Source organism: Cibotium barometz, chromosome 32, assembly GCF_041138505.1.
Source record: "Cibotium barometz isolate CiBa-2024 chromosome 32, ASM4113850v1, whole genome shotgun sequence".
In the NCBI taxonomy this organism is placed as follows: Eukaryota; Viridiplantae; Streptophyta; class Polypodiopsida; order Cyatheales; family Cibotiaceae; genus Cibotium; species Cibotium barometz.
Window position 1 is genome coordinate 51,183,762 of NC_141077.1, and position 66,544 is coordinate 51,250,305.

Sequence of the window (66,544 nt, forward strand, 5' to 3'; positions counted from 1 at the left end):
AATCAATCTATCAAGTCCAAAATCTGAATCACTAAAAACCAGGCCAAACTAACACTCAGATATGAGATGCGAGCCCATAGTTATGTGCAACAAGACATGAGCATGGACATGTGAGCTTAGACACATGAGCCATGAGCTTGGACACATGAGTCATGAGCCTGGACACGTGACCATAGACGTGAGCTTGGAGCACGTGAGTCAGAGCGTAGGTATATCAAATATAGTACGGACTAATTATTATAGCCATCGTAAAACGGACACGTACGGACACACCTACCCATGTATTTGGAAGATTTTCTTATCATATAATCTATACCAACTACAGATTCCAAAGAAAATTCTTGTTCTTTATAATTATTAGATAATTAAGTAAATTTATTATTAATAAGGCCCGTTCCTAAATTTTGATAATTCTTGCTTTGTAATTATTCCAAAGAAAATTCTTGTTCTTTGTAATTATTAGATAATTAAGAAAATTTATTATTAATAAGGCCCGTTCCTAAATTTTGATATCCCAAGTAGGCTCATTTCATAAAAGGGAAGTACGTGAGCCGAGTTCATATAAAAAAGGCATAGCTTATGTACGCGAACGTAGATACGAGAACCTACATATGTGAATGTGGAGACGTGATTCTAGAGGCATGAACCTGGACATGCAAGCCAAGAGATAGCAACACATCGATGTGAGCCCAGACACAAGAACTTGTAGATGTGAGCCTATATGGAGACGTTAGCTTAGGATTGAACTTGGAAACATAAGCCTAGAAGTAGGGGGGAAATGTCTAAAATCATTCTCAAACATGATCTATAAGCACATGACCATTGATGTAAACCCGATATTTACTAATTGTTAAAACAACAATACAATTAACATCACATCAAACCACACTTCCTCAAACCCACCAAGACTTCGTTGACCAACAATAAATGACCAACAATTAGTAGAGTGATCCCATGTTAATAAGGCTAGACTCCTTTAGATCCACCTCAAGTGAGGACCTTTGGGAGGAAATGAGCCAATGAAACATAGACATGAGTGGAGCAACATCAAACCACACTTCCTCAAACCCACCAAGACTTCGCTCCTAGCAAATGACCAACACTTAGTCGAGTGCTCCCATGTTAGGAAAACTAGACTCCTTCAAATCCACCTCAAGAGAGGAAATTTGGGAGGAAATGAGCCAACCAAACACAAACATGATTGGAGGAACATCAAAACACTTGGAAATAGGAGTAGCTAGCCCTCTGAATTTTGGATTTATCAACTGGCTCTGTTTAACATCACCTTAAATTTTATGGAAGAAAGCATTCAACCACTCTACTTTTGGGCGTAGCTTCAATGAGAAGGAGTGGGAGTAGGACCAGGAATCTTAAGGTTTGCTTCCACAAGAAGCAGTCAAACCATATCAGAGATACCAAAATGTTTCAAACATATGATGTTGATCGTGATCTCAGACCATGATAACAAGCAGTCCAATAGCTACAAGGGCATGTACATAGCCCAATAAGGCACCTAGTAGGGAAAGAGATCTTGTACCCTAAAATAGAGAGTTTCGCACAACCACCTCCTTATGTTCCTTATGTTCCATTTCCACGTAAATATGCAGAAGACATGTTGGGAATGATATTTGAAATGGAAAGGCGGATTGCATCGAACATCACACCTAGAAGCTTTGAGTTGGGTAAAACCAAGCCAAACCACATCTCAAGGAGGATGATAACCAAATTTCATGGAACTGAAGATTCTAGAGAAGTTCAATCAAATTTGTGAGACACCAAGATCTATTGTGAACCTATCAACATCCTAGCCACCACCTCAGGTAACCTCTAACACTTCACAACACTCTTCCCTCAATGCATCGTCCACCCCCTTAAACCATTATGAAGATCCTAAACCTCACTGACAAAGACAAAGGCCACCCTCTAAACCTCAACCTCAACAACTCTTCAGGGAGGTCACTAAAAGGATTGTCTTTGCATCATGCCAAATTATGTTAATATTGTGGGTGATTTCATTTTAAAATACATTTGGTGCACATTGATGTATGCTTATGGCTTTCTATGTTTATTATAATTGATTTATATGGCAGGGTGATTCTTGGAGTACACTTATGCCTAATGAACATGTGTGTGGTGATGGTTTGTATGCCTATGGAATAATTGTTTTTACCAGTTGATTGTTGGATATTCATAGGTGAAAATGATTGTGAAGATTGAGGTGAAAGCGCATAAATTATTATTTTAGACAAGCTTTATATTTATGTGGTAGGTTATACACATCTATTTATTTATTTCTACACTTGAAGCATAGACTTGCAAAAATTTATTTTGTAAAGCTTAAAAGCTTTTTCCCTAGCCCCACATAATTTAATATTTAAGAGCTCTCTATTTTGGGTAAAGAGATAGCATTGTTCAAGAAAAAGCACAACTTTTATATTTTTGGAGGCTATAGCCTATTTTGGCAATTGAATGCTCTCAAAATACTCATGTGCGAGGAATAGGCCACAGACGTGAGGGGGGAATATTATACCCAATGTTTGTGTAGTATAAGAGCTAAGTATTTTTCATGTGTTGTTTTCTAAAGCTTGGTTTATGTTGAATTTGTAGCAATAGCTTAAGTTGAATGGTTGAATAATTATTTTTCTTAAGAATTTATCTTTCATAAACTCCTAGATGGGAATACTTGTGTCAGAGGTATTAGAGCACGAGATAGGCCAATTTATGGAAAATTTTGAAAAGGATTGAAGAAATTAAAGACCAAAATTAAATTAAAGACTAAAGGTAAATGTTAAAGGGTATAGGTTGTTGTGACCATTGAATAATAACCAAAGGGAAAAGGAAGGTGAAAAACCACTATTGTTTACTCAAAACCACTCAAGAATCAAAAACCACTTGTCAATTCCTTAATCCTCGTCTTAATCAGACACTATAAATGCATTTAGTAAGCAAAAGAGGCTCCGAAACCACTCAAATCTTATCAAAACAACATGTTTCATCTTGTCTATATCATCAAGGCCTATAGGTGCCTCACTTCAAGCTATCCTTCTTCCCATATGCACGTACTTTCATCTTATAACGTCTTTGATTAATTGTGTGATTAAGCTTAACAAGCTTTTGAGCTTGGAAAAGAGCAACAAAGGCCTAAATTAGCTCTTATTTCAAGCTTTTGGAGAGTTTTTGGCATGCTATAAATTTCTAGTGGGTACTTGGAGGTTCAGCTCATCAATTTAAAATTTTCAAAATTTTGGTGTTTTTTTAGTAGTTTTTCGAGGCTCGAAACTCAATTTTTAACCTATTTCAAAAATAAAAAGGCATAAAAAAGCCAAAAATACCAAAATCCCAATTAAGTTTAAAAAAAGTAAAAAATTTTCTTTCAACCTTTGGAAAGTAGAATTGAAGTTTTCAAGTAGTGGGTAAAGTGCAAAGATTAATTTCAACCATATTTGACCTACGCTCAAGCCCATATACCCACACAAACTACTTTTGGAGTGTTTTTGACATGCTATAAATTTTTGGTTGGGTACTCGAAGGTTTAGCCATCAATTTTAAAATTTTAAAATTTAGGTGATTTTTTGGTAAATTTTCGGGGCCTGAAACTCATTTTTTGGCATATTTTAAAAATAAAAGGCATAAAAATCATCAAAATACCAAAATTCAAAATAAATAAAAAATCTACAAAATTTATTTCAGCCTTTGGAAAGTAGAATTTAAGTTTTCAAGCATTGTGCAAAGTGCAAAGATTAATTTCGACCATATTTGACCTATGCTCAAGCTCATATACCCACATAAACTCCATCAATATTGTGTGAAGCAAGACTTGATTTCGACCTTCGACAAAAAGTTTTTGTTCATCTTCAACACAAATTCAAGTCCTTGCTTTGTTATTATCTTTCTTCTTTGGCTTATACAAAGCAAGGTGAACCTCCATCTACCTTCGACTCATACGATGTCATTTTGATCAACACAATCGTGATTTGCATTATGTAAACAAGGTAACAAATCTCCAATTTCATCAACAAAATTCACAATGAATCCTTCTTCAAGTGATGATGATTTGCATATGGACAATGCTCATGGCTTCACCAACTCCCTAATTCCTGAGCTGACGCTCCATTAAAAGCTTTCTTTAATCCAAGCTTGATTGGAAGAAGAGCAACAATGACGCATGCATGCGGAATCCTTACTGGAGCATAAGAAGTGCACTCGGGCCGAGGATTCTCAAGAGGATGAACGCATCCCCAAAATTCTCAAAGCAAATTTTGATATTGCTCAACACATACACACAAGGAATCCAAGATAAGTTAGGCCGCTCTATTCTTTCATGGTTAAGCTAGCTAGATGATTATTTTGTGACTGAAAGTGTCAAAAAAGGATAAGATCAAATGTGCTACTAATCATATGGTGGATAAGGCATCTTTATTGGTGGAATATATTGCATCATGCTGTGAAAAACCAACCACTTAGGTTGATTTCCAAGACAAAGTCAAGGAGTGTTTTTTGCCACCCCAGTTTCATCTACAAGCATATCGTGCATGGAGCAAATTTTCTTGGAATAACCATGACACTATATCTCAATATACATGGCGTTTTTGGTAGACTTTACTATATCTTCGCATGCTTGAGGATGTCCCTGATGATACTTTACGACAATAAAGACCGAGGCTACTAATAGTACTATCATGGATCTTCTATACGATCTTATACTATTACTTCACCCTCTAATTGATATGATCATTTGCATATCTTGCTATTTACTTATAATAATACCCCCAGTCTACCACAAGTAAATCTCCCTTTGAAATTGTCTATGGTAAAAAACTACCTATCCCAGCTTCTAGGATTGGGACACAAGTTCCAGCTGGCTAATAATCTTGCTCTCATGACCATACCAAGATCTTGGCCGAAGTCACTCAATTTATTAAAAAAGTTCAAGAAAGATATACCAAGCAAGTTAACAAGAAGCAAACACCTATGTAATTTCAAGAAAATGATTATGTTTGGTTTACGAATTGAGAAACACAGACTTAAGAGCATTGAAAAGCACCCCAAACTTAAACTCACTTTAAGATTCTTGAGAATATTAATGACAATGCCTTTCGCCTCTCGTTATCATATACACAACTCTTTTCATATCAATTTACTACCCACATTTAAGGAAACTCTTCCAACTCTAGATGCCCCACCCCTTTTACAAGAAAGCACTGAAATCTTAGTCCCAAAATCAGTCATTGACCATGACCTGACCAAAACCCGTACTAATATTGTTCATCATCATCGCTACTTGATTAAGTACAAAAATCACTCTATTAAGGAAGCATACAAGCTCCCAGAATCATCATTGCCCACCTACCATTCCCAGATTACTATTTATCATTCACAAGTACCTTGATTCTAGGTTCAAGTATACAGACTCGCTGATGGTGGCAGTACACTATGTACACAGACTTGCCCATTGAGCCAGACTCGCTGATGGTGCCAGTACACTATGTACACAGACTTGCCCATTGGGGCAGTGTATAGATATCCACTCCTATGTGTAGACTTGTCCATTGTGTGGCAACACACTATCAGGTCCGTTTTGTGTAGACTCGCCGATCGAAGCAACTCATGTTCTGGGAAGAAAACCCACTGATTGAGGCATTTTTATGGGTTCATGATCATTGAGGCTAGTTGCATTTCAACCTCGGGGCATGTTATGAAAATGAAAATTATTGAAATGGTATTTTTGTGATGTGTTTCATTTATCATGGATATTTACTTTTGATTATTTTTTGCATGGTTAGTGACTTATTGCAAGGTACCGATTGCACTGTATTCGGTAGATAGTCACTGGATATAATATTTAACATGTGTTTTTAATAGTAGATCAGTGGTGGCAGAGCTAGTGAGGGAGGCTCGATGAGGGTTGCACATGTGTGCATATTTCTTGTGGCATTATATTTTTGTAGGAGATTTATGGCCGTTTTTATTTTGCATTTATGGCCATCATTATTTGTAGCCAAATGGTGGCCAAGCATATTTGTTCATATGATTTATTTAGCCTTAGTAGATTCATGGACCAATTTATTTAAAGTTATAGTAGCAAGGTTCATATATAAAAGCTTAGACTTTTCTATTTTTAAGAGCAAGGCCCAAAGTGGAGTGTAAAAACTATTTTTGGCTCACAGGTGATGCAAAAAGATATCTAAATACACTTGTGTGAAAGTGTGATTTGTCAAGCAAGTGGGGGAGATTTAACCCATTTTGGTGTCGTGCATGTTCTTCTTCTTTGTGTATTCTAGCAAGTTAGATATATTTTTATGCTATGGTTTTGAACAAGCAATTACACACACACACACACACACACACACACACACACACACACACACACACACACACAGAGAGAGAGAGAGAGAGAGAGAGATGGGGATCATTTTAATTATTTTTGTGTAAGAGGACTATCACCCTCTTGCAACATTTTTTATTTTTTGTCAACTAGGTTAGTGCTCAAGTTGACTCTAAAACAAATGTGTCTCATAATTCTTTTATTTCTAAGTCCTTAGGTTGTTTTATGGATGAGCTACCTCCTAGTTTACCTAAATCCCATCTAAAAAATCATAAAATTGAGATAGTCCCTTGAAGCTCTCCACCATGTAGGTCTCCACAATGTAAATCTCCTTATTGAGTTAACATGCTTGAGCAGAAAGAGATTCAGAAACAAGTAGAAGAATTGTTAAAGACAAAGGACTGATTAGACCCAATGATTCTCCATTTGGTGCTCTAGTATACATATCAAATGTGTATCGATTATCATGCTTTGAACAAGATTAGTGTGAAGAACCAATATCCAATACCACGAGTGAATAACTTGATAGACAATCTCATGGGAGCATAAGTCTTTAACAAAATTGACCTCAAGTCTAGTTATTACCATCAGATTTATATGGATAAATGAGACATTTTTAAGACTGATTTTAGAACCCAAATCGGTCATATCACTATGAGTTTTTAGTTATGTTGTTTGGTTTGACTAATGATCTAGACTCCTTTCAATAGAATGATGAATAGAATATTCTTGAAATATCAAAAAAATTATAGTGTTTTTTATGGTATCTTAGTTTTTAGCAAGAATCATCGAGAGTATGAACATCATTTAGAAAAAGTATTTTCACTTCTTTGAGAGAATCAGCTCTATGTCAATCCTGATATATATTGATAATATTCGAGGAGACCCTAAAAATATCGAAAGCATTGTTACTTGGCCCAAACTGCATGATATTCACAAACTTTGACCTTTTCTTGGCTTGTGTAGCTACTATAGGAAGTTCATTAGAAATTTTTCATATATTGTATATCCTTTAACCAAATTTCTTAAGAAAGCTAGACACTTTGACTAGACTAGTAGATAGAACTATTCCTTTTATGAGCTCAAGAAAGCTTTGACTCATTCACTAGTTCACATGCAAGATAGACATCCCATTGCCCACAAGAGTCATAATCTTAAACCAGCATAAAGAAATTATAGTATATATGATAAAGAATTAGTTGTTTTTATTCATGCTTTGAGACCGTGGAAACATTATTTAATGGGATCTCAATTTTTAATAAAAACTAACCACCACCAATAGAGCATTCATCATTTGTTGGACACAACCTTTTATTTTTAACCGCTATATCAAATGGACTTCATTTATCCAAAGTTTCTAACGCATGATCCAACATTAACCGAGGAAGTAAAATGTTATGGAAGATGATTTAAGTAGACATCCTAGTGTCCATGACATCTTTGTTGAGGGTAAACCCTTGAGTCTTATGAGAGAGTCCTAGTGTCCATAACATCTTTGTTGAGGGTAAACCCTTGAGCCTTATGAGAGAGTCCTAGTGTCCATAACATCTTTGTTGAGAGTAAACCCTTGAGTCTTATGAGAGAGTTCTATGAGCATGACCCTAATTCCTCTAAAGTTTGGATAAAGCTTAGAGATATTAATTGGAACCCTATTACTCGTGTTATGATGGTTACCTTTTCTTTCAGAAGATATTGTGTGCTACACAACCTTTCACACGATTTATATTGGAGGAAATGCGTCAACCACCATACATGGGTCATCAAGGTGTTTCTGCTACTTTTGTTAAGAGAATTCTTTTGGCCTTATCTTAAACAAGATGTAGCAAAATTGGTGCCTGAATGTTCTATCAGTCTCAGAAATTAAAAGTTATAAAGGTAAGACCTAAGGACATCTCACACCTCTACTCTAATGATACTTGGGAACAAATATCAATGGAGTCCACTATAGGTTTTCCTACTACATCTCGTCATAATGACATGTTTTGGACACCGTCTAAGTAAGCAAGCCTATTTCTTACCTTGTAAGAAAACATTGACTTTTCTTAGCAAGCCACGATCATATTTTTATCAAGTAAATCTTTATGCATCATATCATGTTTATCAAGAAAATCTTTTTGTATCATGGTTTCCCAAAAGTTATTATTTTTGACAAAGACTCTAGATTTTGCAGGACTTTTTAGATTACTCTTTTCTCCATCTTAGGTACTAAGTTAGACTTCTCCACTGCTTTCCATCTGGAAACACTATCTTGGATCTATTTAGAATCTATGTTGTTACCCAACAACCTAGTTCATTTGGTACTAATTTTTGGTTTCTCTTTTCTCCAACTTAGGTACTAAGTTAGACCTCTCCACTACTTTCCATCTGGAAATACTATCTTGGATCTACTTAGAGCCTATGTTGTTACCCAACAACCTAGTTCATTGGATAAGTACATTCATCTTCTACAATTTGGATACAATAATACTCCTCATAGTCAAGGACCTTTCGAGATCCTATTTGGAAAAGCTTTGCCTATTCTGGCTATAAAAATATCCCTCAAAATTAAAGTTGCTGATTAATTCACTATTGATTTCAGTCACATTTTGAGTGAGATAAGATATTCTATTGCACATGCTCAAGAGAAATATGTTAAGAAAGCAAATTGCAAAGGTAATGCTATCTCTTTTTAAATTGGAGATTATGTACTTTTGGGAATCAAGAAACACATACTTAAGAGTGTTGAAATTCCTAGTTGTTAAGTTCGCTCCAAGATTTTATGGACCTTTTAGGACTTTTTGCTAATAATTTTTCAAGAATTTCACATTATGATGGCATCTTCCGTTATTTCCTTACATTAGATTCATAAAGGTCATAAATTAAACATCTTAGTTGACCTTGCATCTCCATTCAAGGATTGCCTCTACGACGCTTTCTGTACATCTATACCTATGGGGTACAAGAGAGTTTGGAAAATTTAGTCTTTTTTTAATATTTTAACATAGTTAATGGGTGGTTGTACAATAAGGGCCCTCACTTTGGATCACCTTTAAAGTTTTTTGTAGCAAAACACAATCATTTTTTCACTAAAATTATCTAATCTCACCCACTTGGTAAAGGAATTTGACATTGAGCTCTTCTAATGAAACATCACATTATTAGTCTTGCACGTGAACATATGGTCCAATCAAAAACTAGAAATTTAAAATACCAAATTTCCTACATCATAAATATAGTGTATATGGCATGTCCCAAACTTATGATAAAATGTTAATAACTTCCTTGTTTTAACTCCAATTTCATTCCCACTTTGCACACAAAGAAGGCATGTAACGGAGATATTAACTTGATTTATTAAGTAATTTTTGCATGTAATTTCTATTTTAAATTAATTATTATATATTTTGAAATTATATAAAAGAGTAGTTTTTTTGTATAGCACAGCTTTATAACAAAAAATTATGTATTTTTACTTGATTGAATGATCCAAGGATATATAACTATGAGGACAATGTGACCATATTGGAAATTTACTTCAAAGTCTTAGAGCAGCTGAACATAATTAGTAAATTAATTATAAAAATTAAATTTTATGTGATTATGCAATAGTTTTATGTGAGAAAGTAGTGGTAATCATGACGAATATGTGAAAAACAAATGGTTTAATTTGAGTAAGAAAATGTATATTTGTATCCATTTAATGTGAAAATAGCTCTACTGGAGTAGTTTCTTCCTTCCCAAGCCTAAACCCCAAGTCTAACTAGGCTTGGTAACCTAGATTAGGTAATGTACCAAACCTAGGTGGAGACCCCTAACGTCGCCATGCATGTGATCACGTGTCTAACATGTCACCTACACATGTTAGGCACGTGGCCATGCATGTGGTCATGTGTCTGACGTCACTTACACATGGCATGCATTCCACCTCAATGTGCCATCTCAATGTGCCACTTCATTATGCCATCATTGATGACATGGCATGTCATTTGGCTATGCTACCTCACTGTACTACCTCATCATTGATGACATGGCATGATGCCACCTCACTATACTACCTCATTATTAATGACATGGCATGCCATCTCACGATGCTACCTCATCATTGATGACATGGCATGCCACCTCATTATTAATGACATTGCATGCCACCTCTCATTAGATGCCATGTCACATGCATTAACACATCATCAAGGAGGGAGAACTGCCACCTCACTCAAATTACCACATCATTAGTCTATGTCATCAAAACATCCACCATGGATATATCACATCATCTTGAGTTCGTGCCACTTGTCACACACGTGTATGCCACATTAGCATTTTGCCATGCCACATCATCACGTCAAGTTTTCATGTCATCTTCACCTCCCATGTGTGGGTGCATACATTCATAGTTTCACATACATGTTAATATATATATAATTTATAGGATAATCCATGCATATGTATATAACATACTCTTATGATATTTAATCTTTTAAATAAAATATGCATCAATTAGAAAATATATTATCACACCTATATGCTTTTTTTAAATTATTTTTATAAAAATAAATTTTAATTTTAATAAATAAATAATATATCATTTTATAGTTAAAAGAAATATATTTTATCTTTTTCTTTAAAAAATATTTTATTTATTTTTTAGAATTAGTATTTTAAAATATATTTTTTAAAACATAGTATATCAAAATCCTCCCCATTTTAAAAATCTAGCCAAAGATATTGTACAAATGCATGCACTTCTATGCTCATTTCATTTAATCATAGCTTGGTATTTAGTCTTCATAGCATTTTGTAGAGAATGGGCTCATAAAGTTGTGGGAGTAATAGTTCTGATAAGAATAGGAAAGCCCCTGCTCATGAGGCTCAAGAAGCGGAGAGAAAGAGGATAGCTCATGAGCAGAAAAGAGAGTGGAGAGTACGTCACAACAGGCAACCCACTAATGTTGGCGGGCCACCACCCTCACCTACTCCATATGAGCCTCTTCCACCTCTCCCTACTATTTCCCCCTTGGTTTGGATGAAGCATGTGAGCCTCCTCCTCCTAGTGAAAGTGTGAATGCAAGAGCCACCATAGGCAAGCATGTGAGCCTCCTCCTCCTAGTGAAAGTGTGAATGCAAGAGCCACCATAGGCAAGCCAGCCATACGTCATCATGTGTCCAAGATCATTCGTAACTTTTTTCAAGATCTTGCTCCCTTGTCACAATCTATTATTCTCACATTCCTTATTAACCATCCTTACCTAGCCAAGTGTAGGACTATTGTTGGGATATCGAAGGAGAAGAGTGGGTGCTGAGGTTCTTAATAGTGTTTATCGCTCATATGCATCCATCAAGAAGAGGAATACTTTGGTGGATGTATTGGCTGCTCGTCGTGCTATTGTAGTGGCCATATGTAGACCCCACATGGCAAGCAAGATGAGAGCTACCTCTCGCATTCTTTGCATAGCACCACACACTCTTAGAGGTGGTTCTTTGAGGAGGCAAAGTCTAGATGTGGATGATGCTGAGGTATTGTGGGCTTCTAGTGGTATCCAATGGAACTCGGTCGAGTTACGTGAAAAATTGAAAATTGATTTTTTTCCTCTCGTTCGTCGAGCTTTATACGTGTTTATCATCGGTTTTGTATGGTCAAGACCCTTACAACGAGAGCTTTGGGCTCCTTAGAATTTACAGTCTAAGATTACAAAAGATCGCGGATCAACTTCATGTACATGTAATGTTTGTGGACTATGAAAAGCCTGATAGGTTAGATTTTCAAGTCGTAGGCGCACTGGACAATACAGAATTTTTCGATTTGCTGTCTACAAGCCTGTTCAAACCCCATTTGCCTCAAATATTGATCCACCAAATGAGTTCTGTAAGGTTTTGTCGTTTCCTTCTTTTTTTCCCACGAAAAATTATATCTTGTAATAGCTAATGTTGTTTTCTTAATTTTTTTTGGCCAAATGGAGGCGAGGAGTATAGGCTTCCAAGGAGAGATAATCCAATTGTCCGAAGATTGTTTTAAAGCTTTGTTCAGGTGTGTTGAGATTGTCAACATTATATTGGGTTGGAATGCTAGCTGTTTATTTACGCCAAAGTGCTTTAGGAGCTTCTACATGGATATATATGGCAAGCATGGTGTGTTTATATATAGGTTGGCAAGTTAGGGACCATGGGATCCATCATGGGCTTCAAATATAAGGCTTATCTCTATTTACCCTTCGAGGACGAGCGTTCCCTTTTTTTTTTTGCTGCAATTGGCTGGAATTAGAAAGTGCCAAAACACACACACCTGTGCGTGCCATCACTTGCGCTTGAACTCGTGACCTTGGTACTCTAGAGCAACACCTCTCTCTACTGCACTAATTTGTGACAAGGATGAATGTAAGAATGCTCTTGCCCAACAGGAACAGGTCAAGCCACTAATAAAAATAGTGGGCGATGTGCGTGAAGATGGTGGCGGTGAGGGTGTTGTGGACCCCTTGTGCACGAGTGAATGGCTGAGGGGAAGGTGAGTGATCCGCCGACGTGGTGTGCTTTGGATTGGGGCGAGGTTGCTATTGACGCCGGTGAGTGATCCACCGACATGGTGTGCTTTGGATTGGGGCAAGGTCGCTATTGACGCCGGTGGTGCCCTAGGGCTAAAGTGTGCCAAAAGGGGGCGATGCTGGCAGCACCAACCGGAGAATATATATATATATATATATATATATTAAAAGGTGTGTTTCTTTTCCCATTTCGCTTTTATCACTAAAATTCTAGCGAGTACAATGCACACGTGGCTTTTGAGTTTTATTACGTGAAACTAATTTCGTTAATCTAAGTTTTTTACAAGAAACTAAAGACCAAACTAATTTCGTAAATCATATGATTCATTGATCTGTTGAGACCAAAATGTTTTTAAAAAAAAGGTCCTACCGAGATTTGAACTCGGGCTACTGGATTCAGAGTCCAGTGTCCTAACCACTAGACCATAGGACCACGTTGACATGCCAATTGCATTTAATGATCTATAAAATGGAAAACTGATATGGGGCAAAGAGTACGATGCTCCCTCTTCAGCGTAGGCACTGTGACATTTGCTTCGCTAATTATTTTAATTAGAAAACGGAAAAGGAGTCGAGGAGGTCTCTACATCCAACCTAGCGACATAGACACGCCATCACGTGCGGGAGCACATCTTCATGGCAACTGTGAAGAAGGCCATGTGATGTGATAGGAGAGGGAATGGAATCTATCAAGCGAGAGTTGTATAGATCGACGTAAGTAAGCTGCTATTTTGATGGCCCTTCCGGCATGTGGCGCCCTTGTAGTAGATCTGTGTCTCTACTGACTCATCGAGACTCCGATGGAAGAAAGCCACTATCTGGTGGACGGTCATCAATTGGCCTAGAAAGAGTGCTGGGCATTCACAATGAAAACATGGTCCACACGTTCTACTGCTGCTGTTGCTGCTCGGGTTCTCACGTGCGCCACATCTCAGTCTTCGGGTCGGTAACGGCGGCAAAAGCTGCAATAAGTCCTAGGCTAGGTCTCCTGTCTAACCCTAATGTAGGTCTAGTGTTCCGTTCAAAGTGTAGTCGTGGACTTGTTGCCTATTCTACTTTGTATGACGTGTCCTAGTGGTATCTGGACACCTGGACCTTAGCATACGTGTGAGCCATGTCTCTAGATGCCGCTCATCTCAGGGGTGATGCTCACCCTACATAGCTATGCTAGCACACTTAGCATGATTGCCTTATTTGAGCAAACTCCTCTAAGCTTGGGTAAAGGTTATTTCTTGCAATGCATGTAAACTTTGAGAATGTAAACTGAGTCATGTAATTTAGTGTGAGTGTAGTGAAGTTATAGATTCGAGTTCTCTCTCTCTCTCTCTCTCTCTCTCTCTCTCTCTCGTGATTGGTAGAGTAGTTTTGAAGATTATTGAAGGGCTTGCCCGTTCTTATTATGCAAAGTCGTTGGCTTACTTCAGCACTAGCCTCTACGAAGGTGGTTCTAAAGGCCTTGTTATTTAAAGAACCTATGACTCTTTATCGAGATGAAGGCTTCTACACCATCACGTTCATCTACGAGATGTTGGAATGTGAACAATTAACAAGCCACCAAACAGTGAATGCAAGCGGCATGCAACCATCACCTCCTATTATAAGGATGTTGCCACATTCAAGCATATCAATAGAGTGTCTATTCGCTTAATTTCTTGTCTCATTTCTACGCATCTCTATGTGTGTTATCTTTGTGACTATGCTTATGTCTATCTAGAATATAACATTTTTGTGTAATCTATTAAGGCCTCTAGGCCTATACTTGAATTCCTACATGGTATCAGATGGTGCAATCAATCCTTGTGCTTGTGCTAAGTCCTCCGCCTTTGTTGTGCTCAAACCTCACCCTCTTTGATGGTTTCTCTTAGTCTCACAAACCTGCAAAATGGTGTTCCTCAAATAATGGAAGGCTTTACAACCTTGTGCGTACCACGTGAACTAGTAAGGGATTTCCAAATGGGACCAGACAAGGTCATGAGGGGGTGTTGAGAATGCAAGCTCATTGACAATTGGTGGATAGCATTAGATGTGTGGACAGTAGTCTAACAGTGTGTGGATAATAATGGCCGTGCCCAACTGGCCAAGTGTTTGTGGACATTAGTACTAGGTTATGTTGAGAATGCAAGCTCTTTGACAGTTTGCTGGTGGAGAGCATTAGATGTGCAGACAATAGTCTAACAGTGTGTAGATAATAATGGCCATGCCCAATTGGCCAATGTGTAGACATTAGTACTAGATTATGTTATGTGTGAACTTATCAGTAGTGGAATGTGCTGATTTTGGGAATGTTAGAAGGAAGGTAGCTATGGAGCTTCTCTACATTGTGTGAGATGGATTAATGGAAGCTGTTAGGGTTTGTGTGTCTTAACACTCGCATCTTGTATTTCCTTTTCATGGTATTAGAGCTAGAAGCTCTTACTTCTAGGGTTTGTTGAGTGAGAGAGAGAGAGAGGAAGAAAATAGATATATTCGTCTTCACGGACAGAGTGTCTGAGAATCTTGTCTTTCCCCTGCCTGTAGAGTTGGCCTTCATCGTACCGCTTGACGTATTCTGTTGTGTCAGCCATTAAGGTGGACCACCATAACTTGGCTGCTGTGAGGACTTTGCATGCAGTGACATCTAAAATTTCTTTCTTTAAAGTTCAATGAGTTTATCTTGTGTCCGGATTAAGGAAATTTGGATTTTTCCTTTGTTGGTATTTTTTTTTTCTCTAGTTTCATACTTTAGGTGATTTATACAGTCAGCGTGATAGTTTGTGGATGGACATATGTGACTCATCGAGATGTTGATGACTCTCTATGTTGATATGGGTAACTCAAGACGCCGATAATTCCATGAGCAGATGTGGGTACAACGAGCCGGTTTGGAACTTTCCATTGAAGTTGTATAACATTGTCGGAGCCGTGGAGCACATTTAAGTGAAGCAGCCGAAGAACTCCCAAGTCGGGCATCGTTTTCAAGGGGTCAAAGGGCAAAAAAAGAGAGTACTACAACTTTGACCAAGTCAAAGCTGATTATATACTTGGATTGTAGACTGTGTTACCTCTCCATAGAGCTAAAGATCACTTAAATCGGAGTTTGAGAGCTTATCCAAAGATCGATCAACATTTTAATATGATGTCGAAGGCTAAACCCAAAGGAAACTATAAGGAAGCCCTCGAGCACAACAGATGCAAGGCAAGATGCCTAAGGAGCTATTCAAGAAGAGATCAATGGCAATGTCAACGAGAGGGTGCATCACAAGAGACTAATGTTCCACTTATGCCTAATGTTCCACCAATGCCTAAGGATGGCGGAGACATGAACATGAACACCATGATGTACTTCATGCAAAACATGCTTGATAGAATGGACCAAAGATTTCAATTCATGGTGGACAAGTTTATTCTATTATTAGCAAGGAGTTGCATGATGTACTTATTTGCTGATTCGAGGCAAAATGTAGGCAAAAGCAAAGAAGCTTATGGTGGACCTATGTTGCATCCATATGCACCAAACACTATTCAACCAATGGGAACACAAGATTATGGACCTTTTGTAGGAGCTTCACATGCAAATGCATCGCATACTCCTAAAGCTAGTACACACCATGGTGATAGAATTTATGGACTATTCTTGGAAAGGAGAATTTTCCTCCGTCTTGTTAATCCATCAAGGTGGAACAAATGTACCGGATATACTTATGCATGGTGTCACTTCAATGCAAGGAAGGAGTTTGGACTAAGGCAAAGGTATAGTTTTGGAAGAACCAAGGGTGGATGAAACTTGGAATCCTCCTCCACACATGGGTGGTTCTCACTTTAATGCGATGGGAGGTCATCACTTCAATGAGATGGGTCATCATTATAATGGATGGAATCTAGTCATGGTAGGCCACATCGTTTCAATGAGTCCAGGGCCAATTATAATGTTAGACCGCTTGAGCATAGACCGCATGATCGTCATCGAGGTGGTGATGAAGATGAGTTTAAGGGAGTGAATAATAAGCCAACATTTACTAAGCTCAAAGGTGAAGGCTCAACCAATGAGGAGTTTAAAGAATGGGTTGAAAAAAATGGAGCTTTACTTTGAGCTTAGCTCTCGTACTGAAAGGGCTAAGGTATTGTTTGCTACTTTGCATCTAGAAGGCTATTCCCATGCTTGGTGGCGGCACTTGACTATTTGATCACTACTTGGGTGGACTTCAAGAACGAGATGAGGAGAACTTTTGTTTCAGCCCTTAATAGATCAAGGATGGTGGAGAATTGGATGATCTCACTCAAATGGCCAATGTCAAAGATTATGTACACAAGTTCATGAAGTTCTCGCTTCATGTGGAAGGCTTGAGTGAGGATTACAAATTGAGGAAATTCATCAAAGGGTTGCAAAAAAACATTAGGGTTAATGTGGATGCTCAAAGACCTGAAACCATCAAGGAGGCCATGCTTCTTTGCAGAGATCTATGAGGTAAATTATACACATGGAAGTAGAGCAAGGTATGTGTATGTGCCATAATTGATTTTGGGTACAAGAGAAAGGATTCTTCACCCCACTGAACGGATGGAATACTTGATCAAATGGAGGATTATCTAAGGAAGAAGCTTCTTGGCAACTTGCCTCTGCATTGGAAGGATTTGAAGGGCTATTGGTGGATGCATTTGAGGGGTCCAATGAGGCTCAACAACAATGAATTAGCTTGTTGGAATTCTTGTAAATTCATTGTAAACAGCCTTATACCCTTGGGTTTTGGATGCATAGTGCTTGGACGTTACACAAAGCTCTTATGCCATTATGGGGTAGATGTAATGGCTTGTTTTGTAGGCTTTGGAGGTAGTTTACAACCATACACATGCATTTTTGGAACCACATATATGGCATGAGAAGAGAGCAAGATGTTGACATGAGTCAGTGGTATATTTCATCCATGTGGATTATATTTGTATACGTCAATGGTTTCAAGGACAAAACCTCTTGGGTGGGGATGGTTTATAACAAAGCTTAAAGGATCTCATGTAACTTCCCAAGGCCAAGAGATTTGGAGAATGGGAAAAGGACCATCCCCATGGACACTCCCCATGGACACATTAAAGTGTAATGTGAAAAGGAGGGTCTTGTATATAAGTCAACATAAGACCAGTTTGGACACTAATCACTTTACTAATAGAAAATTACCATTCTTCTCTCTAAACCTAGGCTAATCTCTCTAAGCTAGGATAATCTAGATGTATCTTTCTTTCATTATGGTCATGTATGAATCTGGACATCAAGTATAATCATAATAGTATGTGTTTGATCACTTGGTTGAAGATTTGAACTTCAAATTGTTGAGCAAAGAAGCAGAGCATGGATTGTTATAATAATGTATGAAAACATTGAGTTGCCTTTGCAAAATTGAAGCGAGTTTAGAGCTCACATGTGTTCATGGGAGCATGTATGATTCAAATACAAGTATCTAGACATGTGGTTGATGTAGAGGATGTATTCCGAATATGTATGAGCTTGAGTCACTGATGAATGTACATTGGGAATTATCCTTAAAAGGTGTTATATGCGAAAGTGTTGAGCAGTATGCATTGTATCGCATCACATTGTGTTGATTTGTTGGTGTGCCTCCTAAAGCATTGTATTTGGCTAAGATAAGTGATGGTCTAGATAAAATTGTTGGTGAAAAGCTTTACAGGAACAACTTCCAGATTTGGAAGTATCACATGATAAACTTCTTGAAAGGTAAAGGGCTTTGCAATTTGGTGGCGATAGGTGAGGAGATGGAGCCAAGGGTTCCTATAGTTAATGCAACTCCAACATAATTAACAAAACATAGGAACTAGACGAAAAGAGCATTTAAGGTGTTGCATTATTTCTCAACTTGTATGTGACAAATGGGATGTTATGTCATATCCAGGATGCAAACAATCCCAAAGATGCATGGGATACATTGGTGAAGATGTATGATACAAATACAAAGGTAAGAAAGATCCAGTTAAAACGAAAGATACACATCATAACATGAAACAATAGGAGAATACATGATTATGTGCATGAGATCAAGGCTTGTGCATATGCATTGGCATCATTCAATGCACCAATGGATGATGATGATTCGGTTACTATACATTAAAAGGGTTAGGCAAGAAATACAAATCATTTGACATCTCTATCACTATGAGAAGTGGTGATTCCCTGGACTTTGAAGAGTTGATTTCATTTCTTATTGTGGAAGACTTGAAGCTTGGATTAGGTGTATCATTGTGTAGTAGTGGGCATGCAAGGGACCATGTATTTTATACTCAAAGAGGTGCAAGAACCAGGGGGAGCTCCTCATTTAGAGGACATATAGGTGGACGTGATTGTGGCAGGATAGACCACCACAATAACAAAATAATTTTCAGCCATCATATGTTGTATAAGGAGGTAAAGAGTCATATTCCCAAGGTAGGGGGAGATCGAATTCTAGAGGAAACGTAGATGGCAACCTCAGTAGGAGTATGGTATTAGCATTGACTGTCACTATTCTGGTAAGATTGGACATATGGCTAGAGATTATTACAAAAGCAAAATGGTGTACGTGGTGGAAGAATACAACATGGGAACTATGCATCACCTAGCAATGAAGCTCATAAGGAAAATTTGTTTACAATGAAACATGTGATGGGTACTGTGACATCACATAAGGGTAATGATGATACTTGGTACATGGATTCTAGTGCATCAAATCACATGACATGTCATGAATGGAGAGGTTGTTTGATAACATGATGGTGGTGGTGGTGTGAAGAAATGCAATCTCTAAGGTCACACGTGCATTTGATCGTTACTTGAGAGAGCATGGGATAAGAAGAAAACTTACATGCAGGTATACCCCTCAGCAAGATGTTGTTGAGAGAAAGAATAGAGTGATTGGTGAAGTGGCAAGAGCTATGATGACGAGAAGGGTATGACATCATATTATTGGGAAGCATGTACTACATCAATGTATATTTTGAATAAAACACCTACATCTACCATTTATGAGAGTACACCAGAGATGAGGATGACAAGCTATAAGCCTAACATTGGACACTTGAAAGTGTTTGGTTATGTGGCTTATGTACATATGCCTGAAGAGAAAAGAAGGAAATTTGATCTGAAAGCAAAGAAGTGTGTATTCATTGGGTATGCACAATATAGAAAAGCATATAAGTGTTACAACTCAGTGAGACAAAACAGGTTCTCATTAGTCCTGATGTGATATTTGATGAGATGGCTAGTTAGTATAAGCAAAGTGAGAGTGTTATGATTGATGGCATTGATGCCAGTGTGGATGTAAACTTACCATTGGAGGAGTCTACTAGTATGTCTGGGCCACATGAGACATCTAGTAGTGATTAGGTGAGTCCATGGTTAGGGAGATTAAGACATGAGGTGAGCACTGAGAGTAGTCCCCAAGTATAAAAGAAGCATGAACCTCTCTTGAGCATCAAGTTGAATAAGAACCTCTTCATCGCGTTACCATCTTTGTTGAAGAGTGGAGACCATGCAGCATTGGACAAAGGTAAAAAGAAGATTGAACGCATTGGCATTGGAAATGTAGGTTATGAATCATCTAGTTTGGAGAGTCGTGATGATAAGTTAGGAATTCCAGTGAACTCCAAGTGTAAAGCATGACAAGTATATACCGCTACATGCTAGAGCTCAAAAAGCTCAAAGTGATCCACAGGTTTTGAGGAGACCACAAAGGGTTAGGTACCTTGTTCATAGGTTGACATATAGAGGATATGCTATGCATTATGCATCTATGGTGAAGCATGTGGAGCCTACATGTTTTGATGAGGCTATTGGCAAAGAAGCTTGGGACAAAGCTATGGATGAAGGGATAGATGCATTGGTACATAATGACACATGGGATTTGGTTGAGTTACCAAATGGCAAGAATGTGATTAATGGGTTTATAAGGTCAAATATAAGTCAGATGGAATTGTGGAAAGATATAAGGCGAGACTACGTCACCAAGGATTATATACAAACTCATGGACTTGATTATGATGAGACATTTAACCCAATGGCTAAGATGGCTCTATCGTAATATCAGTAATTTCATTGGTTACATCTAAAGGTTGGGAATTACATCAAATGGATATCAAGAATGTCTTGTTGAATGGAGAGTTGCAAGAAAAGGTGTTTATGGAACATCCACATGGTTATGTACACCCAGAGTTTCTCACACATATATGTAGATTAAAAGCTGTTTATAGAATAGCCATAGGGTTATGTATACCCAGAGTTTCCCACACATGTATGTAGATTGAAGAAAGCATTATATGGATTGAATCAAGCACCACATACATGGAGTGATAGGATTAGCAAGTATCTCATAAGATTGGATTTCATGTGGGAAATTCACATTCTTCATTATATGCAAAGAAGACAGAGAATGGAGTATTCTTATCTATCTCTATTATTGTGCAATTTGAGTTTTTAAGTTTTGTGTTGTGAAAGATCCTACTTCTTATAGGTGTTCTCTTGTATATATTATGGCACGTATCCTCTTATACACTCTAATCGGGGTTCGATCCTCAAAATCGGTGTTGCGGAGCTAGAATCTTGTAGTCACACCAAGTGGACACAAACTTGTGATAGCTCTCAAAAGAGCAAAATGGGAACATCTTGTATGTGCCCTCAAACATATCCTTCAAGTCGATGATTTTGTGGGATAGGAACCATTCGTTGATAATATCCAAAGATTTGTTGGATTTCAAAGGCAAGCCCATGGTAGTATCTAATGATTTGTTGGATGTCAAAGGTAAGCCCATGGTAGGATCTAAAGTCCAAGGCAAGCCCATGACTTGGCAAGCGGGCAATCCATCTAGGGAAGGCTTTGGATTAAAGCTTTGATGAGCAGACAAATGATTGTTGGGATGCACCACTAGGTTGGCCATGCAACGCAAGTGGAGGTGGGTAGTGAATGCTCCAAGTGCCATCAAGCTCTTTCATTTTAATGTTGTAGTCCTTTGAGAAATAGGCTTCATGGTTCCCTCTCTCTAGGTTGACCGTAGAGGATATCATTGGTGACGGTATCGACGGTATCTCTGAATGCGCAAACCTCCATCGGATCCTGCCATCCCAATAGGAAATTGGATGGATTTATCTGTACCCTATTGGGGATTTGTTGAGCTTTATGCTCGCCCTTTTCTATGCCAACTTGTGGTACCTAGGAGGGGGGGAGGGGGGGTCTCACAACTGGTATCAGAGCCAGATTTAGATATGAGATTATGATGTTTAGATGTATTTTGCATTGAGTAAGGTTGGATCTCTAATTCCTTCCAAGAATCTGTCTATCAATGTCTCATCATAGAATTTATCTTTATTAGTACCCATGACTGGAATATTGTACTCAATTAATATAATCATAGATTGATTCCTTTTTTTTGTTGTTTTACATGATAGAGTTGATCTAAGGGATTCCATCGAGTTCCTTGTCGGGAGTACCCTATCGTGAAGGAAGTTTTTAAGGTGTTAAAGTCTTCCTTATCCTAAGGTTTGAGTGATCTAAGGGTTCCATCCAACTCCTTGTCGGGAGTAACCTATCGTGAAGGCAATTTTTAAGTATTTGAGTGATCTAAACCACTGCCCCACAATTTTTCCTTCCATGGTGAGGCACCCACCTAACATGATCGTCTGGTGGGGCTGACCACAAGTTTCACACATCATCAACATTTCTAGGTGACCGATAGCATATATTCAATCATGTTGGATCTTGGCATTAGCTTTGTGATTTAGATTGGCTTGATTTTGTTGGGTTCGTCTTGGTGTGGTAGCTCCTGTGCAGCTATAGGCACAACAACTGCTAGTGCAACGCTAGCCCCCTCCCAATTTCCATTGCTATCCTAAGCATGTCTAGTGTCAAACCTCCCACTTCTAGCGCAAGGATTGGCGCAAGCTCAGGTGGGTGTGTGTAAGCATACAGGTGTGAATATGGCACAGGGGCGTAGGCTAGGTATAGTATATATCCCAATCGAGGTGCTGAAATACCCTTGGGTAAAATCCTCTAGAGCTCCCAGCTCCAGGGTTTATGGTGCAAATCTTGAGTCACTTGTGGTTCTAGCTGTTCCAAAGCCAAAACTTCCTAAAGACTTTGTTTCATAGAGTGAGGATGTGAAGCCAACAACTCCTGTGCCTCCTCTTGTTCCCGACCCAAATACTTCGAACATTTATGCTCTGAAGTCTCCTTGACCAAAGCCAGTGAGTCATGGGTCAAATGTTTCTAAGTGGATGGCATCAAAGGCTCTCGATTAGCTATGGTTTTTGTGTTAATTGTGGGTGGAGAGAATTTCCTCTCCCCCCGACAGGTTATCACCCCCATCTTGATGCATCTTGACCTAGGCTTGGATGGGGTTCGTCTCTCTCTGGGCCTTTTCCACCACTCTTGCAAGGTGAGCATCACTAGCCACTAAAGGTTGGATGGAGCTCCTATAATGGGTCTTTGAGCCTACAAGACGAGACTTCTCTAAGAATGTGTAGGGGATTCTCGTGTGTCTAATGTGCAAGCCTCTTGGAGAGCTTATCTCTTGTTGGCTAGACCTCCATTCTCCCAATCATAAGCATCCCTTGAGCTAGCGTCTCTGCTATCACTGGTGTGCTTAATTGCTAGGGGGTGTGGCTTCTATAGGTCTCTTTTGATGGTTCTAAGGGAACCGTCTCTACCCTTGAGGCTGCTTGAGATTCCGTGCCATTTGAAGCATTCTCCTAAAGGTGGTGAACTAACTCCCACTAATCTCCTTGAATGCATCTACATGAACATGAAGAACATGGTTAGGGCTAGGAGCCAACTACGTTTGCCTTAGTAGTTGTTTGATAGTCTCTCCTACTCCTAATTGGGTTTTGCCCAATTTAGCCAAAATTTAGTCTCTGTATCTGTTTGTTTGGGAACACATAATACGAGAAGAATGGCACGTACGTAGAACAAAGAAGATTGGAAAGCATGGGTCTTACCACCTGATGAAATCTTAGAACAAGGAGTCGCCCCGAAGACCCATAGGCGTAAAATAAATAAGATTGGAAAGAAAGAAGACCGGCTCGGGCAAGGGCATTGCCTTGAATGTTTTTCATAATCCTTTGAGGAGAGCTAGAGGAAGTTGTCATCGACCTAACAACATACTAAAGAAATTAGAAGAATACCCAAATCCCATAGAGGAAAAAGGAAGGTTGGAAGCTACTCATCAGCATTGAGCCAATGCCTACCAAGAGTAGATAGAGGGTGAGCTTCCGACTACAAGGGTAGGCCCTACCCCAAATGCCAACTTTACATAGTTGTTGAAGCGAAGACTTGGAAAAGACCGCAGTCTTTCCCCAATCAAACAAGAGTCTCTCCATTTGCACATGCTTCAACTCCTTACCTCTTCAACGACACCAAGCATGCACTTCAACCTCCCTTGATCGTGCATCTTCACACACCACAAGTACTCAACAAAGCATGCATGATCCCGGTCCATGCAAAAATGTATTCAATCTAAAAATGTAGTTGCCACCATCAAGTTCTTCATGCCATTGTTCTAATGGAGTTCCCCAACGAATACCTCTCCAACTAAGGACTCCAAAGCCTCGAGTCCGACATCAATAAAAAGCCTACCCTAAAGTGGTGGATAATTAGTAACTACAAATGGGTGCGTTCAATGCGAAGCAGCAATATGCTAGACATCATACAAGTCCCTCCATTTACGAAGTCACGGTACACCCACATTTCCAACTACTACTTATAGTACTTCATCAATTTCAAAAACGAAATCTAAATCAGAGAGGGAGATATGTTAACTACATTTGGTTACTTCAAATGCATAGTCTCAGCCTCACTTCTTTCCACCATTTGTAACTGCACCATGAGCTTAACGAATGATTATTAATTATGGGGTCTAGTCGGGCCTATGACATAGAATTTCTATATACATAGCCTATATATTGGCTTAGCTAGCTTTTGGGTCTTGATATACTATGAATGGTCAGACACTTATACATATAAGGCCATGTACATAAGACATTTTGTGGTAATGGCTTGCATATTTGTTTCTTCTTCTTTGTTTATGCATATGCATGCTTGTGGATTGTGGTGTTTGCATTGAGTTGTTTTCTTGCTTGCTTCTCTTCCTCTCCATGTTCTTCTCCATCTCCATTTCTCTCTTTCAATGCACATAGGCATTGAGGTAGAGGTTGAGCTTTCTATAGCTCCTTTCCTCTTTGTCCCATACCCTTTTAAGGAATCACTAGTGGAGTGACCCCTCTAGTGGCAAGGTCGAAGCTCCTAGCTTTCTCACATGGAGGGACGGCACTTGCTTGCCATCTACCACCGAACCCTTTGCATAGACCCTTACACTTCCCTTGTGCATGGCATAAGAGCTAATTGCTGGACTGTGTGTGTGTGAGAGAGAGAGAGAGAGAAGTAATATAAAGTATTACCAATATAAAGTGTGTGAATTCCTGAATTCCCTAGTTAAAACAAAGGCTTGTAAGCTTAAAACATTCCCATCCCACTTCAAACGTGTACTTCCCTAACTCAACAGAAATCTAATATAACTTCCAAGAGGCAGACTATACCTCTTCACAATCAGATGAAAGAAGCAAGACACAAGAGATCACTAATTGCTGAACAATGTGTTGTGTGTGTGTGTGTGTGTGTGTGTGTGTGTGTGAAGTCCTGAATTCCCTAGTTAAAACAAAGGCTTGTAACCTTAAAACATGCCCATCCCAAACGTGTACTTCCCAAACTCAACAACAGAAATCTAACTTCCAAGAGGCAGACTATACCTCTTCTGAATTCCCTAGTTAAAACAAAGGCTTGTAACCTTAAAACATGCCCATCCCAAACGTGTACTTCCCAAACTCAACAACAGAAATCTAACTTCCAAGAGGCAGACTATACCTCTTCACAATCAGATGCAAGGAGATGACCTGGATAGGTCAGGAAAAATATCACAAAAATGAATGTCTGCAGCATTTGGATGAATGCAATCTTACAGCTATGAAAGTTTTCAACAGCCTTGAGTTCTCTGTGGCAACCATCTTAGCCAACAATTGCCTGCACAGAATTTCTTAGACCCAAAACCAAGCCCAACAAGAAGCCATCAGACCAGCTTTTCAGAGCCCACATTAACAGCAGGAAGCTCTTTCTCATTTGTGCCATGCTGCCTATGATGATGGTGATGTCTGTGCTTTTTGTGCTTCTGCTTTGCTTCATCCATGTCGCCATTAAGCTCATGCTCACTGGTACTCATAGAATCCTGCTTTCTGCATCTCTCGTTGTGATCCTGGAGGTCAGAACTTCTGTACGTTTCTAAACCCCGATGCTCTTTCGAGTCTTTGTGCTCTCCCTCTCTATGTGAATGTTCTCCACCCGATAATACATTCTCCTCTTCATATGAACCACCACTTCCTCCATAGTCTTCCCTGCGGGATTTCTTGGAATGCTTCCTGTGCCTTCGTCCATGATGCTTCCTTTTCCTACCGCTTTGATCACCACTAACATCTGAGTCAGTCTCCCTCCGTTTAAGCCTCCTGTGAGACTGCTTTCCTTCATTATAATAGTCACTAGCATCAGACTCTGAGCCCCTTCCTTTGTGCCGCCTCCTGTGCCCCCTAGTCTCGTCACCCTGACTGCGGTCACTCAATTCATGACTTGAGCTCTTCTTATGTTTTTTTCTGTGTGTTCCCTTTGACCTGCGTTCATCCTGCGGTGATTCAGAGTCACTAAAATCTGAACTTGAGCCTCTTCTTGTGTGCTTTGGGTGAGTCTTTCGTCTTTCAATTCTGCTGTCTCCTTGAGGATCCTTGTCATCCAAGGAATCAGATGAAGAGCATCTCTTCTTGTGCCTCCTTCGAGCCTTCTTATCTGTGTCACTCTCATCAGACGAGTCAGACCGTATTTTTTTCTTGTGCTTCCTGAGCGCTGGTTTCTCCCCCCTCCTTTTTGCCTTGGCCTCAGTTTTGGCCTTTCCTGCCCCTTCAAGCCTTTCCTCCCATTCTAGACCTGCTTGCTTCTTCTCCAAAGCCTTCCTTTTCTTATCCTCCACAAGTTGCAGGAACTTCTTACTGTCCATTTGCCTTTGAATGCTTTAAGTGGACAAACTTGTTTTCCTGCATTATTATTGAAAGAAGCAGATGCCAAGAAGTGCATCTCACAGCACAAAAAGAGCATGTTAGTGCATTGCCTCTGTTACTCCAGGTACTAACAAGATCGAAAAGCCAAAACAGTCCAGAAAAAAAATGATTTGCCACACTATAATGTTTTGATATAATCACAAGCTAGAGCATTTTGCAATATTAAAACAAAAAAAATTAATAGACTAGCCAACACCATCTGGTACTATACAACAGGCTGACTGTGCGCCTGCAGTACGTCTGTTTCTGTACACAGTATCTGCATGCCTGCACACCACCCCTTCTGCCCCCTTGTCACCGCTGTTGTAAGATGCGCCGCCCTCTTGACACCACAGCTCGCTGACCTGCTGCACAAGGTGCACCTGCTGTGGGCAGCATCACACAAATAGCAGTGCAACATTGTTGCTGGTGGTCCAATGCAGCCGCCTCTGTATAGAGAGGACAGCATTGCTGCCCACAAGAGCAGAGGTGTCCTACCTGCTGCCCAGGCTCATACACAGCACACCCAAGTGCAACACCACACACAGGTGAAACAACCTAGCAACTGCCAAAGGAAAGCACGGGTTTCTGCACTTTATGGTTTCCAGCGCTTCTGGGACAGCCTACCTCCCTAGTCAAAACATGCACATAACTACCTTTGTTAGAAGTCATCTCCTGTCTATACATATACACCAGGGCCTTTCTTGTGGGTGTGCCCGCCCTTATTAGGTGTTTTCTCATTTTTTCCCCACTCTCTGTATTTTTTCCCCCCATTTTTCCCATTTATCTTTAGCTTGGGTGGATGCCCAGGGTTGGCAGGAGGGCCCATGAGCTGGCTGACTGATGGTACTGGTCCACGACTCCACATCTGTGCTGGCCGACTGGCTGTGTTGGCTGGTCGTGGAAGATCAGGGCCTGTCGGCTGCCCTTCTGCAGGGCCGACTGCATCATTGGGGGAAGGGCAGCCCGACTGCATCATTGGGGCCATATAAAATGGCCCCACAGCCCCTTGTCAGTTGTGTATCATTTTTGATCTTCTTCTGTATATAGAGCAGAGTTACACGCCTCTCTCTCTCTCTCTCTCTCTCTCTCTCTCTCTCTCTCTCTCGTGCTGTGATTTTCTGCATTGCGTTTTGCTCTCGTGTTCCCAGTTCTGGTCATCATCTCTACTGCGTATTCTGACATGGTATCAGAGCCTAGGCTCTAGATAGTTCTTGGGATTTGTGTGAGCAAGAGGGGGACTGTTGTGTTGCTGATTGGTGGACTGTTCGGGACTGTTTGGGAAGAGGAGAAGCAAGAGGACGGCGGGCTGATTTGCTGGACAGCCACTTGCAGGTGTTAGTTCTTCTTTGTTCCCACCCACCCACCCTTTTCAGAGTACATCCCTGCAATGGCAGATCTGTTAGAGATGGCTGAGAGGCATGTGAAGATCCCGACACTCCCCACGTTCCCGGTGGACCGTCAGTTGGATGGGAACAACTACGGCATATGGAAGGTTATGATGGAATCTGTTCTGGAGTCTTCGACCTCGTTGATTTCGTCGTCGTTGGGGTTCCACGGCCGGAAGTAGAGGAAGGGGAGTTACCGTCGATCCGAAGGGACGGGGAGGCACAGGCACAGACGTGGGATCGTGTCAACGCCAGGGTCCGTTCTCAATTGCACACCGCAGGTAATCAATCATGTAAAGCATATAACGCTGGCCAGAGGTATATGGCAGCATTTGGCCTCTCTTTACAACAGGGTATCGCCCATGAAGAGGATTGAAGCTCCATAGCTTGTAAGTGTAAAAAATAAAAACCGTATTTTATCGTACGATATCCGAAAATTTCATATCGTACCAAAAATCCCCGTACGGTATCGTATCGTACGGTATCGTATTTTCGTACCGTGACAACCATGGGCCGCCTCTCTTCTATCGATAGAAGGAAAGGTGTTCACGAACCCTCCACCTATCATCTGCACTGGGTACAAGCTTCCTCAAGATATCCTCCCAACCCTGCACAACCTCTGCATTTGTCTCTTGTCCTTTGCCTTGAAATTCTGGATCCACCACAAATGCAGCAACCTCTAATGCAGAGTGATACTCTGTCCACCTGCCTGTCGCAAGACGAGATAGCTCATGTCTCCTACCCCCGATATGCACCCTCTTTGCCTTGCTTTCTCAAATTTCAGCAATACCCAATCATTCTCTTTAACATCTAATTGCCTTCTATGCTTGTCAGCAACCTTTTTATGCTTGTCTTGTGACCTTGCAATGGCTGTCCGCACCTGAGCAAAAGCAATATCCAAGTCTCTTACATACTCATCAGCTGCAAATATCTCATCCTTTGTGCGAAGGATGGGTGGCAAAACCACCTTACCATAAACAATCTCAAACGGGGCCTTTCCCGTAGATGCATGCACTGTGTTGTTGTATGCAAATTCCACGAGCGGTAAGTACTTCTCCCAAGAAGACTTCTGATCCGCCACATAACATTTCAAGAGATCCAACACAGCTGCATTTGCAGCCTCACTTTGCCCATCCGTTTAAGGGTGATAAGCTGATGAGAAGTCCAATTTGGTGCCCATATCAAATAAGGCCCGCCAAAAGAGACTTGTAGTCCTCGGATCTCTATCCCCCACAATGGACTTCGGCATTCCATGATGTTTGAACACTTGTGCAAGATATATTTTAACCATATGCTCAGCTTTGATGGTCTTTTTGACCGGCAAAAAATGAGCTTGCTTGCTAAACCTGTCCACAATTGTCCAAATTGCATCATTACCCTGTTGGGTGCGTGGCAAGTCCATAATGAAATCCATTGTAATACTTTCCCATGGCTGCGTGGGAAAAGGCAATGGCTGAAGCAAACCTGGTGCCTTTTGCCTATCAAATTTGACCTTTTGACAGGTGATACATGCACGTACATGTGCCTCTATGTCCTTCCACATACCTGGCCAAAAGAAATACCGCTCAATCATGTGTGTAGTAGGCATTATGCCTCTATGACCAGCATATGGAGGAGCATGGCACTCATCCAAAATCTTTGGCCTCATGTCAGACGCCACACATAGGCAATTATCTTTCATGAGATAACCTTCTTTGATCACATATGAGGCATGTGCATGACTAGCCATCAAATCAGCCCAAATAGTGGCAAAATCAGCATCCGTATGATACAAATCACGCATGGTAGACAAGTCCCTATGAGAGGCAACCGAGATAGCTGCTACATACGGTTTTCGTTACAATGCATCAGCCACTACATTCTTTTTTGTCGGGGTGTGCAAGATCTGAAAATGAAACATAGAGAGGAAATTGGCCATCCTCATATGCTTCTCTGATAACTTAGTTTGAGTAAGAAAATACCTCAAACTCTGGTGATCTGTCTTCACAGTGAAATCAACCCCAAGAAGGTAATGTTTCCATATAGTAAGTGCATGAATTACAGCCAAGAGCTCTTTCTCATAAATGCCAAGAGATAGCTCTGCATCATGCAATCTACGACTCTCATAAGCCACGGCATGTCCCTCTTGATTAAGGACAGCCCCTATGCAATTTCCAGATGCATCACATTCCACACAAAAAGGCTTTTGCAAATCCGGAACGATTAACACTGGACCATGAGTAGTTGCATCTTTCAATTTAAGGAATGCATCTCTCTCTACATTAGTCCATTTGAACACGGCCTTCTTCTTTGTCAAATCATGCAAAGGAGAAGCAATCCATGCAAAGTGCCGAATGAACCTACGGTAGTAAGAGCATAATCCAAGAAAACTACGGATCTCATGCACCGAACTCAATTCGGGCCAATTCCGAATTGCATCAATCTTTGCAGGATCCATCCGCACTCCATCTTTGGACACAATATGCCCAAGATAATGTATCTCTGACAAGAAGAACTCACTCTTCTTTGCATTTATGAAGAGTTTATGCTTATGGAGCTCTTCAAAAACAATAGCCAAATGAGTTTTATGCTCTTCTTCGGTCTTCGAGAAGACTAGGATGTCATCAAAGAAGACACTCGTAAATTTCCTGTACCCACAAAATATGTGATCCATCATTCTATTGAATGTAGCCGGGGCATTTGTAAGACCAAAAGGCATAACAAGATACTCATAAAGCCCAAATGCTGTCCTGAAAGCAGTTTTGTGTACATCCTCAGACACTACACGCACTTGATGATATCCACTCTTGAGATCAATTCGGCTAAAGCATGCCGATCCATCCAACTTGTCAAGGATGTCATCTATGCGTGAGATCGGAAACCGATTCTTGATGGTAAGCTTATTCAAAGCTCTATAATCCACACACATACGAAAGGATCCATCCTTCTTTTGAACCAAGAGGACGGGTGAACAATATGGGAAAGAGCTTGGCTGAACCAAACCCTTCTCAAGAAGCTCATTTACTTGCTTCATGATCTCCTCTTTTTGGGATGCACTTACACGATAGGCTGGCCTATTAGGTGGTGAGCTACCTGGCACAAGATCAATGCGATGATCTTCCGGTCGTACAGGTGGTAACTCATTTGGTAACTCATCAGCAAAACAATCATTGTGCTCTTGCAAAAATTTCAGCCTATCATTACAAAGAGTGTTTACATGTACATTATTTTCCTCAACATGATCTCGTACAAAAATCAAGTACGCAAAAATACTCTTTTTCATTACTTTCTTAATTTGTACATGAGATACAAGGGGAATAGTATCACCCTCTTCACCAGCATCAATTACATGTTCTCGACCTTTATGCATGAAGGTGATCCTGTTAGTCTTGTAAGCCTTGCACGGATCAATACGTGTATGCCAAGGCTTTCCAAGCAATACATCACAGCCATTCAAAGGCGCCACAAGAAAATCCTCATGATCCACATAGCCTTGAATGTGTATGCGCAACTTGCCAAAAATAGGCATGACCTGCACTTCTCTACCAACAAAGGCAGCCCCTGCTTCAATTTGAGGACCCATGTCCTCCACTTCAATACCCAAAGCAGCTGCCATCTGAGTGGATATGAAATTTTCAGATGCACAATCATCAAACATGAACAAAGCGGGCTGATCCTTGAGTTGTCCCCAAGCTTTGCATACAACCCTATCTTTGCTATCATGTGAAGTGTTGCCCTGCACATCCGGAACCATATGCACATTAGCATTTTCAGCTTTGTTCTTCTTATTTGGGCATGCTCTTGCCATGTGCTCAGTGCTACCACAAGTAAAGCATTTGCCTTCACGCATATATTGCTCCTCCTTCTCAGCACTAAGACCAAAGTTTGCCGGCTTATAAGGGCGCTTTTTAGCAAACTTATTTTCAGCTTTTGGACCTGATTTGGCTTGGTTTTGGTCCCTTTTAGGTGGCTGTCCATCATTTTGCAGGTTTTGGACAGCCCTCTCTTTGCCTTAAAATGAGGGTTTAGCCTTATTGGATCGACTCAATTTGAGTTCCAATTGCTCGGTGGTGGTGGCGGCTGCGATTAATTGGTGTAAGGTATGACCAGGATACATTTGTAATCCCGCTTTGTACACGGGTTGCAATCCCGATTGAAACCTTCTCTTCCTTTCCGCCTCGGTGACATGCATAAATGGAGACACCTCCAAGAGCACTTTCCAAAACTTTTGTAAATATGCATTTACCGATTCCCCTTCATTTTGCTTTACCCAATCCCACTTCATTGTTATCTCATTCAATGCATTGGGAGGCAAGAATTGAGCATAGAACCTCTCCTTGAACTCTTCCCATAATCTAACGGGATTCGGTGAGAGCTTCTCTGTGAGCCACCAATGGGCAGCAGTGCCTTTCATGAACATGCTTACATGCCGGATCATGGATTTCTGAGTGAAATCCTCATCACTGAAAGCAATATCAAACTGGGCAATAAAAGCAAGTGCCTTTGATGCATCATATTCCCCATGATATGTGTCAAACTTCACAGATTTGTCTCCGGCTTTGAAGTCACGAGACTTTGATGCATGTGTGTGCATCTCAACATGTTTTCCCCCATGTTTGTCCATTGGGACAGCCCTTGTGACTCATTTTTGGACCAAAAGGTGATACATAACGCATAGATACATGTGCCCTGTAAGCATGAGGCATGGTTGGCCCCTCAACATGCATTGATACATTTTCAGCCATAACTTCTCCCTCACGAGCACACTCGAAGGCATGAGTGGCATGAGAGATAAGTGGAATACCTGCACCAACAGAAAATTGCAGCCCATGTTGCATGTGTTGTGCATGTACATTTTCAGCCGGCAATGGCATTTGACATACATTTTGACCACTACCATAAACATTGTATCCTTCACGGGCTACATGAGGTATTCCTACATGGCGTGAAGTCACTGATTGTTCCTCTCCCATCGCATGGAGATTCATCCTCTTAGACATAAGTTCTTGTTCGGGCACTTGTCGGGACTCCAAGACATATGGGATGGTTGCCTTTTCTGCATAGGCATTCTCGGTACGAGCCAAGTATGCACGTGCTGCATTCCTCGGTTGCATGTGCAACTCTTGAGCAATCATTGCCATTGCATGATCCATATAAGATTCAGCTTTCTTGGCCTTCAAACGATCATGTACCAATGGATCCTCACGGCGATAGAGATTCAATTCTTCTTGTTGTGCATGGGGAAGAGCCTGCATACGAGTAAGTTCAGCCCTCAAGACTATGGACTCTTCTTCTTGCATCTTCTCTTTTCCACGGGACGACTGTCCCACATATTCATGTTCCCTATTGTGCACCACATGAGTTTGCTCATCCTGTAAAGCATTGGAGGCATGCATTTCATTGTCCCTGCCTCTTGTATTTGCATCTCCAACATTCATTGTATGGCTGTCCATAATGTTCTAAGTGTAGAGATAGCTAGTGTTCACGGTGATCGTCTCTCACAATAGAAGTGAAAGAGAACCATATGCTCTGATACCAATGTAACTTGGTTGAACACAATGCACTTAAATATACTAAGATTTGAAGGACACTTGCTCATATACAAGAAGTAAATTGCTGAATTGACAAGAGACACACAATGAGCCGAAACGGCCGACCCCTCCCTTGAGTAAATTGTATTACTATTGGAGAAATTCAATACATAGCTTCACGGGCATCCATTGCCAAATCCTCCATGCCAATGCATATGAAATTCAGCATTTAGAAAACAATGGTATGTCGATGTAGATCACCAAGGAGCTGCCTTGATGCCCGGCCCGACTTCAGTGCCCATATTCTCTACCATTGGCTCTATGTTCTACCAAGCAAGGTAGCAACATCTTCAAGAGCACATAGGACAAAAGAAATACTACACAGGGCGGCTAAACAAGGAGTCCTGCCCTTCTACTGAATAAGTAATGACAACACATTGTCCAATTAGCTTACCAATCTTCATAGAAGTTGTTGCAAGCGAAAGCCTTCGCGTTGGAAGCTTTAGAAGTGTTGATATCTTCGATTTGCCGCAATCCTTCGCGACAAAAGTCTTCAAGAGGATGAAGGGAACCTTGGGAAAGCTTCCCCTATAGTTCAACTTGAGAAACGAAGGCTGAAATTAGGGATTTCAACAAAAAGACCAGAAATTACAGCAAAAATGAGAGCTGTTTTGCTGAGTTTTAGTCATTGGGAGTGAGTAGGAGAGTGATTAGCACTTGGAAACACTCTTGGAAGCTTGGAAAACACCCTAGCAAGTTGGGTATGGCTATGGAGAGCTTGGAAGTGGAGAGAAATGGTGGAAAAACAGAGTTTTCAGCCTCCAAAAATCCTCATGAAGAGAAAACACGAATTTTCTCTTAATAAGTAAGTGAATTGGGGTCCAATCATGTGAGAGGACATGGGGAGATGCCCATTTATGAGTAAAAAGGGAGGATCAGGTCCTGGACATTGAGTCTTGTCCGCCTCGGGACTTCAGTGAGTGTGAACTTGGACGCGGTCATAATTTATAAGTGACTTTTGGACGCCCAAACTTTAATGAAATGGGAACGCACTCACTTATAAATATTGGCCAAGTCCTAAGGGCTATTTGAGCCTAGATTAGGTAATACTTACCACCTGTTCACATGCCACACAACCATGTCAGCAGACAGTTTCACACGCACGGTTCACGAGTGGGCGTCCCCTTACCCGGAACTACACATTGGTCAAGCAAGCATGAAAACACCATGCAATTTCAATTGCAAGCAAGCACATAAAGATGCTATGCAATGCAGCATTGGCATGAGCAATTTCCGTTCATGAAACCATATAAGACCAGGCATTTCCAGGCAAGTATATGCAATACCAGACCCAGTGGAAAGTCAATCCTCCAAGCGTTTCCGGGCATGTACACAAAGGCACAAGTCCCAGCGGAAAGCCAAGTCCTCCAGATATTCCGGGCATGATAACGTCAAGTCCCAACGGAATATCATATCCAACTATACAGCATGACACGTGTCAATCACATGCATAGGCACATTCCATAAGCCATGGACACCAATCCAATATGTACATAGTGTGAAAGTAAGAGTGAACCATTCGGGTGGCCAAATGGCGACACCAACTAGTTGTAGATTTCTGTCTGGCCGTCCGTTTGTGGGTAAAATGCACTGGAAAAATTCAATTTAGTACCAAAGTTATCAAACAATGCCCTCCAAAAATGATTGGTAAACTTGGCATCTCGGTCTGCCACTATGGTCCTAGGGATCTCGCCAATCGAGTACCAATGCCGAATGAACAAATGGGTAACATCTTCGACGCTTACATTGGCCCGGCATGGAATAAGCATAACAAATTTGCTAAATCTATGAATTATCTATCAACTTGGAATCTCGGTCTGCCACTATGGTCCTAGGGATCCCGCCAATCGAGTACCAATGCCGAATGAACAAATGGGTAACATCTTCGACGCTTACATTGGCCCGGCATGGAATAAGCATAACAAATTTGCTAAATCTATGAATTATCTATCAACTTGGCATCTCGGTCTGCCACTATGGCCCTAGGGATCCCGCCAATCGAGTACCAATGCCAAATGAACAAATGGGTAACATCTTCGACGCTTACATTGGCCCGGCATGGAATAAGCATAACAAATTTGCTAAATCTATCAACTATAGTCAAGCACTGAGTATTATGCTTACCCAGACTGGGAGATAGATTCCTGACAAAATCTATCGAAATATCTTGGAAAGGTCTCTTAGGAATTGACAAAGGTTGTAACAACCCTATCTTCTTTCCACGAGGAGCTTTCACCTTTTGACAAATATCACAGTGTTGTACATATGAAAACACATCTCACCTCATCTTTGGCCAATAGTATTGTTGTTCTAACTTCTCCAAAGTCGAATTCATGTCCCTATGACCACCAGTAATGGCGTTCTGGGCGTCCTGGAGAAGAACTACCTTGAACGACTTCATGACACATAATCGGCCTTTGTAGAAAAGCCAACCATCACGTATCAAAAAGTAGCATGGTCCTGTGGCATCCAATGCCTGTTTCCATTGTGTACCGAATTCCTTGGAATCCGCGTACGTGTGCTTCATGTCGTCGAGTCCCGTACCAACAAGGTCGAGTCTAGCGGTCTGAATCAAAGTTACCCGTCCCTTCCGGCTCAAAAGCATCGGCCACTAGATAAGCCTTTCTTGGAGGGTACTCAATCATACCACCAAATTGCTAGAATATCTGGCTCCAGCGATGCTGTCCATCACTCCACTCTACACTTGGCATTGTCTGAATCCAGCGTAATGCCTGATGGTCAGTGCGAACCTCAAAGTCACGACCATAAAGAAAATGTTTCCAATGTTTCAAGGCCTGTATAATTGCGAGGAGATCCCATTCGTAGACTGAGTAATTCTTTTCTGCAGGAGTAGCTTACGAGACATGTAAGCTACTGGATGACCATTCTGTTGTAATACACCTCCAATTGTGTTATTACTCGCATCGATGATCACCTGGAACAGCTCGTCCCACGAGGTAGGTGCTGAACAAGGTGCTTCTGATAAAGCTACCTTGAGGTTCTTGAATGCCAAGAAAATGTTTCCAATGTTTCAAGGCCTGTATAATTGCGAGGAGTTCCCGATCGTAGATGAGTAATTCTTTTCTGCGGGCAGTAACTTACGAGATATGTAAGCTACTGGATGACCATGTCAAAATATGCAGCGAAAATGATAACCAAATCTGAGACCACAAGAACAAGTAGAGTGCAGAAAATAGACAGCACAAGTGAAGCAGAGAGATAGGCGTATAACTCTTCTCTATACACAAGATCCCGAGGAAAAACTGAATGAGTACAATGTGGGGTAATGGGGCCTATTTATATGGCCCCATCATGCAGTCGGCCAGCACTAGTGGCCCTCACGACGACTGGGCACATCTAGTCGGCCAGCAGAGAAAAATACCACGACCCCTCCTGATGAAGTCGGCCAGCTCCTGGTACACGAGTGCAGTCGGCCAACATCAGAGGCTCCTGCCAACCTGTGGCAGCCACCCACATCATGGAAAAAATGAAAAAAAAATGGGAAAAAAATACGGGGAGTGAGGACAAATGATAAAACACCTATACAGGGCGAGCACACCCACAACAGAGGCCCTGGTGTCTGATAAAGACAGGAGATGACTTCTAACACCCCCTCTCAGCTCCTGGCTGTGAAACCAACCACAAGGAACTGGGGTGTCGCTTGAGCAAATCGTGAGATAGCGACTTCCTGAAGAGGTCCACCGTACTGTCCTCTGTTGAACAGAACTCTAGCAAGATGTCATCAGCCAACGATCTGTTCACGAACAAAGTGCCTCTGGATGACCATGGGTTCCTCCAATGGAAGCCCAATCCTGCAATGCAGCCTCTGCAACCTCACCACCTCACAAGTAGCATCACAAGCAGCCCGGTACTCTGCCTCTGTCTCGTCGACAAGGCAAAAGACGACTGCCTCTTACTGCTCCATAAGACTGCTCTTGGGCCTGAAGTAGATCTCCTCGTGTTTGGATTTCCTCCCCAAACTGAGTCACTCCCACCGTGGAGTCGGATTCCATCAATCAATCCCCCTCCTGTGTACAAGAGTCCATGATCCTTCGCATGCCGCAGAAACCACATGATACGCAATCCTGCCTCCCAACGAGTCATCTGCAACCATGAGCTCAACAGCCTAATCAGGAAGCTCACGTCCAATCAAGTGTCTATCAACAAGATCAATGAACCATTTGTTAAAATTTTTTGCATGCATCTCAAGTGAGGTCGGCCAAGTCCATTTGTGGATATATAAGCACCCTAGCTACATTGTAAAAATTCATCTAATTCATTGCTGTTGTGTTGGTTCGAATACTCTCTCTCTCTCTCTCTACCTCTCTCTAGCGTTTGTGTACCCTCTCTCTCCCTTTTCTCTGCGTGCGTTTTCTCAGCGTTTTCTTCCGCATTGTCAACTTTGACATGGTATCAGAGCCAAGGCACGTCAACGCCTAGGGGACCGGAGCGCGAGGAGAAGGCAGATCTCGGCTGCATTTCTCAGCCGGCAGGAGAGCGATTGATTTGCTGCGTTTTCATCACGAGAAGCACCCTTGGACCAACGTTTTTGCTATAAGAGGGGGGCTGATAGGATCTAGCAGCGTTTTCATTGCGGAGAACCCCTTCAAATCTGTGTTTTTCAGCCGGAGGAGTGCTGCTGATTTTCAGCGTGAAGTTGGACGAGATTTGGGCTGCGTTTTTTTTGGAGAGGTGGATTGGATTGACGAAGGAGATGGGTATCCCGTGTTCAAGCAAGGACGACAAACTGAATGGCGACAATTATGCGCATTGGAACTTGATCATGAGGCTATGGTTTAGCAGAAAAGGCTTATGGGACATTGTTGATGGCTCGGAGGAACGTCCCCGAAGGGATAGCAATCGGTTCACACGTCTTCAGGAGGAGGAGTTTCTCAAATCTCTTGTGGATTGGGATGCTCACAATGCGAAGGCGATGTCGGCGATTGCAGAATCTCTCACCAAGGGAATTTCCCCTGCCATACAGACTTTGAAGACTGCCAAGGAAATCTGGTCAAAGCTTGCAGGAATGTTTGATCGAGACTCTACAATGCGAGCAGTAACCCTTCTCCGCCAGTTGTTTTCCATCAAGTTTGAAGCCCGGACCTCTATGCAGTCATTTCTAATGAAGGCAAAGGTTATCCATGATCAGTTATCGGCTATGAATAGTGCGTTAACTAGTACCCAGTTAGTTGCCTTGGTTCTTACGAAGTTGCCTGACGAGTACGAGATGGTCTCGAGGGCATTACGCTTACAAGTCACGAAGGAAAAGCTGGAATTTGATGATCTCAGGCTCTTTTCTCATTGAGGAGGAAGCAGTGCTCATTTCCCAAGGCAAGATTCGAGTTCCGAAGGATGTAGAATCGGCACATGCTCCATCGGAATCCAATAAGAAGTCTAGGAGCCGTTGTTATAAGTGCGGAAAGCGAGGGCATTTGGCTCGGGATTGCAAATCCAAAGCTAAAGCTCAAGGCTCGACGAATGACAAAGGCAAAGGCAAAGCTAACGAGGATGACAGTGACACTGATACTACCAGGGATGATACGGCTTCTGCCAGTGTGGCGAGGACTACACTGGTACATGCTCCAACATTCTAGCTTGGTGGATGGATGCTATCACGTGCTTCAGCCAAAGAGAGGCATGTGAGTGGCAGAGAGGGGCAGTCTGTGCTCCCGTTTTGACGACTTGGACCCGTGTGTCGGAGTTCAATTTCTGGGTGTTTGGATCCGTGTGTCGAAATTCAAAGCACTAGGCATCTAGCAAGGAACCAACATGGCGTATAAAACACTATGGATGTGCTGCAGTCATTCATTGCTGTTTTCGGGATTATGGATAGGGTGTGTACCAAAGTTCATTATCTTGTGGAGTTTTTTGGACATGATGTGTTCACAGTTCATGAATGGGGATTCTTGGACGTAGTGTGGTCTACACTTCAATGTTCTTTGAGGCAATTGGTGCTCAGGATGGCATTTTTGGTGGTGACAAGCTGGTGGTTGCAAATCCGAGGTGTACCTAGTGGTTGGCCACTGCTAGGGTGTCCATGGTAGCTTCTTCATCGACTTGGTATTCCTACTTATGACCACTATGAGCTGAAGAGAGGGTGTTAAAATTTTTTGCATGCATCTCAAGTGAGGTCGGCCAAGTCCATTTGTGGATATATAAGCATCCTAGCTCCATTGTAAAAATTCATCTAATTCATTGCTGTTGTGTTGGTTCGAATACTCTCTCTCTCTCTCTCTACCTCTCTCTAGCGTTTGTGTACCCTCTCTCCCTTTTCTCTGCGTGCGTTTTCTCTCATCCTCTCTCCCTTAGCATTTTCTCACTAACGCAATACTGCTTCCGCATTGTCAACTTTGACACCATTCTGCTTCCGAGTCAAAGAAGCATCACACTGCTCACAAGGATCAACACTTGTTACGGTGAAAAACCAAGTCCTGGAAACCTACTGAAGACCATGCAAGGCCTTCTGAAACCTGTCAACCACCCCCTTTGAATCCGGAACCACAAAGCCTGGGGTATGCACCTCCTTCTGCAAGTAATCAACTGCCACCTGCCTGGCTTTCCGAAAGGTCCCCGTGGAAAGAACATCCTCATCTACAGGAGGTTCTTTGTCTCGAATACTACGAGACATCAGAGCATAAGTGACCTGTTCAGTTTCCTCTGACTGATGAACACAAGAACTACCAACATCAGTACTGGAGAGTTCCTGCCAACTGCTGCCATCTACTGGCAAGCTATCCACCATCTGGTCTCTGAAAGCCTGTACCTGCAACGTATCCACACTTAAGTGGCCATTACCACACTGCCACTCATCACAAACCTGAGGACCTGGGGGAGAGAGTGCTGAAAGCTTGTAAACTCCATTCTCCACTCCGCCTTCCCACACCACCTGGCCTGTTGCTTTGTCCCGGAGAGCAACAAAATGCTCATCAAACTCCACCCGTACGCCAGTCTTGCAAACTTGATGCACTGACAACAGATGAAAACCAAGTGACGGAACATACAACACCTGGGAGGAATGCTTCCCCCCTCTGCCATCGGGAACTATCTCCAACCTGCCCTCACTGTGAACTGAGATAGTGGATGTATCCCCAGTAAGAATGTGACCAGAATACATTCAGAGATCTTGTAAATCTGAACGGGAAGGAGTCATGTGCCTGGAAGCACCATTGTCTAGAATCCACTCCCGAGTATCCGTTGCGGAGAATCCTCCAATCTCCTCCCTGCCTGAAGAAAATGAAACATCAGTGTCCATCACCTCCACGTGCACAAAAGCCGAAGTTTTCATGATTGCTGCTAAGGAACCTTCACCCTTCTCGGTCTTCCGCTTGGGACACTGCTTCTCCGAGGAAGCCTTCCCTTTGCTTGTGTTACGGCCTTTCGACCGTTGGCCAGTTAAGGCCTCCGAACCTCCACCCTGAGGAGGGTTCGTGAATCGTTCCATGGGCACAAGCTCCTCCCACGTGATGGTGCTGAGCTTGCCACTGGTAATCAAAGACGAGTAAAAAACTGAGTACTGAGAGGGCAAGTGCGACAGCAACGTTATGGCCATGTCCTCTGACGATATCTCCTTCCCAACCTGAAGAACTTTCTACTGAAGAGCCTGCAGCTTGTTAATATGCTCCCGCATCGTCAACGACTTTGCAGGGCTCATAACCCGCATCTGTACTTGCAAGGAAATCCTCGTCATGCCCGATATCCTATTGTAAAGAGAGGCCAAATGCTGCCATATACCTCTGGCCAGCGTCATATGCTTTACATGATTGATTACCTGCGGTGTGCAGTTGAGAAAGATAAACGGACGGACCCTGGCGTTGACACGATCCCACATTTGTGTCTGAGCCTCCCGGTCCTTTCGAATCGACAGTAACTCCCCTTCCTCTACTTTTGGCCCTTGGAACCCCAACAATGACGAAATCAGCGAGGTCGTAAGACTCTAGAACAGATTCCATCATAACCTTCCATATGCCGTAGTTGTTCCCGTCCAACTGACGGTCCACTGGGAACGTGGGGAGTGTCGGGATCTTCACATGCTTCTCAGCCATCTCTAACAAATCTGCCATCGCGGGGATGTAACTGAAAAAGGGTGGGTGGGTGGGAAAAAAAAACTCTAAACCTACAAGTGGCTGTCCAGCACTTTAGCCCGCCTTCCTCTTGCAACTTCTCTTCCCGAACAGTCCCAACAGTCCACCAATCAGCAATGTAACTATCCCCCTCTTGCTCAGAAAACTCCCAAGATCTATCAAGAGCCTAGGGCTCTAATACCATGTCAAACATGCAACGGAAATGATAACCAAATCTGAGACCACAAGGGCAAGTAGAGTGCAGAAAATAGACAGCACAAGAGAAGGAGAGAGATAGGCGTATAACTCTTCTCTATACACAAGATCCCGAGGAAAAACTGAATGAGTACAATGTGGGACAATGGGGCCTATTTATATAGCCCCATCATGGGGCCGGCCAGCACGATTGGGCACATCCAGTCGGCCAGCAGAGAAAAATACCACGACCCCTCCTAATGAAGTCGGCCAACTCCTGGTACACATGAGTGCAGTTGGTCAGCATTAGAGGCTCCTGCCAACCTGTGGCAACCACCCAAATCATGGAAAAAATGAAAAAAATGGAAAAAAAATACGGGGAGTGAGGAAAAATTATAAAACACCTATACAGGGCAGGCACACCCACAACAAAGGCCCTCGTGTCTGATAAAGACAGGAGATGACTTCTAACAGACCATTCTCTTGTAATACACCTCCAATTGTAATGTTACTCGCATCAGTGATCACCTGGAACGGCTCGTCCCATGTGGCAAGTGCTAAACAAGGCGCTTCTGATAAAGCTACCTTGAGATTCTTGAATGCCTCTAACGTTTTAGTCTGAAAAGTTGCTTCTTCGGATTCATCACCGAGGGCATCAGTGGTCCTTAAGGGAGGAAGTATGTTATGTCCCAAGGCTAATGAGGATTAACACCTTTAGGTTAGGTTAACGATAGCCTAGGGGTTAGGCATCTTAAGTGGGGGTTAGTAGCTTTTATGATGAAGGTATATGCTTATATGTAGTGCTACATGTAAACATGCACTAACTCGAGGGGCACTTTCGTCCTACGGGGTTTTTTTCCTGGACATTTGGTGTAAAAGGACATCTAGACTACGTTTTATTATTATCACTTATACGTGTCACTTATTATTAGTCTTTGAAGTTTGCACATACGTTTTATTATTATCACTTATACGTGTCACTTATTATTAGTCTTTGAAGTTTGAACATACGTGCAAGCTCTACTCCTCTTCTCTCTCTCAATCAATTTGATTCCTCTGTGTGTGAGAGAACTTCCATTGTACACAAAACCTAATAGTAGGTTCTTGAGGGCCAACATTTGATATTAGAACAAAGGAATTTGTGGTCATGCCTTTTGGCTTGACGAACGTCCCAGCCACATTCAACCGCATGATGATGCGGGTGTTCCGAGAATTGATTGGAAAGTGTGTGTTCATATTTCTAGACGACATACTGGTATTTTCAGCTACGGTTGAGCAGCATGACATTGATATGGAGAAAGTCCTGAAGTTGCTGGAAAGCAACGAGCTCTACGTCAATGAGAAGAAGTTGGAATTTTATTTGTTCGAGGTTCATTACCTTGGATATATAATTAGTGCATAAGGCATTCGACTTGATCCAGCCAAGATGGCCGAGATTGTCAATTGGGAAGTACCACAGACTGCTTATGACATTAGATCCTTTGTGGGTATATGCCAGGCATACTCCACCCACATAGACAAGTTTTCTAACCTCTCCGCGGATCTCACCGATTTGCTAAAGGGTGTCTAGACTAAAAGGCAACGGATTCGAATGACTCATGTAGCCTCGACCTTACACCATCCTTTCCATTTGATCAAGCATTCAAAATAGATGGTGTGCCGAGATAGTCTAGTACATTGATCCAAAACCAACCCAAGTTTCATAGGAATATACCTAGTCATGTCCTCGAGGTTAGGGATCTCCTCCACTAGCATAATCTCATCACCTTCACCCACACATTCTTTCAAACGATTGATGTGAAACATTGATTCTAGGAGGTAGTACTAACTAGTAAGCCACATGACTAATCTTCTTCATAATCTAGTAGGACCACAACATTGAGAAGATAACTTGTAATGCTTGCCAGTCCTAATCGTCCTAGCGTCCTCAGGGGCTTTAAGATATACCCACATTCTCTCTTGCACAACTCTTGGAGTCCATCAATGGTTAGCCTAAAACTGAGCGCAACCTTGAGCACTCATTACACTCTCCCTTGCAACTTTTCAACACATCATGCATATCTTGCAAGAAATCCACTATAGGTTGCAATTCGATTCCCCCTATAGCCCTACATCAATGGGTGACTTCAACTGATAACCGTACATAAGCATGAATGGGATAGATATACAATGATTTCAAGAACTATCTGCACACATCTAGCGATGGAGTCTTCCTCGTTCACCTCGTCTTCTACCCTAAGTGTCCTATACCACCCGGCCCTAAAAGCATAGTAACCAGAAACGGCGTTTCCGCCCTCTGGAAACGGTTCGGCCGTTTTCGAAAACGGCAGACCGGCGGAAACGCCGTTTCCGTACATTTTTTTTGGCAGGTTAAACGGGGGGGACCGCGTGTGATTTTTTCATTCTGTTAAGTGTTATGATTCTAATGTCCACTTGAGTCTTTGATGTGTCTTGTTTGAGGTCTCTATGCATGTTTTTTGCATCTCTTGACATAAGTTTATTTAATAGGATGTCTCTATGCATGTTTTTTACATGCATAGAGACATGTTTTTTGCATCTCTTGACATAAGTTTATTTAATAGGATGTCTCTATGCATGTTTTTTGCATCTCTTGACATAAGTTTATTTAATAGGATGTCTCTATGCATGTTTTTTACATGTCTAAAATAAATTCAAAAGAAACTCCGTTTCTTGCCGTTTCCGACCTCGCGGAAACTCGGAAACACCGTTTCCAACCCGGTCCGAACCGACCGTTTCTGCCGGTCCAGGTTACTATGCCTGAAAGACAAAGCAACCCATAGATTAGAACCCGGAAGATCCACGCGATGGATTTTATCCTCTCCTTCTAAAATGTTTTCAACTTAATTCCACCAGGTCTAGGTCTGAGGAGCTCTTTCTCAAACTCACTCATAAAGTCACTTACACAGGCCACCTATATGCCAGGAGCCAAATATAGCACATGCCTCATAAAAGCTATAGACCCCACTTAAGATGCCTAACCCCTACGCTATGGTTAACCTAACTTTAAGGTCTTGACCCTGGTTAGCCTTGGGATGTAACAACAAGGGGTTCCCATGGTATGCCTTGAGGCACTTAAATTTGTAATACGGTGGATCATGTGGCACACGAGAGTCCACTTTGCATGACTTGAGGTACTTCTTTTAAGTGTTGGAGCGTGAGAGTCTCCATGGTTGTAACTTGAGGGAAGGAGCATGAGTGTCTCCTTGGATAAAATTTATTTGTTGAGTGATGGTCAAGCACACGCTCCGTCTTATGGATGCTTCAATCAAGAGAAGGGTGTTAAAAAGTGATCTTGCAAACTTAAAGTTGATGTAATTGCACTGAAACCTTAGGTGATGGTTCAAAAGTCGAGAGCATATGTAAAGCCTTCTCTAAAGCTACAAATATGTAACCTTTTGATGAAGAAATTATGCAAGCAATTTGGGTTTAGTTTGTCTTATTTCACAAATGTGAATTTCTTCAAATGGATTTCAATTTTACTCAAGGTCTCCAATAAATTTATTCTCATACCTCCTCTCACTATGAAATTTATCTAGCAATCTTGCATTCCTTTCACGGGGACTTCAGTCAAAAAATGTGTTAGATGCCTCTCAGCATAAGGCCACCTATTTTTTGCTCTAAGGTTTGAAAAATGCGTGGAAGTGAGGACAAACCTTCTCGGAACTACAGCATGTAGTTCTGAGTCCTCTAGAGTCTAACAAAATATTCTAAAAACTATGACGATTAAGGATGACTACTATCTACAGCTTTACAATAAATACCAGTGTTTCATATGGGTAATGTCAAGCACAGGCTACTCTGACAAAAAATATAAGGATCTTCACACACTCACGAAGGAGTGAAAAGATGTTGGGTGTCCATATTTCCATTTCACCTGCACATGGTGTGAAGGTGTATATATACTGAACCAACGGCAGAACTCGTGCGTGAGGTCATGTCCAGAGTCAATGGTAAAAGCAATCCAACTATCAATCAGCCGCCAGTGGAGTCACAACTATTTTCCAGGCAGTAGAGATGAAATTGAAGACAGAATTAGGAGATCACGGAAGACAATGTAAAACGATGGCCGAAAATGACACAAACAACGACAAATCTTAAACGAGGAAAGGGAACTGCGAGAGGCAAACGGCGTGAGTGAGCATTCTCACCTTCTGCCGGAAGAAGACGAGCTGCTCAGACGGTCAGGATGGAGCGATGGCGCTTCTAACGACTACAGAGAACAAAACTGCACAAATAAAACCAGGATTAGGATGATGGTTAGTCGAGCTAGGGCTTGACAGAGTTACAGGTGAAGACGTCGGGCTGCATAGAGTTATATGTTAGACGGTGATGAAAATTTAGGGTTTGCGTTACCAGGGAAAGGGAGATAAGACTCACCCGCTGCTGGTGTGGACTCTGAAGTTGAAGAGAGAAGAATAAGTGACGAATATGTATATATATATATGTAAGAGGCAGGAGCGTAGCTGAGTCAAAGGGCATACAAACTTTAACTTGATGAGCACGTTAATGCCATAATCGCCAAATCAACGTGCCATATGGTGATGCAGTATGATAGATACTCCACTTGTATGCACATGTTCATACATATGTATGTGTGTATGTAAGTGTGCTTGTGTGTGTGCATCTAGTTAGTGACTTATGCGTTGCCACAATAAAAAAAACAAAGCGTTCACTCCTTGGCTTACATGTGACTGCACCTAGTGCATGCGCCTCCTTTCCTCCTTGCTTGATAGATACATTTGAAACGTACAAATGAATGTTCCTACACGAGTGTGTGTGTATCTCTCTCTATGTTACATACAATGAATATTCTTACGTGTGTGTGTGTACTCCTCTCTCTCTCTCTCTCTCTCTCTCTCTCTCTCTCTCTCTCTCTCTCTCTCTCTCCATGAAAAATAAGCATGAACACATGTATATATTAATAATATTATCGAATAAGTAACAATATCCAAAAATAAATAAGCAAAGAACATCCTCACTATATAGCAATAAAAAAGATCAATATCAAAAAAACAAAATAGTAAAAGCACCGAGAATCAATCAATCGATCTAGTGATCAATAGAAAAGCCAAGCTTCCGCTTCCTAGAGCCATCAACAATTGGCAATGTATGTCGTCGCGCCGCCCAACATGGTATGACGGGGTGACACAACTCTATTACATTGACCATGAAGTGTGGATGTCTTCTTCTTTCGTGGACCTATACACAAAAGAGATAATTATTGATAAAATATTAATTAATAAATTAATAAAAAATCTGTTATAGATAATCTTACCAGACACAAAAAAACGAAGACTGAAATAAAGCTATGCCAGGTACCATAAAGAACTTGTATCGAAAGGAGAAGCTCCTATACGTGGTAAATAAAACCCAAGCCTCTGGTGTAGAGTAACCCTCAAAAGAGGTGGCACATCTCTCCATGTCATGGACCATGTTAGAAACGCACTCTTTTGTAAATAAATATACCCCTAGCTCCTCATAAGGAACACTATCTCTCTCGATCCCCTCATCCACAGCTCTGACCATGAAAAATTCCACCATAGATAGAATCCTAAAACAAAGATGAAATTAAGAATTTACATAAAAATACATGGAAATGTTGTATGTTAACACCTTTAATAATTTCTTGCAATTTACGTATCCAGCCTTGTAACCATCTAGCATAATCCGAGTAACATTTTCATAAGGAAGGGGTGCACACCAAAGAGGTGGCCCTACAAATATAATAAGTTATGGAATGTCATGACTTCAAGTCAATAATTTAAAAAAATAGGAAAATTTTGATATAAAATTGTTAACCTTCAACCCTCTACTCCAATAGATCCAAAGTGAATATGATGTCATACATACTTGTCCCTAAAACAAAATGAACTTTTTTAGAAAATATACACAAAAGAAAGCACAAAGAGCCATGGAGACTCCTTCTAGCATGCATCCTCCTCTTGCCACATGGCAGAGGAAGGGAGCTTACTCAATATGAAAGATACACATACATACAAAAAGGAATACACAAAAAGATACATATAAAAAAAATAGAACACACAACTTCAATACAATACCTGAAATTATCACCCGGAGGCATCTAAGATCTCCTTATAAGTGTGACAATACAACATATAATTTCCTATGTGTAAATACAGGTGTTATGAAATACAAGTCTAACACATTTAGGGTTTTTCCTTATGATTTGTTTATCGTCATTCCAAATGCCAGCCACACGAGATATTGTCTCTGTCTCATGTTGAACGGCACATGTGTCTCAATGTATATGAAGGTAATTTGTGAAATAAAAGCTCTTTCTCCAACTTTAGTGCTGGTGTGATGACCTCAATCTCCAAGACTTTTGAGTGAAATGCTTCACAAATGAACCATGTACCATTGTGAAGCCCACATCTTGGATCTAAGTCATCTAACAATATAATAGGGGATTCTAACTTTAAAACCAAGCAATAAGGTGGATATCCTCCCCCCAGATTGAGACCATTCAAAATTTCAATGGAGTATAGAAAGGAATTATCCTCACTCTGAACAACAACTAAATTTGCACTGAAATACTATCTAGCCTCACCAGGCATGGCATCCAAAGCAGTTTTACTCACAATATCAACTTCATTGTTTTTTGATAGCAAGCATGGCCTGTTGATGATGACTGAAGTATGTACCATAGTCTATAGTGGTAGTCAATTCTGAGTACACCAAATTGACCCAATCTTTTAGAGATGATCTTTGCAAAACTATGTATGCTAGTAGAACCACCATTTGATTATCACCACTACAACCTATTCCATTGCCAATATTCATAATCCACTCTTTGAACTCATTGCTTTCATTATAGAGTTGTCGGACATAATCCATATATTTTCAATCAACTTCAAAACTTTAATGAAATTCCAAAGAAAGGAGAGACATAATGATGCATTAACAATATCCTATCATCTACCCTTCACAACTACAAGCAAGATATGTCTGAAATCTCCTCCCAATAATATCTAAGTGTCTTTGGTAAAAAGCTCTAGCTGTCAAATCAGGGTGATCACATGTTGGAAGGAAAGCATCTAAAACCTCTTGCCAAGCCAACTCCATAAGTGACCTGTTTTTCCTCTCAGCAACACCATTTTGCTGAGGGGTATATGGCACTGTACATTGGTGTTTTATCCCACGACTAGCCAGAAATGCATCAAACTCTTTAGACAAGTACTCCCCCCCCCTCGATCAGAACGGAGGGTGCCCATAGTACAATTGGATACATTTTCAACCATAAGAAAAAACTGTTTGAAGCACAAAAACACTTCGGACTTTGCCTTCAGTGGATATACCCATGCATGACTCGAGTAATTATCAATGAAAGTCACGAAGTACAAGTGTTTACCAAATGATGGAGTTTGCATAGGCCCACATACATCACTATGTACAAGTTGCAATTTGCGAGTGGCCCGCACAGAACCATCCTTTGGAAACGCAGAACGCTGCATTTTGCCCAAAATACAGCCTTCACAAACATGTTTCAATGGTGCCTCAAGAGGGGGCAATGAAGCAACCATATCAAATTTCTGCAAACACAGCAAACTAGCAAAGTTCAGATGACCAAAACGAGCATGCCATAGTTTTGCATCTGAAACTGCCTTTTCATCAGAAACTGCATTTGCTGAATCTTCCACACACTTGTCATAAGAATTGAGCCTATACAGCCCACGAAACAAGGTGCCAGATGCAATAATCGTATCACCAGAAGTCAAATCATGAACAGTACATCTGTCATCCACAAATTTGACTACAAATCCAAGTCTAGCAAGTGCAGAGACAGACAATGGATTCTTCTTTATCCCTGACACATACAAAGCATCTGAAAGTGTGAAAGCGCTGCCATTTGCAGCAGTAAGCATAATTTTACCAATGCCCTTCATTGGGTAAGAAGCATTATTGGCACATGTGACAGTATTCCCATTAGAGACAGCCTCAAGACAAGTGAACATATTTGTAGCACCACTGTCAAAATACCATACATTAGAGTCAAAATACCATACATTAGAGTCAACAGAAACTGCCAAACATGCATCATGTACAGATGGGTCATACTGGCAATACACGCTAAACGTCCATTCTGTATCCTGCACAACATTTGTAGAATTTGTATTTGTAGAAGCATCCGCTATTGTGGTTGCATTTGACTCTTTCTTCTTTGCCTATTTAGCATTTAGCTTAGGGCAATTCTTAATGACATGATCATTTGCCTTACAATAGTTGCACCTGGTCTTTCTTCTTTGCCTCTTTAGCATTTAGCTTAGGGCAATTCTTAATGACATGATCATTTGCCTTACAATAGTTGCAATTCTTAATGACATGATCATTTGCCTCTTTAGCATTTAGCTTAGGGCAATTCTTAATGACATGATCATTTGCCTTACAATAGTTGCACCTGGTCTTTTTCTTACCTTTATCTCAAGAGCCTTCTTAGACTTATTGTTGCTACCTGTGGTGGTGGAAGGAGAAGAAGTTGCAGACCTACTAATAGGAGAAGAAACAGTGGAAGGGACTGCCTTACCACTTCTTCTCTGCTGCTGGGCAGCAATAAATGCTTGATCAACTGCACGCTACCTGGCCCTGTTTTGCATGGACTGCGCTTCTTGCAAGAGCTTGTTGACTAAAGTATCATACTTGACAGCATCAGGTCTGTCCTCATTAAGAAGTCTCCACGTGGAAGTAAAAGTCTGATATGTCTCAGGTAAAGCATCAAGAACAGTCTGCACAAGAGAATGATCAGGAATAATCTCACATGCAGAAATCAACTGTTCTTTGAGATCTTGAATCTCAGCAAGAAAAACATTCATGTCATCATCTTCTTGCATAATCTTCAATTCTAGCTCTTTACGCAGGTAAGCGATTTTTGCCTCGTTACGACCTGCATACAAACCGGCTAGAATATCCCAAGCCTGTTTTGCTGTTTTAGCTGAACGAATATGTGGGGTGATGTTACGTTTGACAGAAAGTGCAATTAAGGCATGAGCCTGCGCATCTTTACCATCCCACAACGAGCTTGTTCAGCAGTGGGTAAAACAGCAGCAACAGTAGAGCTACTAGAACCTACAACATCCTCAACAGATCCTACATCCACAGAACCTGGACGTACATCCATACCCTGCACAATGTTCCACACTCCTTTTGCAACCAAAACATGCTGCATCATGTATGCCCAAAGTGGGTAGTTGCTGTCTCCATCCAATTTGTCTCATCAGCAGATAACATGCGAAATACATCATTGCTGTTATCAACCATGGCCACTGACTAAAACTGATGCAAAAGCTACCTGTAATGAAGCAAGCACTGAACAGAAAACAACTCGTGCTATGTAGCACGGTCCACAATAGAGTACGTATGCCTGTTTTGCAGAAAACTGCACTGTCGAAATTTTTGCAGAAAATGACGAAAACACCTGTGCAGAACTTGAAATGCAAAAACGGAGCCCGAAACGACCTCAGATGCGATTTTTGAGAACGCAAAGCCCTACGGGTATATTTGCAAAGTATAGGAATCTGGAAGCGCTCGTGAAAGCTCACCTCAATCGGAGAACGTGAGTCGGAGGGTGCTGGCGGTGTAGCCCTGGAAGCCGATGCCTGCTCTGATACCAATTGTTGGAATTAGGGTTGCAGGAAAGCACACAAAGCTTGGAGAAGAAGAAGCAAGAATGCACACAACACAAAGTGTATTAGATTGTGTCAATGTACAAAAGATAAGTTAGCCCTAGAAGGATAGGCGTATATACAAGCCGGGGGAAAAAACCTCCTAAAGAGGGAAAAAGTGCCCCGGCGGTCGTAAGTGTGTTCACACACATCACTCCTGCGGGATGACCATGAAACATATGTGGGAAAGTACTTATTGGATGTAGTGTTTGGATGCATTGAGTGCTTTCATATGCTCATGTTGTACCATCACTGTCTATATATATATGGCAACAGTAGTATATATACACATACACATATGTGCAAGCAACGCACACATCTAGAGTACATTTATTGAAATTGTTATTAATTTAGTGTATATTTTTTTATTGTTAAGGTATTTTCCAATGCAAGCTTGGATTGAGTATTGTGAGGAATTGCCAAAGTTACGTGATAGGAGGAGTGTTTAGGTAGACCTTTCTAATTTTATATGTAAGCATTTTTAAGTCATATTTTTTTCATTTTGTCTTATTATTGTTCAAATTTTAGGTATGTTCTTTGTGTGTATTGTGTATGTTTTTTGTGTGAGTTACTTTAACTTAAAAATGTTTATTATTATTTATTTTTATTAGATATAATAAATTAAAAATATGAATAATTAAAGAAGAACTATTAGATGGATTCAATGGACCAAGTTACCCCCTTAGAAAAAGTTTTGTTTGTGGTTAGTTTGATTCTTCTTCATGAAGATAAGTTTGTTTATTAGTATAGTTATCTTAATATTTAAATATTTATATGTATATATGTATATATATGTATGTATGTATGTAGAGAGATTCAATACTTGATTGGATATAGGTTTTTGGTGAGAATGGTAAAGGCAACCACTTTGATGCATCCTCTCCAAACAATTTCCTTGAATGCTATGAGGAATAAGAGTAGTAATTGGAGAAGAATAAGTGCAAATAAATCAAGGGATAGTGATTTTTAATTGCTATGATGCAAGGAGACATAGTATTGCCTATAATAATGGTGACATGTTGATGCAAGAGACTCATGTGATAGAGAGTGGATTAGGACATTATGTTGATCATGCTAAAAAGGATAACTTTGATGCATATAGACAAGGGGATGTGCATAACTCTATGTCAATAGCAAAAACTACTTCAATGCATGCTCGCTAGCCCAAGACTAGGAGATCCTAGATTGCTCAAGATAGAGTTCAAAGGATAATGTGAATGCATTAAACAAGGGTTTAGGGCAACTAGCAGTAACATTTAAACTTAATAGAAGTATTCGCCCCATGACATTGGCTAGTAATATGAATCTTTGGAAAGGAATTGGAGCTTAGGAAGGTATGCCACTACTAGAAAGATTGAAACTTACTAGAAGCATGCGCCATTTAATTGCTAGCAATAAAACTTCTTATAATACAACAAGAAGGGTAACAAATGAATGGAACTAATAAGGGTCCTCCCATAATAGCTTCATCTTTGGCACAAAATATGAGAATAGTCATATCAATGAATGGAGCCAGTGAGAGTGCAAATAATACATTCATGTATGGCACTAGCAGAGAGATTGAAACTTACTAGAAGCATGTAGTGTTTAATTGTACGAATAGAACGTCTTATAATGCACCAAGAAGGGTAACATAATGTATGGCACATGATGAGAGAGTTGTGTCATCTGCAAAACAAGTGCAGCTAACGAGAGTATAATAAGAAGGATAGCAATGAATGGTACTACTATAGCATCTTTATCTTTGGGACATAATGAGAGATTAATGATTGTTAATCCAATTCTAGGATTAACAAGAGCTACCGCCATTATCTTACATCAAGGAGTCACGATAAATACACCAAAGGGTCATACATTCAAGATATAAAGCAATAGTGTCCAAAGCTACAACTCGGACGGGCGCATAGTTGTATTAGGCTTATTTTGCATCCATTGCATCAAACAATGTAAGAGAATGCAATTCTCAGTGAATGTTAGCTCTCTTTAGTTTAGGCATAGATCTAAGATCATTAATTTGAGTTTAATTGTGTGTTTTTTGTTGAAATTGTTTGGATTAGAGTGTTAGTAAGCATTAGGAGTAGCTTAATCTTTCAAAAAATTTCTTGAAACCATCAAAAAACCCTTGAATTTGACTAATTTTTCTTAATGGACTGGTTTTTAAGGGTGATTAATCTTGTTCAAGAGGCCAAAAAATTAGAAAACGTGTTCGTTGGGGTCTAAATGGATCATGTGAGTAGTTGAAATTGGGATTTTTTAGTGTTTTATGAGCAGTTGAAATTGGGATTTTTGAGTGTTTTGAGAGCATCTAGATGCATCAAATTACCTAATTACATCAATCTTTTGATCAATTGGAGAAATTTGACTCTCTTGCTTAATTTTGCCTTAAAGAGAAGACTATAATCAAGAGTCTTATTAATCCCTTAATTTAGATTAATTTACACAATTGTTGATGCACAAAGATTAGTTTTTCCTTGCTCTATCCAATGATGTGCTCAATTATTTGAATTAATTAGGGATTAATGGTTAATTAGAGTCCTTGATTAGTGTAAAAGAGGTAAAGATTAGTGAAAGGATTAATCTTAGATTAATCTTTAATCACTTTTTTATATAACTCATTAAGGCTAATGAGCATTCAATGAGAAGATGCTCATGAGTTGTTAATTTGTCCATTTTGGGGGTCATTTATAAAGGGTGTAAGGGGTGTCATTAAAAGGTTGACTTTTTTGATTCCAGTTACCTTTTTTTTTTTGGAAAAATGCTCATATCCCTTTCATTCTAAATTCAAAAAATATTCTCCCCCAAAAGGGAAATTCGTATTTCCCACTAGACCAAAAAAAAAATTGTGATTGCTCATTAAGGAGCATTTAGGCACTCCGACATGGCCACAATAGAGGGATTGCCAGGGATTACACAAGGACTAAACCCAATGGCTGACATCTTCAAGCCATTAAGATCCATGCCACAAATTCACCTCCCAATGCTATTGGCCATGCCTATAACAAGCGTGTCATCGGATTTTACACCCCCTATGACTTCGATCCCACCAGCTTTGGTCCCTTGCCTAACATTCCCGCAAGTCCTATAAGTACCAACCCTTTCTTGGATGCCCACACCTTGGACATATTGACACGTCTAGGAAGGGGGGTAGCCCAAGGACTCACTGAGTCTCTTCCAACAAGAGCACTCACATACGGTCTCAATGATTTATACAAAAATATGGCCGTACAAATTTCCAAAATTATGAGCAAATACGACGGAACAACAGACCCTGTTCAATTGATTCAAATGTTTGAACAGGGATGTGAAGCTTTTGGAAATCCCAACTACCCCACTAAGGTACGTGTGTTGAACTTATGCTTAGAGGGAAAAGCTAGTCGATGGTTCATCGCATTGATGCTGGCGATCAAGACCAACTTCAAAACCTTGAAATCAACCTTTATACATGGCTTTTCCAGACAAGGTGATCGATGGAGTGCAGTAACAGAACTCTATTCAATTGAGCGTCAACCCAATGAATCCATTAGAGACTTTATCCTTCGGATAAAAATCTTGGACTCACGTTGTGAGTCATAAGAAAAATTAAACGATGTTCAATTGAGGAGATGTTTCATGATGGGCTTGACGAATAACAACTTACACAACTTGATCATTGTATCCAATCCGGAAACATTCGATCAATGTTGTAAACAAGCAATACGTTTAGATGGCAACATGCTAGAAGATGATCATGCTGCGAGATGTTCCTCATCTAAACCAAGTGAAGTAATGGCAAAAGAAAGATCAATCTTGGAATTGACATTCCCATAATTTTATGCAGCCTTGTTTAAAACCTTACAGGCCAACATCTGTAAGAGAGGATGTAAACCTTCAAAACCAAACATCCTTAATGCTCCTTAATGCCTATAAAAGTGACGAGTAAAATGCCTTGTGTTGAATGCAATCACTACGACCATCCCAATCCTCATTGTGCATACAAGGCACCTGTCCTTCTATATTGTGTATATTGTAAAACATTTGACCATGATACTAAAAAGTGTCCCGCTTCATCCACAATGGACTCAAAACCTCCATCTCCCGTGCACCAAATAGAAATAGTCCAAAGGGTAGAAACTGCTCAGGAAGTAGTTATTCAGACACTTCAGTGTTTCTATTGTCGTGGACCTCACAAGGTGGTAGACTACACAGTTTGGAATACTTCTATGCCCATAGTCACTGACACCGTGCGACCAATGTGTGAACGATGTGGCATTGATCACATGTTCCAAGATTTCCCAAGAGACGAGTTGCTTCAATGCAACTTGTCTCACAAAAAATAACTCTTAACATCTTAAGTGTACAAAACGGGCAATTGTCCAGTCAAAAGGAAAGCAAAAGACAATACCTCAACATGGGTAGAAGAACATGCTTTAAAACATAGGCAAGGACACGTAGCTTCAAATCTAGTGAAGCATATGCAGAAAGTGTACATATGCTGCACATGGGGCGGTTCCGAACTTTGCCCTGGGATTCTCTCATATGGCCCACAAGCTCATCACACAAATGATAGATTGTATTTACTGGCCAACAGGAAGTAACAGCAATGGCCCAGCGCTAAATGTTGCTGGTGGCAAAAGCTCAGGAGAGCGGCAGACTGTTGAAGATTTGTACACCACTAACCTCAAAAACCTCCATCTCCAGATGGTGCTCGATGAGAAGGAGCAACAAGCTGATATAGGCCATCTCAACTATCTCAGAGCTCCAGCACCAGCTCCAAGTAGCACAGGAAGCCACATAAAGGGCCACAACCACCTCTCTCTATCCCAAGCCATTGCTAGAGATTCCCAGCATCAAGCTATAATTGCCGTAGGAAGGGACCCTTGGCAAGACACAACTTGACTCAATCTTAAGTTCTTATGTGTATACAGTATGTGAACGGGGATTTTTGTGTCCACTCATTTAAGATGGTCATCCCCTGAGTTCGTGAGATATTTGGCTACCTAGTTTCCATGGTGGGGGGTAGTTACCTGCGGTGGGATGGGTTTGGGAGCTCTCTAGTATATACCTGAGCTTCTTCATTAGGTCTCGGGTTGGAGAATGAAGGACATGGCTCAAGGTAAGCAGTAGGTGGCTCATATTCTATTTGTGTTTGGCAATCCCTACCCAATTCTTGGGTTGCCAAGAGTCTTTCCTTCTTCTATATGGATTTAGGGTATACGGCAAGCTTTTTCGATAGCTAGTTAGCATCAATCGGTTCCCTAGCTCGATGGCAGCTGAGCATAGGAGATCTTCCTCTTTTGAAGAAGAGGTAGATGCATGTGTGGTCATGCCATCTTTCGGACCCCTCTTGATAACTACTTGGCTCTCTCCTTTGTCGATCTTCATGGTTTTCTTTCTTGAGCATCTAGTTGCTCTTGCTTGTTTAGGGACATTCTTTGAGGATAAGACCTTTGCTTGTCCCTGGTCTTGTGAGGTTGATGCCTCTTCTAGCAGTATGAGTGGTGGCCCTTTGTTTGTTTTGTAATTTGGTTATGGCATTGAGACAGATTGTGCAGATGAAGCTGTCTCTTACACTCATCAGGTTAATGCTGGTGATGTGATTAGCTTCACAAGCCTTCCCTGTTGTTCTAGGTCTCAGCAGAGAATCCTTATACATATGGTCTATCCCACACCCACCAATGCATAAAGGGGTTATCGCGCAGAAGCACCTACAGAGGTACTTGCCATCCCTTTCTTGATTGGACACTTAGCCACTCGGTAAGGTCCTGCTGCATAATGATAACATTGCATGGGTGGTTGTTTCGCTATTGTATTCATGTCCCAGCCCTGTGGCATTGGGGCTGCTAAGTACACTAGGTACATTTGGTCACCCCCCATCATGTAGTGGCTTAGAATTTGAGAGTGTGGACTAGTTGGCTCAAGGGTTTCGTAGATAGGACCTTCAGGAATTTCCCCCTCATCCCCTTCTTCAAAGATTTTCATTCAAGGTTAGTTGATGAACAGGCGTGACTCGTTGTAATGGGGGTTGAGGTGGGAGAACTTGGGGTGGTAAGGGCATTTCAGGTACCCTAAGAATTCCTTTTTGGGTCACTTCTTGGCTTGGTTGAGGTACATCGTGAGGAGCAGGTGCTGGCAAAGCCAGAGGTTGCCTTGGGTTTGCAGGCAAGGCTTAAGGTAGAGTGTGGGCTTGGGACGGGGTTGCAAATGTGGACACTCAATGCTGGTGTGGTTAGCTTGACAAATCGAGCACCATATAAGCTCCCTCTTTGGATAGATATGGGGGTTGGCCGGCTCTCCAATGTTGGGTCATCTACTACATTAAGGCATTGGCCAACTCCTCAACTTATTGTCCACAAGTGGACTCCTTGCTCTTTCTGTGCTGGTGGTCTTGAATGAGGCTTTTGATGTACCCTCATGAAGTTCTCGAGAACGTGTTCCCTTGAAGTTTTCCTCAAAGTCCATAGCACTCCTACATCATTGCTCGAAGGAGGTATGGGCCAAGGCATACAAGGAATCGTAGAAGGGTACGAAATCTCCCTATTAACCTTTCATCAGATAACTTATCTCTGGCATTGCACTGACAGTGGAGATATCTAACTCCGTTGATATAATCTCGGATGGTTTCACCATCCTTTTGTTTAACGTTGCGCAATTGCTCAACAGGACTCCATCTCGTCCCTTGACACGAATATCCTATCTTGAAGGCCTCTTTCAAGGATTCAAAGGTGGCCTTGTCCTAAACTTTCAAGGTCCTAAACCATTGGCTAGCTTTACCATCTAGGGTGAGGCCAAAGGCACTCACCTTAACTTGATCTTCCACATGGCCAAAGGCTTCACAAATTTGATTGAACATCTCTAAGTGTGGGATGGGGTCTCCAGTTCCATCGAATTTAGTGATTAGCTTTGAGATGTTTGTGGGTTTTTTTCGCTCTCATTTGGGTCCTGGTGTGCTGGTTGAGCGGGGCTGGGGACATGATGCCCGCAACCACCCCCTCCCTATTTCCATGCCTAATCTTAACATTTCTAGTGTTAGCCCTAACATGGCCGGAGCGGTGGTTGGGGAATGGGGAATGGTCGGTGAAGGAGTGGGGCCGAGTGGATAATAGACCATTGGAGTCCCATGTGGCCCCATGTGGTATCCAGGGTATACTCCTTGTGGTGGGTAGTATTGATATACATGTGGACTAGGATGATGTGAAGGGGCTGGGTAGGCCCTTTCTCATTGGTACGATGTTTTTGGCCCTTGGGAAGATGGATCCGGCCCTAGGTTTAATATGGGTCTTTGGGCCCTGTATGAATCGGCCACTCTTGAGACATGCATGGCTCTCCAGACTTGGTGGTTGAGTTTGGGTATGAGTCTAGGTCTGATGGCTCTCACTTTGCCCTATTTCCTCTCTAGGATCTAGAGACAACGTGGGTTTACTTTTTTGTTGATGTTCCATACCTCTCGTCCTTGGCTGTGGCTCTTCTGACTATGCGTTTCCTAGGATAAAGTTATGGAGCCTCGAAGCAAGGCTTCTCTATATGAATGTGTGGGAGAGGTAGGGTCTTGCTTCTGGACAGGTGGTCTATCCATACACTGAGCTTCAGGTTCTTGTGCTTCGATTTCAGGAGTTTCTTATCCTCTGCTAGGATGGTCTGCACTCTCACTGGTGCTATCAAAGACGAGTACCGTTTGGCTCCAAGCGGTATTGACCGATGGGTCTGACCTTATGAGCGAGGGAGCTTTGGGAGAGTTTACATAATCAAAGAGAGGGTTGTTTCATACCAATTTACATGAACGTAGGTGCATGAATGTGTGGAACTATTGTGCATAACCCCCTGTGAACAATCTTTTTTTAAAAATGGTATGGCCGTACGTTTTAAGATGGTACGGGTGTACGCTTCAGAAAAGGAAACTAAAATCCAGTGTGTTGGAAAACTCTAACAATTTATCTCTAGCTTTCTCCAATTTTTAGATGAAAATGCTTTGCGAAAAGATTTAATGATCCCATATCACTCCTTTGCTAATTCAACCATGCACCAATACTTGCATCCATCTCCCTTATGACAAGGCTTAGTAAAAAATGAGCATGCAAATGTGCTCTAAGCAAATGTCACACTTCTTCTTCTTCTTCTTCTTCCCCATCACATTAAATATCAAAGCTTCCTCAATGGATTTGCAAATAGATTTGCATACAGCATGAAAACAACCCCTTAAATGTGATTACTTCTTAGAAGAAAAAGTGAATTTTAACCTCAAAAATTACTACTACTTTGGTCGGCCATCTTTGGATACTAATCTGAGCTCAGAACTTGGAATCGAACTCTTCCGATGAGATTTCCGACTCGGACGATTCCACCGAATGGTCTGTCGGAGGATCCGATGGCGGATGATCCGACTAACAAACACTCCGTCTCCGACGAATCGCGTTGGCAACTTCGGACGATAAATGAACATCGAAATCGGATGGCAATTGGGACCTTCAATTAGATATCAGATCCGGCAACTTCACTCCACTACAGTCCGTGACTCCAACTTCCGGACCAACTTGCTATCCACGACTGCAGTTTTGCAAACCGTTTCCGGGCTCCAGATCCTGCAGGCCGCTTCCAAATGTCCCGCTATAGCAGTCCACTTTGGATTGGAATCCGATATTGCGGTGCTCCACCCCGTCTGGTCTGATCCTATCGGACCGCTGGTCCTTGTCTACCTCGGAGTCGGCCGTTGCCAATGTGTCTTACTGGTCCTCTCTTGTACTTTGCGTGCTATGCTTCGGATTGCGTCTTCCAGGATTGGTCCTCCACCGAACTGTGATCAGCACAGCAGGCCTCCACGTGGGAGATCAACTGCTTGCAATGTGTCGACTGCATCTTCATAATCAGGAAAGTTAACCGTCATCTTCTCAACTGTGTCGCCTTCATCACCAAGTGTTTGAGTTTCATGGTCGCCAACCTTCCTTGTTGAGAAGTTATGGAGCATCTTCATTGGCCATATTCTGCCCAGTTGGAACCATCATGCTCGGAATCGATGAAGCAGGATCTCCGAGGTGTTAATGGAAAAGAGTGGTTAGATCTACGAGACATGGATCTCATAGGACATTAGGTTTGTTCTTGCTCCAATATCTAGTAGAGCAAGCTTTGCTACATTTTTTATGGTGGTGGAGAAGAAGTCCAAGGAAAGCCTTGTGTGGCTTCACCTCTTCTTCTATATCAACAATATATAGCTCTAATCACTCCTTTCCGTTCACAACTTCCAAGCATAATTGTGTTTGAAAATCAAGAGCTTGTGCTAAATTACTACCAATTACACACCTTATATACTATTGATAGAGAACAAGAGGTGAAGCCAATAAAGCTTTCCTTGGAGTTTTTCTTCACCACCACAAAAGATGTAGCAAAGCTTGCCTTACTAGCCATTGGAGCAAGAACAAACCTAATGTCCTATGAGACATGGATCTCATTAGGCAAACCAATCCTTAAACCTACATTGAAGGGTTTAGTGCATATTGTTTTAGGATTACATAATAGTGTTGTGCAAACCTAATGTCCTATGAGACATTGATCTCACTAGGCAAACCAATCCTTAAACCCACATTAAAGGCTTTAGTGTATATTGTTTTAGGATTAGATAATAGTGTGAAGGTGTTGTAAAGCTTAAGTTCTACATAAAATCTTATCTCGTGGAAACTATAAGAACTATGCAAGAAGAAATTATCCTTCAAAGAGGGTGGATTACAAACATGACTACATCATTAAATGAGGGCAAGGACTGTAACCATTAAATTTGAGCAAAGAATCATGAGTGTCCTTCTTGGTAGAATCAGAACTAAGACAAGTCTCCTCAAAGATCCAAAAAATTACTCACTCTACTACAAGCAAGTCGTATGAAGTCGATAAGTTTGATCATCCGCAAACTCTAAGCATCATTGAAACAAACACAACCCTTCCCAACTCTATTACAAATACGGACCAACAAGCCAAAATTCAAACTTAAGGCAAAGAAGCCCAAGCCAAGGAGGAACCACACGAGACATAGAAAAGGAGATATAGAAAACAGCCAAAGAACTAATAATCCCTACTGCCTCCCCTTCACTAGTAACACCCAAGGGCAAGATTTAATAAGTATGGGTACCAAAAGTCCCAACTATTCCAATAGTTTTACCCCATACCTCTCTAAAAGCCAAGGTCAAGTAGCCAAAATAGTTGTGGATCCTTAAAAGCCAGTATACAAAACCTACAACAAACTGCATAAGTTGGTAGGGATCCCAAAGTGAGGGAGAAACACTAGACAAAGTAATGATTGAGCCACCCAAGGATGGATAACCACAAAATGCTCCCTCAAGGCCTAGGGATATTATCAAGGATAAGGCTTGATGTGGTTGCCAAAAGATTAAGCCAACAACGAGGGGCCATCAACAAAACAGAGCACGTGAGCCAACAAAACATTAAAAATCATCATTGTGCTCAAAGCTAATACATAAGCTAGCCAAGCCAAAGCAAAAGTGGGTACCTAAAAGGACCAACAAAGGCAACGCTAAGGTAGAACATTTGATTGACAAAGATCGAGATTAACTCCAAAGGCAAATTCAAGACCTCCCCTCAACCTCCAACATGAAGAAAATTCCTCTAGACTTGATAAAAGCATTGATCAACAGCAAACCTCACCATAGAATGGCCCAAAGACCTTGAAGCCTTCAATCCTTACATGGGCAGAAACCTTGATTGTAAAGAGGCTGTTGTCACCCTCATGCAAACAAAGAAAGTTGTTGCTTACTCAATACTAGCACCAAACAAAATAAAGCAGAAAAAATATACTATAAGAGGCTACTTGCATCGCCACCCTATTGAATTGTAAAGTAGCTGCTGGAGGCCAAAATGTGCCAAGGGCATAGGAGTCAAGAATTGGGTTGCAAAAGGCCAAAATGTGACCAAATGTAAATATTAAGCACAGCACAGCTTGCTATTCACAAGGTCTTTTACAAATCAAGTTACTTGTGCTAGAGAGGCAAGCATAATTGTCAAATCTTAAGCACATCACAACATGCTATTCACAAGGTCTTTTATAGTCAAGTGACTTGTGCTAGAGAGGCAAGCATAATTCGCAAGTTAAGTCTTAGCATAAGACTCAAGTCCTAGTTAAGGTTGATGGAGTGAAGAATTAAGTCCCACTTATGCACTAATCATGGACTACGCTTAAGAAAACCCTCGACTTCAAAAGCCTCTCAAGTACATTCTTGGTTGGGGGAGGCACTAGCAAGAGGATGGAAGGGAAACCTTCCTCTGCTTAGCCAAGCGTATGACCCATCACCTGAGAATTCCATGACAAAATCCTCTCTCCTACTATGATGAAATCTCCAAGGTGAAAACCTCATCGTCCATAGCCCATAGATCATCAAGTTTTGGATCATCCCCAATCTAGATCGATAGCTTATAGATCATCAAGTTTTGGATCATCCCCATTCTAGATCGCACATGTTTAAGATCATCCATTCTAGATGGCCAAAATATAGATCGCCGACCTAGGGTAATTTCCACATGACTGATTTGACTAGGAACCCTATATAAAGATGAAAACCTAATCAGGGCTTATCTTTGCCGACAATCCCAATGTAGGTGCTCCCAAAGCTCTACCAAAATTGACTCAAATCATTTTCTCTACATCATCTTTATTGTGCTCCAGTATGGTATTCTCAACTTTTTGTCGTTGACCCTCATGATGACTCTATTGCTAGCAAAGCACAGTGGTGCTTGGGCAGCAATAGTCCATTTATGCCCCAAGATTAAATCTGCTTCCAACACATACTCAACCACAAAAAACTTGCAAGTGAGGGGGTTAGTTTCAATATACATTGTATGTTCAAATTACCCCAAACATGGCATATTCAAGTCTTGTGTAGTAAAGGTAATCCTTTCAGGAGATGTGCCGTGAATGTTGATTGACCTAACAAATCCCATAGCTCGAGGGTCATGAGATTGTGTTCTTGTGTTGGATAAAGCTATGCTGGAGCTATGGTGATTTTATTTGTAATTTCCAATCCAACCAAAATCCTAGGGATCTTTTCAGTAAGATATGTTAGACGTTCCAGCTCCTGTAAGGTTTCTTCCTTAATAACAATTGTACATTGCATGCAGGAGTGTTCAAGGTGACTGTTTGCATGGATTCATCTAGTGAATACAATGATTCACTTATCCAAGGTCCACTAATGATGACATCATACTCAAGGGAATCTAGGGTGACATGAAATGTAAATTCCATATTGCCATCGATTGTTCGAGTAGTGTATCTAAAGTAACCTGGAACTTCAATTTTTTGTTCATTGGTTCCTTTTGCAAGACTACTGCCTGTCAGGGGTGAGTTTAGGTTATCCCAATGACACCCAAGTGTCTATTGTCGTCATGATGTCATGACTTGCTCGAGGGCTAATCAATGCGTGTTTGCACTAAACATCATTGCATGTAGGAAAATCCAACCATACTATGATAGAATCTTCCAAAGGAACCATGGGTGTTTCGGTTATTATTTCAGTTTCAGATCCTGTGTCTGTTTGATATTCCCATTCACTTTCATCCTATGTTTGATATTCCCATTCACTTTCATCCTCTGTTTGGGTCTCAGCTTTTTCAAGAGTACCCAATGTGTACAATGGCACACTTGGTCCTCTGACAATTCTTAATGAGGGCTATTTGGAAACTTGCAAATCCTGGCATTCATGTTTTATGTAGTTTGTTATGTCCTTGTATAACTCAGGTTGAGCCATTAAAGGTATAAGTGTTGACGTGATGCTGGCTTTATCATGAGAGAAGAGCATTCCTCCGAATGAGGTTTTGAGAGACTATTTTAATCTTGTAAGGGAATTATCGAATTCCTCACGATCGTACAGTCTGTTTCAAATGACTCTTCTGTAGAGAGTATGTCTTCCTCTTTAAAGGGAAAGCGGTACTCCTCTAGGCTTTGTATTTTGGTTGCTATTTTAGGTTTGGCATTATGAGGCTCAATCACAACCGGTGACCCTGTAAGACATTCAACCAAGCTAAGCATGCTCTCCTGAGCTTGCTTTTTGCATTCCGCATATGTCATGTGATCATCATTATCCATTTGGGGTGGTTGGGTGGGTTTTAGCTTCTTGATTGGTCTATGTAGTGCACTGAGTGAAGAGTAAGAACCTGCCTCATCCTCACTTAGTGATGTACTAGAACTTGTTTCATTTTTTGACTTTTTTGGGTTTGTCAATTTTTCATTATGTTTACCCATGCGACGAGATCGGATTTTCTTTTGGGTTTTTGTATCTTGTGTCGCACATATGGGTGTTGTGGTTTGTGTGGTGGTCTTTAAGGTGGATGTTTCCGCATCATGTATAGCTTTTGGCTCTTTTGTGTTTATGTCCCCTTTTGGATTTATGTCCTCTACAGACACTTTTTCCCTGTCTTTTAACTCGACCTTGGTTTCGATACTAGTTTTTTGTCCTTTGTTTTTCTTGGTTTTAGAAGGTTTTGTTTTCTCTTTTGGGTAGTACCTCCATGGAGGAATCCGAGCTGTCGGCCATGGGTGAGAGAGGATGGAAGAAAGGGAAATCTTGAGGAAAAAAATTGCAAGAGTTCTGTTAGGCTGAAAGCTAAAATTGAGGAAACGAGGGGTGGGGCCCATATATATAATTGTCCAGAAGGACATGGCCATGGCAACCTGAATGGTACGAGCATGGCATTGCCAATATGGCCGTGGCAACTTGAATCAAATGGGCGCATGGCAGTTGGTTCTTTGTTTGTGTTTTGTATGGGCATGGCATCTATTCGGAACGACCATAGCAACTGGTGTTGAGGATGGAACGGGTGTGGTAGTTGGGTCTGATGATGGAACGATTGTGGAAAATTAGAAGGGGAATGGTACGGCCATGGCACTTCATGTTGGGGTTGGTATGACCAAAGCATCTGGAATGCTGAATGGTACAACTGTGGAAAATTTGGTATGACCATGAAGCTCTAAATGGTCCGGTCGTGTGTAACTTTGAAGCTCTGAATGGTCCGGCCGTGGCAAAAATGGAGGTGAATGGTATGGCCGTGGCAAGTGTGGTACGGTGGTGGCAAATAGATTTTTTTAGGGCACCATGAATCGGGTTTTGTATCCTTGGCTATGCTAGCACCCCATTGCAGGTTTATACTGACTGCATGCCCAATTCACCAAAGTGAGGAGTCAGTTCCAATTAGGTGATGGTGGTGAGGTTGGGACTTCCAATTCCTTGGGGGGTTCAGAGACTAATGACGAGGGAGTACCTGAAACTAGAGAGGTTGACGATTGCTTGGGAGCACTTCGAGGTTGCCTGATATTGATGTCGAGGGCATATCACTGGTAAGGGCTGTCAGTTGCTCTGCTGATGGGGGGTTAGAGTGTCGTTTTGTGAAGCTTTTTCTTCCCTTTCTCTTGGTGAGTAGTCTTTGCAGTGGAGGGCACTTTGGGTTTCCATTGATGGGTTTCCATTGAAGGGTGGTTGTGACTACAAAGTGACACAAGTTGGGAGTTGGGGTCGTGGTGATTTGGGGATCCAAATGTGGTGATTTCCCTTATAGAAATGTTGGGCTTATAGTAGAGTTTTAGGGATCCACTTGAAGGTTAGTGTGGGACAAGGTTGAGGTTGTGATTGAGGATAGTTGGGCTTTGGAGAGCATTTGGGCAGGCATTTGTTGTGTACCCTATGGGGGCTTATGGTTGACAAATTGGTTGTCTACGAGGGGGACAAGGAGCTTGAGGTGCTAGTATATG

At 41.3% G+C, this 66,544-nt stretch overlaps 1 protein-coding gene and 1 non-coding gene across 3 annotated transcripts; both read right to left on the reverse strand.

The window, feature by feature from the left end:
* Positions 1 to 13,201: 13,201 nt before the first annotated feature.
* TRNAQ-CUG (transfer RNA glutamine (anticodon CUG)) lies at positions 13,202 to 13,273 on the reverse strand. Its single transcript has one exon. It is a non-coding gene; the product is annotated as a tRNA-Gln (tRNA).
* Positions 13,274 to 25,686: 12,413 nt separating this feature from the next.
* On the reverse strand, positions 25,687 to 46,560 carry LOC147620315 (uncharacterized). 2 transcript variants are annotated; one of them, XM_086772511.1, is made up of 3 exons: positions 46,532 to 46,560; positions 46,303 to 46,379; positions 25,687 to 26,917 (listed from the first exon to the last, which is right to left on the reverse strand). In XM_086772511.1, exon 3 carries the CDS (start codon positions 26,878 to 26,880, stop codon positions 25,909 to 25,911), a length of 972 nt encoding a protein of 323 aa, XP_086628637.1. In that variant the 5' UTR covers positions 26,881 to 26,917; positions 46,303 to 46,379; positions 46,532 to 46,560; the 3' UTR covers positions 25,687 to 25,908. The 2 variants fall into 2 exon arrangements, with proteins under 2 accessions (XP_086628637.1, XP_086628636.1); XM_086772510.1 differs by having other exon boundaries at positions 25,687 to 26,957; positions 46,532 to 46,558.
* Between the last annotated feature and the right edge of the window lie 19,984 nt (positions 46,561 to 66,544).

Bases quoted from the DNA above. Each gene is read 5' to 3' on its own strand.
- LOC147620315 (XM_086772511.1), bottom strand. From the start codon at position 26,880: ATGGACAGTAAGAAGTTCCTGCAACTTGTGGAGGATAAGAAAAGGAAG.